This window comes from Nesoenas mayeri (assembly GCF_963082525.1).
Source record: "Nesoenas mayeri genome assembly, chromosome: Z".
NCBI lineage: Eukaryota > Metazoa > Chordata > Aves > Columbiformes > Columbidae > Nesoenas > Nesoenas mayeri.
The window spans coordinates 77,007,424-77,077,748 of NC_137542.1; the positions used below are offsets into that span (position 1 = coordinate 77,007,424).

Here is a 70,325-nt window from a genome sequence, read left to right on the forward strand (position 1 = left end):
ACTAATGAATTACATGGGGTTTTTTTTCTCTTGTTAGGTGTTAGTCACAGTCTGAAACTCCTTTATTATTCTTTAGTGAAATTACCAACCAAACACTCTGGAGAAAGAAAATTCACGACCTCATTAAGTAAGAGCCATAGACCTTTCCTCTTCCCATTTCTGTTCGGTTTGAAATTATGATGCCTGCCATTAAAATGTCGACGTTCACCGCAAGTTACAGCACCACGGAACGCGAGATGCTGCAATTATTTCCTCCTCTTGATCGAAGAAGTGCTGAGGTGCTTCAGATGCCAATATAAATGATTTTTTTAATGGTGACAACTGTGCATCGGGGTAACATCAAATATCTGCGAGCGGTGACAATGCAAGTAGGGGTAGGGAAAAGAAGTTTGTGGCTTGTGCTTTTGCTATTGCAATCTCTACTTTGTATCTGAATTTGCAATGAAATCCATGGGGAAAGTTCCCCAATGCTTTGGTGGTTTCTTGCTGTAGCATTAAGGCCTTAGATTGAAAGTGTTAAGGACATATTTCTGATGCCACACATATGGAATAACAAACTTTGAGGTGTTCTGTCCTTTGCTAAAGAAAAAAAGAAATCCAGATTTGATTTAAAACAGAGTTTTCTTTGGACAATAAAAAGGGTAAGATCTCTTTTGGTGCAAACGTAGCCCCAATCACTCAATGGTTTTACTGAATTAAAACAAGAGACTTCACAAAATTGAAACCCTCGGAGATTCATCTGACCAGATTAATCAAATTCTGCTGCACTTATACTGCAGCTCTTTGTGCACGCGGTGATGGATTTATTATATCATTGAATTAAAATTCAATAGCAGCCTTTAAAATCTACTACACTGATCTCCACATCAAGTGTCTCGCTCTAAGTCGCATTTAAATGATACTTTGTTAATTTTTTTTTGAAAAAGCAAGAAGTTTTGTGTTACAGCAAAATTCCTTAGAGAGAGTTCCATAAAAGCGAGAGAGAAGAACCAAGAAAGCAATGGTAATGTGCATAATATGAATAATTGCTTTGGGTAAAATGGGAGAGGAAAAAGGAGAAGGAGGTTTGTCAAGAAATACAGTGCCACAAACAGGGAAAGCTAAATCATTGATGATATTTAAATATATACCTCTGCAATAGGTTTAGGAACCAAAATACCACCTCTGTGCTCCCAACTGTGGCAAAATTCTTGTTTATTCGTGTGGAAATAGTTCCTCAAGTGGGAATATGAATCAGCGCTAATGGCATTTAGAGGAGGACTCGACGTAAGAGAAACACGCTGTTCAGTCCAAAAGGCTGATTAATGACTGATAACGAAATGTGTGAATAAAATCTAAATGTCAGCTGGTGGATGGGGGGAGAAGGGAGGACTAAGAACCAGCTGGAAAAAATAACTAAGATGCAGTGAGCGGGACACACATCTCCACAAAATGTGCTGTTGAAAGTAAAATATGGCTAAAGCGAGACTTGTGAAAAAGGGAACAGTTTGAGGAGAAATACAATGTTTTGGGCATTTTCTTAAAAGAATAGAAAATTGTAGGTGCAGACTTGTGATTTTTACCTTTAAAACAAGGGTGAGTCGGGTTCCCAAAAAGCAGAGTTTGATCTCTTTGGGGAGGTGATCAACCCCAGCTCATGGGCTCCAGCCACCGTCCTCCCTTGGGACTGGGTGGCTTTAGGGACGCAAAAAATCCTTAAATGCTTCCAGCTGAGGTTCTAGATGTTTTGAAAAGCAAAAATTTGTCAATTTAGTAGGAAATAATACAATGGGATACTGAAGAAAGCTTCTTAAAACCTTTAAGTCTATAGAAGAAGTCTAGTTCCATCAACACCAGAGTGACCACCCCTTTGACGTCCACCAAGAATCCAACCCATGGTGTTAAACAGAAACCCTGCTAAGAAACAATTTCCAGCAGAATCCTACTGCAGGGGATATTGTTCGTATTTAATACCGTTGGGTGGCACAAAATTCTGATGCTCGATGGTCTTTCAGCCCTACTTAGGTCTTCTCTAGAAGGGAAAGAACAAAGCACAAAAATTAAGCTAAGAAGTCACTCCTATCATTGCAAAAAGAGGTTTAGGTTTCTTTCTATACAACTGAAGTTCAAGAGAATTCACCATCATAAAAGATCAGAGTGGTTTAGTTACGTAAATAATGGCATTTGGCAAAAATAAGAAAATTAAGGGACTTGGATTTTTACAGACTTAATACGCAATGTGATGTTATAAAGAAAATCTCAGGGGGGGCATAAAAACCCATTTAATGCTGAAAAACAGGACACCTAGAGAAATAATACAGACTTATTAAGCTAGAGGTTAAGCGAATAAATCAAAGAAATGACACTCATGGCTGCTTCAAATTCAGAATATGGATATAAACATATAGTCTCACCGCGGAGGAATTATGGCTATACATACACAGGTCAATAACCACAAATCAGACAAAAAAAGATAGAAGGGAAAAGAGGAATAAAGAGGAATATTCGATATTAGCTGACCAGGATTGGCCTTTCCACAACTGGACTGTGTCATCCTCCCACCTCTCAGTTGGGATTTAGTTTCTTTATGGGTAGAAGGTGGTGGCTTCACGTCATTTCTCCAGCCCAATGGGGCTTTGAGGATGGTTTGGTAAAATCCTTTCTCAACTGTTGCTTCAGTGGAGTTTGCAGGAGATTTTTCAAAAGTATAAAGGAAAGGCCTCAAATGGCATTAAAAGTGGAAGAGGTGATTTGGCCAGAGCTCTCTTGGGTTTCCACTGGAAGAGGCAAGAGAAAGAGGGAACGCGCGACGCTGTGCTCGGACTATTTCTGAGCCTGATTTGCTGAGATTTATGAGTGCGTAACGACGGAATTTATCAATGTTTGGCACATTCACCACTAGAGAAGAAGCCTATGGAATATTCAATCTGCTTTGTTTTATGGAGCTTTTTATAGAATAAGATCATACCACACAGATGCGTGCATCTGTTTACTCCACGCACCGCAGCGTCAGCGAGACAAATCACGTTCTGAATGCAAAAGATTTGCATTCAGGCTGGATAACAAATACTTAAATGGAAAGAAAACTCCCTTTTTGACAGTTGTTCAGCTAGTGGTGTATTGACATCATTAGTGTTTGGGTTGTCTCGTGCTTTTCTATGGGTTCCTAGCTGCATCTATCCATCTGCTCACTGCTATATTTAGATTTTAACCGTTCATTTGGATGTTTAGAGCACTCGGATCTTCTGGTCCTGATCCATGACCAATACTCCGAGACACTGTTGTAATAGTAATAATGAGAATGTTATAGCAAATCAAAGCAGAAACAATTTTCACACGCCGAGTGGTCTCTGAGGAATTAAAATAGCCATCTGTTGTAACGACATGAAGCTAAATCCTTCCAAACAGAAGAAAAATAGAATTATATTTGTATTTCCTCTGCAGTATTATAAATGTGGTTAATATTAGAAGAAGCAAACCAATGCTGGGCACATAACGTCTTATCCTTTCTTACTCTTTTTCCAGTGCAGAAGGCACTTGAGCCAAGTAGAAGCTGCTTTATTTATCTACTGTTGAGATTCGCAGGAGGAGCAACTATGCTGCAGTATTCAAACATGTATCTATTTTCATCTTTGAAGTGCACTAATTGACTCTTATTTGCTTATTGGTGCACGTGTCTGAGTCTGATCTACGTGAAAACCTGTTTCTGCCCGTCTTCAAGGTTCACGTGCGTTGCAGAGGAACGTGCAGCCCTCACCACGCTTGATGGATACGCTGAGACTAAACTACACATCGAAGGAAAAATTGCTTGTGAAATGTCTTTTCCTCATTCTTTTCTTTACGTGATGTGTTGGGCTTGGTGTTCTGCCATAAGTCACGTCTATAGAAGAAAATCTAACCTGATACCCATGTTCACTGCCACACATCCATGCGTCTTATTGTCTTTCAATTCCTTAAATTAGATTTAATACGTATAACAAAAGAGGTATAAACCCATATCTGTCACCCTTCCTTGACATCACCCTGGGGACATGCGTCCCCCTCCTCTCCATCCCTGAAGGACCTTCCCAAAGCGGCTCCTTGTCACGACATTTGGGTCGCAACGAACTCACCGATTGTATTTCATGCTTAACAACGACACTGACAATTCGTTTTGCTCCGGATGAAAAGGTGCCAGAGGTGTTTGAGAAACGTCCTGCTATAAAATCTGCCCTAAATGGAGCAGACTAGCAGCAATGTCCATCAGTAGCTCAAAATCAGAAGAAGGAGGATGTATTATTGCTGATAATGCACAGGAATGACAAAGAGTCATGGAGGGGAATACATGACTACACCAGGGATGGAGAAAAGACGGGTTAATATAATAGTAGGTCCCTACGATTCCCGCTGTAGCGACCCAATAATTCCCACAATAACAATCCCATTCCCTGGAAAGGATGTTTACCACCCAGTTACACCTACTCTTCCCCTTACTCCGTGTTCCAACTCTCTGTTGCTTTTCCGAGCGTTTCCAAACACGATGGAGACAGATTTTGCCTGGCAGATGGAAAAACCCCGCAGTTTGCGAGCAATCTGATGCTCATCTTTTTGAAAATTAGAGCTAAAAGCAGAGGGGGAAGAATAGTTTGTGTTATACTAGATCCTTCCAACTCCTCCTCTGTATATCACCAAACCCCAAACATGTTGAAAAGCTGGTAAAGACAACTCTGCTCTTTAAACATAACAAAAAATAAATCAAAAGAGAGACCAATTTAGCAGAGCAGTTGTTGCAAACAGCTGTTTCCAAATGCAGACGGCCATTTACATAAATTCATATTCACATCTCTCAGCTTTTCTGTGCTGTCAACACCAAAGTTGTGTGGGGTGCCCAGGGATGGCTTTGTTGTGCTGGCTGCTAAATAAATACGATTTGTTGTGGTGCTGATTGTTTGTTCCTTGCTTGCAGGCTGCTGGAGGCTGTTCCACGCTGCCGCTTCCTTCAGAAACTCCTTTCGACTCCAAGTTCTTTATTTTTGAGCTGATCCTCCATAGTCTGAGAGCTCGAAGAAACACACAGCGAGGAGAAACCAATTCAAAAACATATGCACAAAAGCTGCATTTGGAGAATGAAAGGTGTTTAGCTTTATATGTGGGAGTTGCAAGACTTGAGTTTACTCCTTAGTGCTGGTTCTCCAGTAGAGTAACTGGTAATAACCGACTCCCCGCACCGTCTGGTTTGTACATCTTGGGTTACTCTGCCTTTCAAAGACGTTCCATTGAAACGTCTCCCTTGCAAAGCTGCGTTTCACCATTCAGGACTCTGCTTAGACACCATTAAAACCCAATAACGTGTTGCTGAAGTGGCAAATTTGACAGCACATCTCCGTAAATCACAGCAAACAGCAAAATAAACAGTACTGTGAAGCTCTAATCAATATATTGTTGAGCTGTTAACCGTACAAAGCGTTTTGCTAGAATGTATTAAGCTGCTGGAGGTGTTGCCTGTTCAGTGATATGATTTTGTAAAACCTCGAGCATCTTGGGAGGAGGAAGAAAAGGAGGTGAAAAAAACAACTACTCTTTCCCCTATTCAATCAGCGGCTGTTAAAATCCACTTAATTAAGCCATCTCCATGTAACAAAACATCATTAGTTACTTATTATAACAAAGAGAAAGTCATTCAATGATTTAGGAATTAGGCGAATGTCGTGACATTTGCACCAGTCTGCACAATAAACGCATCTTTATTGAGATGCTCTGATTTGATCCAAATACAAACCAGAACGTAAACACCTTTTGGATTCAGTTTTATCTGTTACAAGTCATGAAAACCCAGAATGTGCTTTCCATAAAATCTTTTAAAATCCAGACTCACTTGGGGGTAAAATATCAAGGTTTTTCTACATTTTAGCCAATATCATAAGCCGTGCTTGGAATAAAATCCCTGGATTTTCACCGTGATAAAAACGTTGCCTATACATTCACGTTATTTTTACACCTACATACAAGTCATTAAACAGACAAAGCTCATAGATATATTCATTAAATTTCAACCTTAGGATGCATAAACTATTCTCCCACACATTGTTCCCTATTCTGATATTATCTACGAGTTACCAAAGGCCATTAATATTCTGAAATGATTTGATATAGAAACCAAATTATCCCAGAGAAAAAAATAAAGAAACTAAAAGAAAGCCTTGCATTCTTATTATAGACCCCGTTTTTCATGCCTGTAAAGAAAGTGTGAAGCAGAATACTAAAGAAGAAAAGAATGAGAAGAGGTTGATGAGTTATAAGACTATGGCAGAAATTTACAGTCTCCTGAATCCTTTTTGCACTCGAACTTGGAAGGAATTGTCTTTTTCTTGCTTCAAAAAATACCTGTGAGGTTGAAATAAATGCAAACTGATGTATAGAGGGTTTCTTATTTGGGCTTCTGCTATTCTTACATTAATTTTCCCCGATTCTGCTGGGTTTTTTCCCTCCAGCAGCCTGAGAACAATGGCATCATGAAACAGCCCAGTTCACAACACGGGATAAAAAGGCTCATTAAAATGCAGCCTCATTAATGACTTTGGAAATTAAGTTCTACTGGCTAGCGCTATCTCTGCACTTCAGATTCTTCAGGCGTACATAACAGAAAAGTTATTATCTCACCTCTAGAAGGTGTTTAAAGAATAACAACAGCAAGAGGCTCATACCAAACCCTATACGAGATATACCAGGTGTGGAATATCAGTACGTATATTTCTCCATTAAGTTCCTCCTCACTTGCCAGCCTAGTAACACAAAATCTTACACCAACATTGAACCTGCAAGTTGTGGTAAAATCAATTTAACTTTTAAAATCAATTTTTAAGACTTTTTGTAATTTTTCCTCAAATCCAAGACCTCACTAATAGCCCATTAATAACCCACTAATCTAGCCCATTTTCCTATATGTCCTGTTGGGGTAGGATTCTTGGAGCTTTTAAACACAGACTCAGGGAGAGTTCCCATTCCCAATTCCTAATTGTAGCCAAAAATGCAGGGCACAAGTTCAAAATTCAGGATACCTGCAGCACATTTTGGTTTCCAGCTTCAATAGAATCCCAGAATGTCAGGGGTTGGGAGGGACCTGGAAAGCTCATCTAGTCCAATCCCCCCTGTTTCATTTCTGACATATTGGGGATATTCTAAGCAAGCAAAGTGAGTATTCCAGTGCAAAACTCATTTGATTGCTTCATGTTGATATTTAAGTTGACTTTGGAAAGGAACTTTTTAGTGTATTTACTGTGGGATATTGATGCGATTGTTTAGTGGTTATACTGACTTGTCATTTGACAATAAGCATGTGCAGATTTACCTCTTTTCAAAAGCAGATTTACAAACTATCTGGGAACGGGTGGCTTTGCGACATTGAAATAAAATAAATCCTTTGCAGTCTCCTTGATGTTCAGAAACGGCTGCAGGAGCATCCACAGGAATGTCCTACACATAGGTGACAGGTGCTGAGTTTCATTAATGATTCCACCCAGGATTACATCAGGATCCTTCACAAATATATAATATATACCCTCATTTTTTCAGCTCAATTCTGATATTCTCACACTAAAATGTATCAATAGAGACGACACTTAGAAACAAATATCACCAGATATATATTGCACCAGACGCTATTGGAATTGTCCTCAATATTCATTTGCGTTAGGGAATTTATAATGAAAAATAAGACATTATTTAGAAAGACACGTGTATTTAGATATGACTACAGGCCATAACAGTGTTAAGAAGGCTCCCAGAATTTTTCAACAAATGTTAAATTTCTGGTTTTGTTGGAAGACGCTGAGCTGGCACAAGGACACAGGAATCCAGCCAAAGCTTTAGAATGTGCCAGGATTTGGCTGCTCCTGAGGAACAGGAGAAGCCTTTGTAGGCTCACGTCTCTCACGTACATTTCCATCAGTGCACCCCGAATATTGCGATTCCAACTTTGTACCAAATGCGGCAAGAGATTTGCGCCAGGGAAAGGAGGGAAATTAAAGACTAAACTTCCTCTTGTGTGTGTGTTTTCACATTCTGGGATTCTGTGGGTTTCTCTGATTATTTTAGAGATACGCAGCATACATCTTCCCTAGACAGGAAATATAAGTTCTCAATTGTTTCCGCTAAATCTATTTGGGCATATCATAATGAATTTCTTCTAGGATAGACAACATCTAAATGTGAAGCGTTTTACAATTACCAAAATGTTTTATTTGATTTTCTATCAGTAATTTAACTGCCTGTACTTTTAATTTCACACACAATCAAGTTCCTTGCAACACACAGAATCTGCATCTTAATATTTTACATGCAAGAAGAAAAAATCTATAATATGTTTAGACAACAATACGAATTGTTTAAGGCCGTTCTCTGCTTACCTCGGTGTTAATTATTTCTGTTAAATATCTTTACGCGCTTAACTCTGGCCTTAATTAAATGTCAGTGCTGTGTAATGAGAAAACTTTGTAGTGGGCTCCAATGGGAGTGAAAATTGCTCCCAAGGAGGATGGGTAGGAGCTCTGATTTAGTATCATTCCAGTACAACGTGCCTTTATAGCCTGAAAATCTATTTGAGGGTTTCGTCCTGTTGTGGAAGATGTGAATGTCCTCCGCTGATGCTGATGGGCACCAGATGGGACTGAAAGCCACGGTTGAAGAAGATGCCTCTCATTGCTTTCCGCACCCATTTGAGGTCAGCAAAAATAATCCATTTTCCCCACTTTTTCACTAAAACTGGCATGAAACACTGAACTAACCTACATCCCCATGGTATTATTTAAAGGCCAAACATCTTTAGATACCTATTTCCCCTGACGCAGCTACGTTTTTATGACAGCAAGAGAAGAATGACGACAGCCATAATTCCTCATGGCCAGTGTTCTTATTTGAACAATAAACAGGAAAACAAATCACCGCCATAAGCTTAGAAAGCCAGAGCTTCATCATTTTTATTTCTTTTCCATTTGCGAATGTGTGCATAGGAAGGAGAGTTAATTTGCAGAGATCTTTGGATCCCGTTGGAACACAGCGGCGCTGATTCCCATGCAAGCCTAGGTGTTCAAAGAACTTTCATTGTTATTCATCAATCACTACCCATCATTTATCTTCTTGTTTAAAAACATTTGCCTTATTTATTCAGAGAGACAGATAAAAAATAATAATGTGAGTGGTGACACCTCATAAAACATAGATAATGAATAGCTCTGCAAACCGCCCTAGGCACAAAATGAAGCTTTGGTAGGCGCGTAATACACACATTTAACCGAAGATTGCTATGAATTCTTCTTAAATCTTTTGCAGAGGGGCATGTTTTACAGCACATAATTTTCTTAGTCCCGTCTTAACGTTGGGTATCACAAAAGGAAAATTTCCCTCCTACTCACAGCTTCAACTTGGGTTCGAGATATTGAAACAGCTTTGGTCATCATTTCAATAGTCCACTATGGAAATGGAAAACTACTTAGATAAAGAAAAGACCAGTGAAAGCAAACCTGAATTCTTCATCCATTCCTTACTTGTGCAGGGCTCAAGAAGGCAAAGGAATGAACTTCACCGCAAAGATTAATGATGTGCAAAATTAATTGATGCTTCACGTTGGGAAGCGGAGGTGAGGATGATGAGTTGCCACTGATGAGTTCGTATCAGATGGGGAACTTTAAGGAGCAGGTACATATTTGTCTGAACTCCATCTTGAAAAATTAAATGCAAAGTTTTAATGCTGTTTCTGCTTCTCACCAAGAAAGAAAATAGACGGAACTTCAAGACGATAAGTAAGAATTAGGAAGATTTAACACTGATTGAGCATTAGGCTAAAAGTCAGGCTTAAATTATGCCGTGAGACAAGGCAAACACTTAAACTGCCTCACATTAAACAAGATCCAACTTAAAAATTTACTCTGCATGCTGTTCCATTATTCTACAATACATGAGTGTCTTGTTTTTAAAATGCTACTTTTGCCACTTACGACAATACTAAAATTTCTTAATAGCCAGGGAGCCAAGACTGCAGAGAAATGTCCATTTTTAATGCATATTTTCCAGCAGAACTCAGCTGTTCGTGGCTTACAAAGCAGATTTTGGCAGGTTGAGCTTGTACAAAGCCAAGCTTGGGGCTCTGGGAATTCACCATCATAAATATAAGGTTTGTTCTTTCACTGCTTACACCTTCCTCTTAATTATCTGTAGCTCAAATTGGTGTAAAAACAAGAGCAAAAATAAAGAGTCACAGGCTGCTTGTAATTCCACGTTCGTTCCCTTGCAACTCGGTACAGAAAACAGCAGATGGACACGACAATTACGCAGCCTCACCAATGTGTAGGAATTCTCGCCGAGGAAGGTGTGCACAATGTTTTCCAAGCGCTTCACGTCTCAATGTCTATAATGATGTTACAAGAGAGAGTTACGGCCAGTCCCAAGCAATTCGTACTCAAACGCAACACGTAGCACCGTCTGCTTACTTCCAGTTCATGTTTTTGTGCATGAGGTAGGTGGATACGTATCAAAAATGCCTCAATGTCCATTATCTCATGCACCTTTGAGCATGTTTGTGTAAAAACTCTTGTCTTCTTCCATTTCAGAGGTAGAAAAGGAAATCATAGGCATGCTCCACCACTATAATTTTTCCAAGCAATTTGGATACCCTGCATTTCTTCCTTAGATTGGGACACCCTGATTCCAGCTCAGCCCATGAGCTATCTAGGAAAAAAAATTAGAAAAATGTTGATATTTTATTAGAAAGTTCATTAAGTAGAGGAAATGCATGGTTTTCTAGGCATAACTCATTCCACCTTGCTTAATACTTGCAAATATATATCTACAAATGCATGGAGCAGAAACTCATAAGAGCCTGTTATAAGTTAAAATTTCTTTGCTGTTATTAATGTCTCTGCAAATGAAAGAACCGTGCAAACAAGCAGCTGCAATTCTGGCTAATTAGTAACATTTCCCAGACCTTTTTGCTACCAGAGGGTTATTGGAACCCAGAACTCTTGAACTCCCAGTGTCTATTCCAGAAAATGTCATGTGTCCCGGCACAGGAGACTTAATTACCCATATGGTTGGAGCTGTTGGCCAACTACCACTTTTACAAAAGAATTCTTTATATAATCATGGAGTTAGTACCAGCCAAGGACCATTCTCAACATGCAAGAAAGGAGACGTAGCCATGGAGAAGCAGAAGACCAAATAAACAGCAGAATCTAGCTCAGGTCAGAGTAAAAAATTGCTATTTTTGGACCTTGGTGTGATCCAAAATTCATAAATATGTCACAAATATATAGCCTGACATATAGGCCAACTGATAACTTACCTACTTGCAAAAATCTCTTGCCTGTTTTTCCACAAGAACTTTTACAAATCGTTGACCCGTCTTCGAAAACAATGAACTCAAATACACATGATTAATTTAAACTGTGTTCCTTGAACTAGATGGCTATTGGGATTGTAATGCTAATGTTCCTCTGCTAATGGGAAGGAGGAATCCCTTTGAAAAATAACGCGGGTAATGTTTTGGAACTGGCACTTTGAAAATGTTGTGCTGATAGATACGTTCTGCTGGGACTTTCATTTTTATTCTAGTCTTGTAAGAAGATATAAAACCCTCCAATTTTAGTTGATTCTCTTCAATATCTCCAACAATCAATTTACATTTATTCTTCTTAAATTACTTAAAATTATCTTTTCAGAGCATGGTGGAAAAAACCTATTGATTATGCTCCTCTATTACAGGGAGAGAAATTGATATGAATACAAGTTAGAAGAAGCAGTAAAGAAAGACACGAGAAGTGAGATAAAGGAGATGAATCACTAGAGCTCAGTCTAATTCTTCTCCTCAAATAAATATGCTTTAGGGACTAAACCTGAGAAACTCACACACAACCAGGAGAGGCAGAATAATGTTCCCTCCTCTTTATACAACATAATTTAAATATACATGTGTTTGGTGTGTCCTCATCCTTTTCATAGAGGGTGAATGGTCATTGTGGCCCATGGGACTGGAAACACCTTCGGCAAGCAGGTGGGATCCAGATGGCAACAGATCAGGTGCTGGTTCCTCAGCTGGACACGGCAGAGATGAACACAGAGGAAAGACGAGTTCCATTCACAACCATTCTTCCAAATACTCTGTAGGAGGGAAGGATTCTGGATGACCAGAGGAAACCATCCACAAGGTCACTACTTGGCCACAGAATTGTTGAGTTCCAGGTTAAGAGGGACCTCAAGGATCATCTGGTCCAACCTTTCTTGACAAAAGCATGGCCTAGACAAGCTGGTGCAGCACCTTAAAATGCTGGGGAACCCACCACTTCTCCAGCGAGATTATTCCAAGGGCTGATTGTTCTCATGGGGAAAAATGTCCCTTTTGTGTACAACGGGAATCTTCCCAGGAGTAACCTGTACCCATCAGCTTTACCATGGACTCCTTGTGCAAAGGGATTTCCAGCTGCTTTGGAGCCACCTGTAAACCCTGAACATGTTGCTGGACAAGATTCTCTCAGCCATTCCCCACATGGTGTTTTCCACATCCTTGGACTGTCTTGGTGGCTCCTCTCCAGCCCGGCCACAGTTTTGGCGTAAACAGGGACCAAAATTGAACCCAGAGTCCCCAGAGACTGATGCCAAATTTAGAAGAATTATTACACACTGCTGCTTTGCCAACATTATCCAAGGGCTGAAAATCAGTTTGGGTCAAACAAGAAAATTCAATGGGAGGTGGGTAACTTGAGCATCACATTGGGCAAGACCTCTATACCAACCTTTTGACTAATGGGATGGATGTGCTGGGTGTGTTCATGATGCAGGCGGTGCTACTCCTATTAAACCAGCGCCAGCAAAGGGAGGGGATTTCTGCAGTCTAATTATCACTAACTTTCTGTCAGATGGTTCATTAACTTTCCCCCAAACATGCAAACAGAACAGATCATTCCAATTTAAAGATTTCTTTTATTTTTTTTTAAAGATGTCAGTTCACCATAACTATTTGGAAAATAGTATCTATTTTAAAAACCATAAGTACCTCCATTTCTCTGAGGAAACAGAATTAAGCAATTATTTAGAAGCACTTTTATCCCTTCCAACAAATGGAAAATTGCACAGCTTTTGTTGCTACATCTAAATTACCTTCAAACTTGTGTCTGGATTGAAGCAATTAGGAATCAGTGCGTTTCCTCTACATCTGTGGATTGCATTCAATAAATCGGAAACATTTTAGGAAGGGTGATCATTGTTCTTGGTAATTAACAGCATTTCCAATGTAACTATCTTGCAATTCCCCTTGTTATTCCCAGATAATCAGATAATTAGGTCTACATTCCACCCGGCTCATCTTCACTTGAAGTTCATAGGGATATTCCAGTGCTTCCATCCAAGATATTGCACCCAAGATATCGCACCCCTCTTCATTCTATTTTTCAGCTGCCATTCAGCAAATAACTGGGTTGTTTCTGTCTATATAGCAGGAATAAAGACAATTTCTCTCTGCTGGAAAGTACATTGAGCTCTACACTAGAAAAATACGAGACCTAAAGGATTATTTACTCAACATATTCAAACTTTGGTGATGTTGCTTCCAGCATCCTATAAACCACAGTTGTCTTTTTAAGGCTTTAATTTTTGCATGGTGACAACCTAAAGGCTGAGAATGTCCAACACTCACAACGCAGACTCAGTGGGAGCAAGAAATGCCATAGGGCGAGTATAATGTATACATTTTAAAAAATAAAGGAGCACACTTAACACGGAGTTTGTACAAGCGAACGACAGACTCTCCTCTGCATGACCACAGTTTAATTCACAGATGCTTAGAGAAAAAAGCCACTACAGCTTATTGCCATCAACTGAGCGCAAATATAATTTAATATTCTGCTTTATCACTCCAACAGAGCCCGTGTCCATTATGTTGGCAAATGGAGCTCTTTACCTATACAAATCAACCCACATAAGGAGAAAGAGAATTTCAGTAGCGAGCATACTCTTATAAATTGGGTAGAGATGTCTCAAAATTGTCTTAATTATTCTGTGGCTATAATTGATCATGATGTTTTACTGTTTGTTCCCATCTGCTCCAAAATGAAGCATCCATAACAGAAAATAAATACAAAATAAAATCAAAGAACATGAGCTTTATAAGAACTTTATGGAGAAAAAAAAGCACGATACAATGAATATATTCCCATTTTTCCTGTGACGCACACTATACCTTTCACTACCTGCAAAACCTCCATAAAAATAACAAAATATAAATAAAATGAGATGCAATACAAGAAATAAAACCTGCAATTACCACAGTGCTTCCATGTGCACTAATAGGGATGGCAACTGAAAGGCAAAGGCTCGATGCTGCCTATAGTATTGATATTTACAACAAAACGTATGGATTACTATTAATTTGCTACATGGAGCGGCAACATTGGCATTTATAACGTATGTGCCTGGCTCTGATGTGTATTTTGCAACAACATCTTCTAACAGTGGCCACTTCAGACCTGGAACACGATCTTCAAGTTCTTATCAATATCCCATTGGAGATGGGGTTTGATTCCGTAGCTCCATTTAGCAACACAGCGATGCATCAGAATAAGGCCAAAACACTCCCAAAATCTCATCTTTTAAATAATGCTGTGTTTTCACATTATCCTCCTTATATTTAAGAACTTTGCCTTTAGTACAGAAAGGAAGGTAAATTATAATAGCTTTGAACAAACTGAATGTGAAGCGCAAACCTATCAAACCCCTTTATTACAGTGTGACAGCACCAGGAGAGGATTAGCATAATTAGCAATGGTAGCTAATTATTTTCTTTATCGAAACGGCTTTGTTTACTTGCTGCAGAGTGCAGAGCAGGAGGCTGCGAAATTATAAGGGCACAGAAGAATTCCTTTACGGGTGTGTTGGCAGCCAAAATGAATGAACATTCTCAGTGTGATGCTGAGATTTATTCGATAGGGAATCACAGCAGAAATGCACAGTCGATAACACAGAAATCAGTTTGCTGGATTTCGGGAAGAATTTCAAGCTGGTATCATTTTAAAACCAAGAGTCAGCCCAGAATCACAAAGCTTTGAAGCGTCTTGGACAAAACCATCGAGCTTGCGCTGCCTTGGCTGTCATGGGGAACCTCATCATCTTCCATTGAGCTTTTAGACTCAGATGACACATCAAGTGTATTTCATGCCTAGGTGGAAATCCCAATTATTTTTCCCCTTTCCCTTTTTGATTGATTAGAACTTCTAATTCAAATAAAAAGCAAATGGTACAAACTCTTCTTAGGCTGTTGCGTCATATTTGGAAGTGAAGCGTCTCATTTATTTGCATTTCACTATCCCAGGACTTGGGGATAGCGGTGCAGCCACCTCCTCTGCCATGTACCTCTATTACCTTCATCAAAACACTTGTTCTTTTAAATACACTGAATAGCTCAAAGCACATATTTTGCTTATATAGCCATTCATATATTATTTAGCGTTTGAATAAAGTGCTGGTATAATCACATCCTTCCCCATCTCATCTCTCCCCAGGTCCTTCAGCTTTCCTGCACACCAGCAGTTTTCTTTGAGCAAAGTACATTGGATTTTGCTTTGTTCCAGTCTGGAACTAAAGGGCAGGAGCTCAGCCAGACTCTGTTCTCCACTTAGTTCTTTTCACTAAAAAAGTACATCAATATTTTATGAACTCTCAGTCACACCGGCTGTGTAGCTCCCTGGGTTTCATTTGCAGATGGAAGCTGGAGATGTTAAATGGACACAGCGACTCCGCTGCCCTCTGGAAACACTTTTCCAGATGTGCACTCCTCAAAATTTTTGAATCGCACCCTGGTTTTTATTTCTCACCATCTCTACTAACAATAAAATCATTTCATCTTGAGTATGGCTAAAACAAGAGTATATTGCTGTTCTTACTGCAGTATTCAATACTTCATGTAAGTCACAGCCAATTTAACGGGGGTAAAAACACATGCAGAATTGATCGAAAAAAGCTCAGCTACTTGTCGAGTGGCATTTGGTTTGTTGATGGTGTTATATACATATATTTTTATACATATTGTCACTGCAAGGATGCAGCCGTCAACTCTTGCTCCTAGATGTGTTTGTCTTTGTTATTTATGCTTTTTTGGGTTTTAAACTCCATTATTCCGGCATAGAGGGAAGGATTGCAGATGGATGCTGAATAATGGGGATCTGTGAGCATGCGGTGGATCCGGCACCCTCTGCTCTGCCTTTGGAGGACACGGGTCATTCTTCTGCAGCAGAAATGATCAGCGATGTTGAACTCCCTCCAAGTCCGTGTTCTGCTGGGAGACACGGGAGGAGATACCGAGAAGAATCGCACCGCAACCGAGAAAATCATTACCTTCATTATCGCCGCATTAAAGCACCTTGCTAATAATAGAAGCAATTAGAAGTGCGTTGCTTCTGCAAGCTGGCGAAAAAGTTCTTGATTCCTGTTGGCGTGGAGGACGGTGCATCAGTCACATTCAATTTGCTACCGGTTTCAGAATAAAAGAATAGTTAGTTTGGGTAGATTTAGCTAATTAAGATTCATTCAAGAAGTTAAAACCCAGCATATGGCATTTGTTACTCAGTATTTAGTCTGCATAATCATTCTGGAGCGCCTTACAGCCTCCCAGAAAAGAAATAGGAAATACAAAAGTATCGACAGCTATTTTACACATGAAGAGCTGTGGTTAAGTTCGTTAATTAGCAGCAATAATTGCAAATAACTGAATATCCATATCATGGTTAAAAAGAAAGCTCATAATGAATAAACTAGAGGAGTGTGTGAGATGGACCCGCAGCAGAAAGAAATCAGGGTTATATGGAATTATCCATTTAAAGACAAAACGTATTCTGTCGGACAACAACACACAGATTCAATGCCACAAGAATGGATGTTACGCTAGAATTTCTAAAGGAAAAACACATACAACTTGGCTTTTTAGCTTGCTGGATGTCTATCTGCACACAGGCAAGTCGCACTAATATTTTCAGTTATTGTGGAGCTTAAAAAACATGGATTTCATCGCTCTGGGTCCTTTAAGGCATGCATTGCATTACCATGTGTGTGAGACAGAAGGAAAATAGAGTAAAGAGAAAACAAGGTAAAGTTTCGGAGCCTGGAGAGCACCATGAGCAAAGCAAAGAAGTGGAACGTAAGTTGTGATCTGAATGATGTGTTTGCAGAAGAGCTGAGGGAGCCTGAGGGCGAAGCCAAAGCCTGAACAGGCTGCTACAACTTCTTGCAGGGTTGTTTATGTGTAAATCCTTCTTTTTCCAAACATAAAATGCCTTTTTGTAGCTTCCATTGCCTTTTGATGGAGAAAGACCATCTGATACCACACATAGCAAGGGGTAAAATGGGGTTTTCAAGCCACAGTTCAGGAGAGAAGAGATTTTTTAGTAACTAATGAAAGCAAAACAAAGCTAACACACCCTGCTCATCTAATTCCCAAACCTAATGCCTACACAGTCAAACAGAAAGACAATTAATTTCACACCAGGGGTCTGTAGGGCAGAGATTTTCCAGGGGGAAAAGCCATCAGCAGGGAATATCCTGTTTTTCTTCTAATGTGCTAATAGACCCTAATTAATGCTTTTCTTCCATCCCACTCTCCTCTCTACCAGCTCAAAAGCTGCATCTCAAGCTACTAAGTCAAATCTGGATTATTATTCTTTTAAGGTTTCAAGCAGCGTAAATTCTGCGGTAGATGCAACCACATTATCCCCATCTGAAGCCACATCAGCACTTCTACGCTTGATACAAAGCCCACGTGTATCAATCTGAACTGGGCTTATATCGATCCTTTATCTACAGCATCCACCTCCTGTGCATCCCCAATGCAGCTCCCAATACCCATCAGTGCCGCGTGTAGCTGGTGTTATCTCAAAAACACCCGCACGCAATATGAAAAGCACATTTTCCATCCCATAGCCTCATTGCTCACTCAGCCAACAGTGATTCAGTCCCTTAGATGCCGATTTATCCATTTCAACATTAATCCTTCATCACTATTGATGGCACATTGTTAATCGATCAGCCCGGTCCCACTTTGCTTTGACTTCAAGATGAAGCAGAACCGGGCTTGTCATTAATAAACGATTTTATTTGATCTTACTGCTTAATTAGTCGTGAGTTCTGTATAGCAGTAACCTCGTTTGTGGTCACTTTTAAAGCTTTATTACTTTTTAATGATGAACCATATTATTTCTTTCAACAGTGGAGGAGACAACCAGAGTTCTGAAATGACACCTGAGCTCCAAGCTGTAGGAATGTGTTATGTACCATCTACATTAATTAGTTCCTACAAACAGCCTCGCAAATACCCAAAATGTAGCATATTTCATCTGATCACATTGTGGAAAGAGAAGAAAAAGAATAACGCCATCTGTATTTGAACATAATGTTTACAGCTAAAACATTCTGAAACAACAGACATTTGGTAGTTTGAGAACACTAATTGATATATTATGCAGATTAAACTCTCAATGGTTACACCAACCCCAGAAAATGCTACATGCTATGTTTATTTTTCAACACACGGTATTTTCTGTAGGTTTATTTTCCATCTCCTAGTCTAGTATTAGATAAGGAAACATAAGGAGTTTCAAGCACTTAAGCAAAGAAGTGGAACGATGAATTAAGAGCCTAAATTCTCTATGGCCTTGGGCTCCTTCCTTCTACACAACTTTGTTCAGATACATGGGCCTTTATCGTAGGTATTAAATTCATTGCTCAGCCATCCAAAAAATGCTAAAAATGTTTAAGGAAATAATCAAGAGGCATTGAGAAGAATATCCAGCGCACTACACAGATCCAGAGTTTGAAAACGACGTATTGTAATAGGAAGAGTCACAGACACCATCTCCCAAGAGACAGGAGAACCCATCTGAATCGATACAATTCCTTCAGGGCAAAAGGCTTTTTATTCCATTTTGCCCCTTTTTTTTGATCTGAATTATTTGGAAGAATCTCATATAAAGTGAAGAAAACCAAAATAAAGGTGTCAGCTCCTTTCAGGCTGCAAAAACACCCTCAGAGTTCAACCCGGAGCCAAATAATATACCAATGGCCTTAATGTAGATACGCGTCGTCATTTTGAGTTCAAAGAGACAAGTTGTGCACAGAATCAGCTGCAACCCACAAAGGACTTTTTCAGCAATTAATTTGGATCTATTCACTTTTCTCGTTGGATATTTATTTGTAATGACACTGGTGAGAAATACTGGTGAGACGGAACTTTTACAACACATTATGCTGAGCGAATGAATGCAAACAAAGGTTTATAGGACCTTCACACCTATAATTGCACTTGTATAGGGATGTTCCTCCTCACCTGCTCCACAATCAAGGAAAGGATTCCTGGGTAACAGAGAAGAAACTCCTGGTTTCCAGGTAAAATCAGAATCCTGGATAAAAGATACATCAGCATAATTATTTATGAGATTGGAGAACCATCCCATCAACTCCTCATGTTGCCTGAGAGTTGTCGTTTTTCCTATAACACATTTACCCATCCAAGAAGAGAAAGCAGGCATAACATATAATCTTATAATTGGGTGTTTTACATGCCTACAGTTAAGTAAATTCCCAGTCTACATAAAAAATACATTCAATTTTCTGTCTATGATGACCTGTTGATGTTGGAGATGTTGTGACTGCATCCATCAAGATGTTCTGCTGTTCATCACACCAACCATTTCAGCACCGTTGGCTCCAGAAGTCCGCAGTTTAATCAGCATGGGTTTTCAAAGCAAAGTAACATGGTGAGTAATTAAGCCATTGTACCCCTTTTACTCATTCATTTTAATAATCAATGTCCTCATCTCTAGCACATGGAAACCATTAACAGCCTTGTTCGTTTGTTGTCATTATGTGCTGGAACCAGAATTCATTGCTTGCCAAAACCAGAGAAAGATGTTACTGATTCCAGTGGGTGCCAAATCATGAGTCACCAAGATAAATGATTATAGGGAATAAACCACTTATACAGCCATCTGTCTGGAATTATAATGCATCTGAGACTAGTCCGGGGCATATCAGGACATTCCCTATTCTATGGCTTTGATTCCCAACGCTCAGAATTTGGAAACTTTGACTCTCGTAGCAACCACAGGGTATGATACAAAAAACCTCATTCGCAATACTCAGGAATGTTGGAATTCGGCTGATGCTGATGATTATTCACATTGAGCTCAAATTCACCAGGTGACATAACCGGCCATCAATCCATTTTTGCAATAATACATTTATTTGCAGAGTAGGTGCAATGCTGTAGATCACATATATCACCCTGTCCACCTGAGTAAACACGGCCGCTCTTGTGCACTTAAATCCTGGAGCACAACCTTGCAGAGAAGCCGTGCTGGGCTGCCGGGTGATCTTTTTTTAATGGAACAATATTTTAAAGTGATTTGTTTCTTAGTTACAGGATGCAGATAAAGATACTGCTGTAAATATCGTAACGCGGAGAGGAGAGTCACTCAGAAAGATCCAGCCATCTATATCAACAAGATGTATTTTATTACCGCCCTTGCTGAGGGTTTCGTGCCCAGATGCTGAAGAACATTTCCAGGTTCGTTGTATGCGAGTTAATGGATGGAGTCGGATCCCCCAGCGAGATTTATATCAGGAGGTATCTGCTATTTGACCCGTGTTTGGACAATCCTTCACAAGCACCACATACACATTGGAACTGCCAGAGTATTCATATTTTATGGACATTGATGGTCCAAATAGAACATCATGGTTCATGTCTTTACCTGGTAGGAACTAGTTTATCATCTACTGACAGTCTGGCTCTTGCAGTGTGAGGCTGAGTAAATCATTTGTAACCACAAAGTTCTTGGAAGGAGAACAGGTTGTTTTTCTCCCTGAACATTGTACAATTTTCTCCGAAGAACTTGCTATGGGTGATTATTCACACGCACCATTTGATGGAAAATTAAGTTAAATGTCATACACGTGTGAAATAAGTTACACACTCACCACGATGCTTTAAATATTCACTCTCCCTTTAAGGTTCTTTGTTCAAGGGGCTTCTTGCCAAGGATGCACATTTTTTGGTGAGGTTTTCATTAGGTTTCTAAATGTCCAGCTAAATAAGAACAAGAAATATCTCATTACAAAAGACTTGATCTCCTGCAGCCCTTTCTCTTAGAATAAAGGTTGTAGGATAAAGGGTTGTTGTGTAGGAAAAAGGTCCGAAACGAATTAATTTCAGCTTCACTTTTCCGTATTAATCGTATTCATTCACATATCTGGAGGTAATTACAGGCAAAGAAGAGGAATCGAGAATTTAAATAATAACTATTAACTTTTTCGCGAGGTACATTAATTTTATGACAAGTCGTTTGCCTATGATAATTAGTTTGGTGATACTGATGTACTTTCTTAATAAATCACACAAAATAAATGGGCTCGAAAGTTACGTTATTGCAAATTAGAAAGAAGGTTTTATGTGGAAATGGTGGGAAATGGTGACTTCTGCAGATCAGTGAGAAAACATGAGCAGGGAGAGTTTTACACTCTTCTTTTAGGGTATTAATCTGATATTATCGTTTCGGAGAAAACAGAAGAGTATTTATATGGCCTTGCTCAATGGAAACCATCTTCAAGCTTCCAAGGTCCAGGTTTTCCATGGATAGAGAGAATGGAGTTTTCTGCCAAATTTTGCATCGCTTTTGGCTAAAAATAAGGAGAAATGAAAACAGACACCTTGGGAATGTGAACAATCCTATTAACTCCGTTTAACTTGCTCAAGTCCGGTTATCAGCCCATTGCATAAATAAAGACACTACATTGAATCACTCACTGGCTTACAAGTGAAATATAGGACTGATTGTTACTTCCGATTGGGGTTTTATTGGATATATTTACATGATTAAATCAAACCCTGAGAAAGGGAGGGAAAAACAAGCCCGGGCTTGTTCCCCTTCCCTCCAAAGCCAACTGAAGGGGCTTTGTTTCAGATGGTAAAATAGGGTTTAAAAATGTAATTTCCATCTCTAAAGTGCTATCAGGCTCTTGTACAGATGCCCAAATATTCCTGGTCTGACTGTGCTGGCACAGCCGTGTGTCACCAATCAGTGCCATGCAAAGGAACAATATAGTCACCTTTAATCCAGTCTAATAAAGCCGATCACCTTAGTGCAGGATTTAATCCAGCCTAATAAAGCCAGTCATGTTAGTGCAGGATTTAATCCAGTCTAATAAAGCCAAGCACCTTAGTGCAGGATTTAATCCAGCCTAATAAAGCCAGTGACGATAGTGCAGCATTTAATCCAGCCTAATAAAGCCAGGCATGTTAGTGCAGGGTTTGATCCAGTGGAATAAAACTGGTCACATTAGTGCAGGGTTTAATCCAGGCTAATAAAGCCAGTGACGATAGTGCAGCATTTAATCCAGCCTAATAAAGCCAGGAACGTTAGTGCAGGGTTTCATCCAGTATAATAAAACTGGTCACATTAGTGCAGGGTTTAATCCAGACTAATAAAACTAGTCATGTTAGTGCAGGGTAGAATAGAATAGAATAGAATAGAATAGAATAGAATAGAATAGAATAGAATAGAATAGAATAGAATAGAATAGAATAGAATAGAATAGAATAGAATAGAATAGGATAGGATAGAATAGAATAGGACAGGATAGGACAGGACAGGACAGAATAGAATAGAATAGAATAGAATAGAATAGAATAGAATAGAATAGAATAGAATAGACACAAAGATTTTACAATAGCGGACTTTGTCGAGAGAAAAAAGTGATGGATTTGGAATAATTCACTTAACTGGCAGCAGATGTCTCAAAACTCACTTGTGAAATGAGTGAACCAGGTCTCAGCGGCAAAGAAAACAAGATAAACTCAGACGATGGCAATTCTGAATGGAAGGAAATGTGGATGAAAGCCTTTGTTTTTTATGTAGAGAAGTGATTTTTATGTTTCCCGTGACCGAAAATGAGAATTGAACCGCACTGATACACAGAAAAGAGAGTATTAAAGAACCTTCTAGAAAAGGTTCACTTGGGAGAGATCAGAGCTCAGCATCCAGCACAGCACAAAGGAGGATGAAACGAGACGGGCAAAGGGAGAACACGATGTACATTCGCAAGGAATGTGTGATGCTGGGGTCTCAACTTGGTTTGCAAAGTCACGGCTGGCTTAGGAAACTCAAACAGAAATGGATAAGTTGGGGTTATTTTTAATGCAAGCCTTACTGCTGAGTTTAGACTAGACAATTATAAGCTGTTCTGCCATGGAGAGGCTTGGAACTGCATCATTTTTTGAAACAATAGACCGCTCTGAGTTTCTTAATCTAAAGAAAACATCAGAGTCAAAATAGAAATGATCGGAGCGATATATTGCATAATAAACCACGCAAAATGCACGGTGAGGAAGCAACGTATGGTTTTGTTATCAAAGTGCGGGGATTAAATATTAACGAGGAGTAGAACGTGCGACACGAGGGCAACGCTGCAGTCAATGCATTTGGGGAAAGAAGCACAAATATATTATTGGATTGGCCCCAAAAGAGCCCCAATATGAATTATGACGTGGGCACTGGGGGGGAAGTAGAGACAAAAGCGTTTCGGTTCCTTCCTATTGACATAAAAAGCTCGTGATCGCCTTTCTCCGTTGGTGTAAAGATGCAGAAAAACAAGATAAATCTTTCTGCCCTTTTCTTTGCCCATTTTTTCCGCCCTTAGGAGAAGATCCAGCCTGACCACTTTATAGAAAGAACCCTCCATGATACACCCGTGTTTCGAGAAGCTTATACTCGCCCATCAAATCTCCTGGCGTGATTTCCTTCCCATTTCCTTTCTATTAAATCCTCCAGGTTGATGCTTTGACCATGAAGAAGTTGGTTGTTTAGAAGCCGCTCACGTCTTGATGTTTTAGCGGCACGAACTCAAACGTGGCACCGTTATAATACAAAATGTCGCTTTTTAAGACCTTTTCCTCCTCTGGAATTAAAGCCGCGCTAATTATAAGTAAAAACGCCTTGTGTGTAATTTGCTGTAATAACAGAGACCCCGACGACTGGTTATTTCTGCCTGTTTTCCTGAACTTTGCTGTGACACGGACGCGGAGATAAAAGCCCTTGGGAATACACACCTTGAATCGTTTATATAGCGAACCTGCACGCTTTAGAAAAATGCCATTAATAATAATGGGCTATTTATGAGTTCATTAATAAACTGATTCAGGGGGTGTGTGTAATGAGTCATTTCATTCCGTGGCACTTCCTTGGATTAATAATCCAAATGCATGAATTAAGATTTATATAATGAAACCTTAAGGGGCCTGTTACTGCCATTTCTGTTAAATAATTTCCTTCACAGTCATACAAATAAACATGTTTTTTGCATACTAAAGCCTAATAGCTCCTAAGCAACCATTACACTCATCTATGAAATAATATGCATGTTTAAATGCCTCTAAATATATTTTTAATGCCTTTATGCTATTCCAAGGGAGACCATAACATCTCTTGTGCCAGCAATAAGAGTTTATTATGTGGATTTTCATACACACAAGCTTGTTTTCCCCTTTCCTAGTACAAAAGCAGTAAGAAATTAAGCCATAAAATCTACACTCAAACAAAATTATATATTATATTATATATATTTCACCTAATAAAAACCCAGCATTAAAACCCGGTGGATCTAAAGTCCAGGGAGCAGCCACGCCAAGAAGAACCAGATCTGCCTCAAACCCACCAAATAGAAATCTGTCTGATGCTTATTTATGGATAAATAATCCACCCCTGGCGTTACATGGACAATAATCCCGAGCCAATAATCCAAGATGCTTTTTCAGGATGATTTGAACGTAACTCTAAAGCCACCCAGCTCTTCCCATCCTTTGCCAAGGGAGATCGTAGACTTGCTGTGTCTTTGGCTTGGGAGCAGTTAAACCCCCAAAAACCTCATCGGAGAAGGAACCACTGATTGTGAGGACACCACAGATGTGGCGCTGGGGCTCCTTCCAGCTCCACGCTCCAACGCAACGCTCCAAATCCACCCAAATCATGGCCAAAATGCCCAAATCCTGGCCCAGCTCCTGCCCAGCCGCCCTGTTCCATATTCATCGCGCCAGTTCCACGAGCAGAGTCTGGTTTGAATGTTAATTGTTGTGGTTTATTAGGATGACAGTCAGGATTCAATGTGCAAATAGTGCCGTTTAGGGCCGGATTCGTGGGCAGGTCTCAGGATTTAAATGCAGAACTGCTTTGCTTTCCAGCAACTCTCTCGTTTTTTCAGGCAACTGTTGGATGACTTTCCTGCCTCATCCTCAAGAGCTCGTCCCGCAGGGTGATGCTGAAGCAGGATTACAGCCTAATTTCCAGAGCTGGATCTATATGGCACATCCCAGAAGCCCGGTGCTTCTCCCTGGGGCACCCCTGGGTGACGCTATTGGTGTTTCTCCGTGTGGTCCAGCTGCTGGGCAGGATTAAACCCGAGTTTTTATTGCCAAGGCTCTTTCAGATCTGCAGGGCTGGGCCCAGGTGGGTCCCACGGCCTTGCTGCCAGGGATGCTGGGGATGCCAGGGATATAAGGGATGTAGGAGATACAGGGAATGCACGGGATGCTGGGGATGCCAGGGATGCAGGCGATGCTGGGGATGCAGGGGATGCTGGGGATGCCGGGGATATAAGGGATGTAGGGGATGTCAGGAATGCAGGGGATGCCAGGGGGGTGGCAGGGATGCCAGGGATGCAGGGGATGCCGGAGGTGCTGGAGATGCAGGGGATGCCACAGCTCCCAGGGATGCAGGGGATGCTGGGGATGCCAGGGATATAAGGGTTGCAGGGCATGCCAGGGATATAAGGGATGTAGGGGATACAGGGAATGCAGGGGATGCAGGGAATGTCAGGTATATAAGGGATGTAGGGGATACAGGGAATGCAGGGGATGCAGGGGATGCCAGGGATATAAGGGATGTAGGGGATGCCAGAGATGCAGGGGATGCCGGGGGGTGCCAGGGATGCAGGGGATGCAGGAGATGCTGGGGATGCAGGAGATGCCACAGCTCTCAGGGGTGCAGGGGATGCAGGGGATGCCAGGGATGCAGGCGATGCAGAGGATGCCAGGAATGCAGGGGATGCCAGTGGTGCCAGGGATGCAGGGGGTGCCAGGGGTGCAGAGGATGCCAGCAGCTCCCTGGGATGCAGGGGATGTCAGGGATGCAGGGGATGCAGGGGGTGCCAGGGATGCAGAGGATGCCAGCAGCTCCCAGGGATGCAGGGGATGCAGGGATGCAGGGGATGCAGGGGGTGCCAGGGGTGCAGATGATGCCAGCAGCTCCCAGGGATGCAGGGGGTGCCAGGGGTGCAGATGATGTCAGCAGCTCCCAGGGATGCAGGGGATGCAAGGATGCAGGGGATGCAGGGGGTGCCAGGGGTGCAGATGATGCCAGCAGCTCCCAGGGATGCAGGGGATGCAGGGGATGCAGGGGGTGCAGATGATGCCAGCAGCTCCCAGGGATGCAGGGGATGTCAGGGTTGCAGGGGATGCAGGGGGTGCAGATGATGCCAGCAGCTCCCAGGGATGCAGGGGATGCAGGGGATGCAGGGGGTGCCGGGGGTGCCAGGGGTGCAGATGACGCCAGCAGCTCCCAGGGATGCAGGGGATGCAGGGGATGCAGATGATGCCAGCAGCTCCCAGGGATGCAGGGGATGCGGATAGATCCCAGATCTGCAGGCAGATCCCAGATCTGCAGGCAGGTCCCAGAACTGCAGCCGCCGCCGCCCATCGCTTGAGCTGCACCGACCTCTAGAGGCTTCAGCCCCAATTGCTGCCTGGGCCGGGGAGGGGGGGTAACGGGGGATTTTGGGGATTTTCCCGGGAAGGGAAGGTCTGGAGGGCGGGCGATGCCGCTTGTGTCTCCTGCAGCCTCTTACCTGGTGTCCGGGCTTTTTCCTTGCAAAAGAAACCAAATAAAAAGAAACTAAAAGAGATAGCGTAGGGATGTTACTTAAAATCCCAGAGCACTAACCCTGCGTGTTCTACACACACAACAACGCTCGTTTCTCATTTTCTTTTCAGCAGCAATGTGTTCACACGCTGGTTTTGGTTGAACTTTTTGGTACTAAGCCTGATTTAGAACTCACGCATGTTATTTAGTTGCGACAGCTCCTTAAAGATGAGGCTGTTCGCTGGGATTCCTCCTCCTCTCCCATCTTTGTGCAATAAAATAACCAGTGTAAGCAGTTAAACCGTTGAATCTCAGTTGGAAAGGCAAGAGCAGCAGGAGGGGGCACCAGGTCCACCAGGGTTTGCAGCTCCACATTTCCCTCCCGCTGCTCTTGGTTTCCAGACGGAAAAACAACAAGGTGCAGTTAAATAGTTGCTATTCAGAGTAACTTTTCTCCTAAAAGAGCTGTAGCTGCTCTTCCGTGAAATATTATCATCAACAAGAGCCTTTTAAAGCCACTTCTGGTTGTAAGAGTCCTGTGAAGAGGAATGTCCTGGTGTTTTCATCTCCCAAATGAGGCTGCGTTGTTCAATACGAGCCACTCACGTCCCCGAGATCAGTAATTACATGAGTCTGGGATTAGGACAAGCATAAAGTGGTGGTAAACTCGACCCGTTCTCACTGGGGATGTGTTTTCACTCACCTTCGCTCAAGGGCCAAACCCTTCCCTTGTGTCCCCAAAAGTCCCTCGGCCGTGCGGCGTCCTCATGGCCCCAAAAAGCCATTTTCAGGCAATTTGGCAAATAACCATCATTTGTTGGGAACGCGGCTTATTTCCCATCTTCTTAGTTCCGGGCTCCATCTTTTCCAGTCCCAGCTTAACCAGTATCCAGCCAAGGGAACACTGGGATACGAACGGGGACATACGACTCTACCCACAACACAAGTTTGCAGCTGCTTGGAATATAATCATTTATTTCTCTTTACAGTGATGACGGAAGAATGTGCAGGTGCTTTCACCCATAGGTATAAAAATCTGTTTATATACAGAGTCACAAGAATCCTTAATTGGGAAATGGTTCTGTTCTCCTGATCCGGCCTTTCTAAAAAGCACAGGAAAACCCAGTCTTTAGGACAGGCAAGACAATTCCAGTAGGTTTGCAACCTGGCATCAAAAGCTCAGCTTTAGATTAAGGGTAACGTTTGATACTTAAAAAAGGACTTGAAGTCATAGGACACAAAATAAAGTTGCTTTTCAAATAAGATATATACATCAAAAATAGGAGTCTACAAAAGGCCTTGGTTTTAATGCTATTAGAAAGCTATAAATGTGCATGGGTCCTTTTCTTCTTAGAACGAAAGACCAAAGGAGAAAGTGCCTCTGTCTTCTGGAAGTTCCTCCTGGGACAAGTCAGTTAAAAGTACCTGTAAAAGAGACAAATAATGAGAAATAAAGAAAGAAATAAGCCCTTTTGGAGAAGTAAAGGCTGATGGTTGCATTAATTCCAATTTGAAGCCAATAAGCAGCTCAGGCGCGGAGGAAACTCGAGATCTACTGATCCCATTGATTCCTGCAGAACCAGCGCAGAAATAAATACGGTTATGACTCCATTATGAATTAATTCTTTTAGGCTCCATTAAAAATCCAAATTGACAACAGGATTCTAAAAGAAGTTTGAAATTTTGCAGCGAAACCAACGCTGTTTCTTTCACATCCTCCATAAATAGACTTTGATAGGGGAATTACTCAGGGATCAAGAGTTTAATAGCAATTAGGTGGGAGTTAAAGTAATTAAGAGATGCCAGGAGCCTGATGAACATCAAGATTTGTGGTCTGGCTGTGGCCAGTGAACAACAGTGGCAAAACGCTCAAAAAGATCCAATTTGCCTTTATGTTGCACGGATGAGGAATAAAAACGACCGTGAATGAGAAACATCCTTTTGAGAAGGATGAGAAACATCAGGAACTTGGGTGATTTTACTCAATCCAATTGGAAAGACGGGAAGGCGGCGGGTTTCTTTGCTTCATCCTTTGAATATGAAGGCCCAGAATGAAGCAGGAGCGTGTGTGGTGCGTTACCTGATTTCTTTTTACGCCTCGTCTCCGTTATCCATCTCCACCTCCACGTCCTTCGTGGTGTCGGCCGCTCGGGACAAAATATCCGCCATCAGCGCCTCCTCCAGCTTCTTGCGCACTTGCTGCACCCGCTCTTCTTGTTTCCTAAGGGCAAAAGGGGCAGAAACGTCAACTCTTGGAGGTGGGAACGTCCTACTTACATCAGCAATGACTCCGGATAAATGGAATTCTGATAAAGCAGATCCCATTGAGGCCACTTGTCTAACAAAGGCTGGATCAAGAATGGAATGTCAACGTCACTTGAACACAGTTGTGGCCACTGAGGCTTTGAAATGTATTAATATCACCTGGAAAAGCCCTAAGTGAAACATCCATCCTCCCTTTGTCAAAAGAGGGAAGAGTTTACCTCCTAAAAGCTGATATTTATGAAAATAAAGCAAAAATCCTGAAGCAAAGGGCGGGGAATTGGGTCATTTTATAGCATAACACGAGCTCTGCAGATGTTTCAATGAGCTTTAGTAGCCAGGAAATGAATGAGTAGATGTGGGTGTGCTCTGCGTATCACATCCCATCTCCCGCCTCAAGAGAGCGCGTTAGCCACAAAGTTACACGTTACAGGGGGAAAGTCTTATTTCCTTCGTCAAAATTACACCTGACATCAACAAATTAACCCGAGCAAACCAGAAACAAGAAGGAAAAAAGCCAATACGGACCATGAGTTCATGTTTGGGGTCTCTCTTGGGAAGGGAAATAGGGATTGCGACTCACGGCTTTGTGAGTATTTGATATTGTTATTAAAGAGGGGAGGCGGGTTTTTGCTCGGCGGGTTTTCTAAGCGCTACCTGATGTCGTCGTCCGTGACGATGAAAGCTTTGCAGAGGGGCTGCGACGTGTTGAGCCACACGGCCGGGTTCTTCTCCACGGCTGCCGAGAGCTGCCCCGTGATGGGCGCCGAGCTGGTGTGCAAAGCGCTGGCCACGGCCGACAACAGCGTGTCGTCGTTGTTACCCGGCCCGACCCCTAAAATCAAGAGAACCCAGCATTTACAAGTCGGATTTCACCCACCACATCCAGCGGTAAAGCTCTCGTCATGATGGAATTGCCATTGGAGATGTGGTTGTGTCATCAAAACGCTTCATAAGGGCTTTGCAATAGCACTATTCTTGTTCAATGGAAATAAGCGTTCAAACGGCGTTGCATCTATAAAATCTAAGTTGTTTGCAATTACAATTTTTTAATAAAGGTGGTCACATCATCAGTTTATCAGTTGCATATTGAAATAGTTTCTTTGCGGCGCCGTGGGATTAATCCACGCCAGCACTGTCTTTGCTATAAGGTATTATATTAGTTCTAGAATTAAGTATTCAATTAATTCTGGAATTAGGTATTAAATGAATTCTGGAAAATAAACACTGGAGGTTTACCAACAAATTCCTGAGCAAACCTCCCAAGCAACAACAGAATGTTATTAATTCTGAACAAGGACTCAAACATATTTTAGATCAAGTTCCAGCACTACAAGCGCAGTTCTGATGTCTGGTTTATGACGCCTACGCTAAATGAATTAAAAATAAACCCAGTTTTGGAGCTGGAGGTATTTTGTCAGCGAGAACATTTACAGGCTGAACTTTACTTGATCTGATTGTAAACTGGAAACGTAAGAGCGTCAAACTGTGTCCTCTCGAAGCACAAAGGTGGATGGGAAGCGACCGCGCTACCTTGGAGCCCTTTGGGCAGCTCCATGGATTTGATGATCTGTTCGCTGACGTCCGACGCGCTGAGCCCTTGGAGCCTCTTCTCCCAGAAAAGCTGAGAAACAGAAAACAACATGAGGAATCATTAGAAAAAACCCTCCATCAGCTCCTAGAAATAAAACAATGAAAACCAGACAGTGCGCAGCAGGTTACACAACAGTCACCGATGCTGGCCGAAGCCATAATGAACAAGTCATCTTAATAAGGAGGGACGCAGGAACGTAGCGATGAATTTCATGTGGGAAGAGCACTCAGAAATAGTTGGATTGTTCTGAAAAAGAATAAGATGTAACATTCCAAGCAGGTTTGGGCTACGTTAGCGGAGTTTTCCATTTTGCATTTACCGGTGTTGGAGAATTAAAGATTATTTCTCATTCAGCAAACAAGGAAACGATAGATGAGCTTCTCTGTTGCAAGAACCACCAAATACAAACATATTATGAGCTGCTCCTTTTCCTGCGATAAATAAAAGTCTATTTGCAACTGCTCGAGCAGTGGAAGCCTATGGGTACGCTTTGTGAAGAGGAATCCATTCCAATCCTTTGATTTTTAAAAGGAAAGCACCTATGTTCTTAGCGTTCAACCATTCCTCAAGGGTGACTGATTTATACATAAATCAATGGAGAATGTCTAATTTAATCTGCTATTTCCTATTTACAGATTATCAAAGAGACTGTAGATGCCAACAGATGTACTTGACTGGACCCAGAAGAACCAACAATGTTTCTGGTCTTGGTGAGTTCAGAGATTTAGTTTGTCATATATAATGCTATTCAATAATCCACTGAAGTGCAATCCACTGCAAATATATGCAGCGGGAGGTAGAAAAGGCAGGTTTGAATCCATTTTAAAGAGTAGACGATGTCATAAGTAAATCCATCAGGTTTAAGCGTGAACAAAGCAAGAAGCTCGGACACCTGCAGGATGTAGGATACAGATGTGGACCTTTCGGAGGCTGATCCATAAGAAACGTTTGATTTGCAGCCCCGTTCCATTTGATCCAGCGAGGTACAGAACTTGACAGGCACACGACTCCAATGTCAGTGATTGCACAAAAGATTTACTGCCTAGAATCACTTCAAATAGTTCCAGGACTGCCCCTGATTCACATCGACTGCTGAGGAATATCCAAACCTCAGCTACTGCTACATCTAGTGGCCTTTTTGCTAAGTAGGAATCTGCCTTTTAAAAATCCAAAGCATTACTATTAAATTCATTAAGGATGTATCGTACCTTATGGAAACGCATTCGGAAGCAGCAAAACTAACCATGAAGAGGATGGTAAAACAAAGCGTTTGGTTTTTCCCTTTCCCTGCAGGGCCTAATAAGAACCTTTCAGGATTTCTTTCCTTACGCTGGTTGAACAGTGGAGTCTGTGAAGTTAATAAACCCAAACTCATAGAAATAGTAAGAAAACCTCTCTTGAGTAAGCTTATGGAAAGGCAGAATATTCTGAGCATGTTGATGCTTGAAAAATAGACATTAAAGCACCTTGAAGAAAACTGCAATTAGATGAGCTATTTAGGAACTTATAAATATTCTTATCATTTGATTAGATATGAAGAATTTGAGAAATGATGTGGATTGACCAGTATTTGAAGAAATGATGGGCACAAAGATTTGTTGTGCTAATCGTCAGATTTACCTACAGGAAGATGAAAGGTGAGCTGCTATGAATTTCTCTTTCCAAGAACTACCACAGGCTTTGCTGTTGAAAGAAGAGCTGCTGCCAAACATTGTCCCTGCCAACAGCAACCGGCGCGTCTGCTCGCTCCGAGGTCACGGAAAACCCTCCTGCCTGCCAAACAACTCCAGGACTCGTTTATTTTGCTCTCTAATTAAGGAGAATTTGCAGGGAATTCTGGTTCGACCGTCTTTTTGGAAAGGGAGGCGCGATAGAAGCGGATAAAGTGAAGATGGAGATCTAGGACTACAGAAGCAACAATTCCTTAAGGGATTCAGGCTAAGGATTGAAGAAACAAGGAGGAGAGGCACTGAAGGAGTTTATACACAAATAGGCAATAAATACAGTCAGTGTTTCAGCATCCACTTGGATATCCACCCTGGATATATTCACAGGAACGCTTGCACGGCTGAGGATGAGATGAGAAGATTGCGATACGCCTAAGGATTATTTATGGAAGGAAAACACAGGCTTTATCTGGAGGGGAGAGAATTCAAATACATTTGCAAGGCTGCGTTTGTCCAGACATTGTATCTCATGTCATGAAAACCAAGCAAAGATGGTATCTATTAATATTGACGCTCCAGCTAGCGAGTAAAGCAGAATAAAACAGCCCATTTATTACCGGATGGTCATTCTCAGAAGACAAGGGATGAACTCCTGGAAGTTCCCGACGCACAAAGTGCAGCAGTTGAGAAGGAAAACCCAAAGGAGGTGAATTCAATGTGCAATGATGCATCTTTTAGATGTGAACGTGATGGGCTTACACTGAACTTCATGGGACCAATAGCTGAGGCCACCGAGTGTTGCTACAAGACGTCGCAACAAGATGATCCGAAAAGGCTCGATATTCTCTCTCACCTGAATGTAGAGGATGCAGAGTCTAAATCCCTGATGTTATGTCTTACAAGAACAGCGTTTGAGGTGTTGGAAAGCGCAATATTAGACATGGCTTCAAAGGAAACGGGGCGAAACGTTAGTGATGCGTAAGTGTGCAAAATACGGGTCTGCGTTTTCTACCCATCCCTGCACTCCTAGGACGGAATAAGGTGTTTCAAATTGATGGTAGTAACGCTACAATTAAAAAATACCAGTCAGACTTAAAAGCGATCCCTCAATGGAATATACACCACATTATCTACATGATCATTCATCATCTGTCGATGATATCGAGAAAAGCAGCTACAGGAGAGCTTGTGTGAAATGAGTTGATGTTACTATGCTTTGTATTTGTCATGGTATTACAGTGAAAAAGAGAGATTAAAATACAGTTTTTATTGATTTCCCACAAAGTTCTTCTATATAAAAGAGAGAGATTACTTCTTGATCACCATATATTTTAGAGAAACTTCTACTAAGAAGCTGCACAACTTTATTTGACGTCTAATGGTGACAGTACAGCTTGGATCTGGATTTCAAGAATATGATGAAGGAAATTTTGCATTGTTTCCATATGAATTGTGATTTCTAGAAGTAACCTCCAAGATGGGAATTCTCATGTGGAATTGAAGCGCGGATGAGTAGTGACAATGGCGATGGCCAGTTCTTACCTGTCGCGGCTGCTCCGTCACTCGCTGCGGATCCGATCGCACTTTGTTACTGGGGTGATTGGTCACTTTGGTGACGGGTTGTTTGAAAATGGAGGCGGTTTGTCTGATGGGTAAAGTTGTGTTTAAGTCTGGTTTCCCCTGTTAATCAAAGGAAAAAAGGGGATTAACGAAAACGCTCCAGAAAAATGACACAAATTAATGTTGGATTCGCTCTCTTCTATAGACGTGCCCTCTTCTTTGGGAAAAGATACAGCTTCACCATCACGTGTCAAAACCAAACTCCAAAGCATCATGAAAATATGTTTGTAGGCAACAGTTGCTAGAGCTCCACGTCTTAAAGAACAGCAGCTTCCTATAGAGCTTTGGTCACCGATTTGCCAAGCGATTCCTACATCAAATAATCCTTAAGTCAGTAATTTAGTGTGGAATGAAAAGAAAACTGTATCAAGTGTTTTGGCAAAGCTGGATTTTAGCAGCTTTGGGAACCGACGATTCCCAGGCATCAGATAGAACGTTCCCAAGAATATCTCGCCCCACATCAAACCCTTTGGCCCTTGGAGATATTAGAGCGAGTATCTGGAATTCTCCCAAAAGCTCCAAGCATGATGAACAAATACAAATCTACAACATGCCCTACACTTCATAGTGTTCGGCAAGCAGAGAAACGCCCGTTGGATCAGCACCGAAGTCGCAAGACGAATGGTTTCGCCCATGAACTTTCCTCACGCCGCGTCACTTCATTCACAAACTCCATCCTCGTCTTGTGACACCGAGTTCAAAGGAGCACTTGAAGCTTTGAAGTCCATGCCCCCCGGGCATTCTGTGCTAAAACAGCAATTAAAATGGCCCAAATGAAGAATATTACAGAGGCATCTGTAATAAATCCGGTTTAGCCAACATTTCTAGAGCAAAGGGCTTCGTTTTAAGGCCGTGAAAAATAGTTACAAGTTCCTTTTGGCCTGTGATGTGACTTCAAGAGAATTAAAACTAAATCCATTGAACTTCAATAGTAAAAAGGGAGGTTTCTTCAGGCAAATTATATTCAGAGAAACTCTTTGGCAACAAATCATAAGCTACCTATAGGATTTATCTGTGACAAAGAGCTTCCAGTAGAAGAATAAAGAAGAATAGAAGTAAGTCATAAAGATCCCTACAACCAAACTTTCCTGAAGAACAAAAAGCTCCTCTGAGCTTTCTATATAAAACAGTATCTGTTAATAATATAATCTATATGGTTGGACACGGATTAGTTCATTTCAGATGGCGATTAAGCTCCAAATATGTGGACAAACCTACGAACCACAGGCAGACTGGGGGCTGGACTCATAGCGCAAAATCAAATCCCTTCAGATAGCAGAAATATCCTCGTCCCGTGCTCATTTTCACTCCTTAGGAGTATTTGATGCTCCAACAACAGTTTCCAAAGGAGCTTCAATCCACCGCCTGTATTTCCAGAAGCATCAATGTGCCCCAGGCCTTTCAAATCCTTTAACCTAAAGAGTCACTTATGACCACACAGCACGTTTAATGAGTATTTGCTATTATATTTTCAACAGAAATAATAGATAAGCGTGTTTTTTAAGCAGAATGCTGCATCTACGGGGTTCACATCCAACTGTATTCCTTATTTCATTGCACTTCCAATCAGCAAAGCAACTTGATTTGCGAGCGAAATGTGAACACAATTACACAGGAAACAATGGCAAGATCAGTATAGGTTGAAATAAATTCCCCTTGTGGCTCTGCCATAAATAAACCTACCAAATATATGTATTTATTGCCAATAATGATAAGGATGCACAACGCTAAGGCTGGAAATATGTCGCTAGAAGAATATTTCCATGTTATTTACACCGCTGGACATGATCACAAAATTAAGAGTGTTCGTTAGCAAATATTCTCCTCGGTTCGCTTTTAAGCCGGCATTAGTACGTTAGGCTTGGCCTTGAGTTCTAGTCTGCTCCTGATGAGAATCTCAGAAATGAGAATGATGGCAGTTTCCATCCAAACCTCATTGCCCAGACACGTCCCAGCACGAAGCCTCCAGAATTAAGAGAGTTTGCTATTCCTCCTTGAAACAGAAGGGGAGCCCAAGAATTTAGGAATATTAGGGGTAAATGGCTTGTACAAAGCCAAACAAGCCATAAAATAGGAGCGAGTTTATACACAAACCTGCCTGTGCAAGGAGAAAATCACAATCATCTCAGTGTCTGTGGAAATCAACTTCAGGAATAAGGTAAAACCTCCTTTTTAATATCACAGGAATAAGGCCAAAAGTTCTTGAAAGCTCAGGAGTCACAGATTGAGTCATTTAGAAATAATAAATGTTAATTACTTTAAAAAAAGCGGGTTTTTTCTTTCTAATCTTGTATTTAACAGAGCTACTGGGAGCCACGTTCTAGTGATCTAAGCTGATAGGACTACAGTGAGCACAGACTCATTGAGCTCTTATATACCATGCATTGTCATTTCTGCTCATGCAAAAAGCCCAACCAAAACCTCTCCTTGGTCTGCTCCCAAATATGACATTATTTGAAAGGCTGTGGGAAGAAAACATTCAATAATTCGAATAAAAAGGGATCGGCATGAAACGCACGGTTCCCGCGTTACAAACAGCAGCCGACAAACCCACCAGACAGACCCAGCGATAACTTGTTCGGTGTTTTAATAACTATTGGAGATTGGAAATCCGGAAGAAAACATTGCGGGTTGTTCCAGAAACCCTTTCAACCTGTTGTGTGAGGTTTCTAAAGTTTGTCCAGGAATATATTATCTGAGAGTCTGATAAATGTATTTGTCATGGTCCTACGTGCTACCTGTATGCTTCTTCATCTACTAGCCACGTCTTCTTCAAAAGGATACACCGTTCTTCAAAAAGAAACAGACAACAATCATCAGATCAATTGAGAACAACTCAATCTTAAGCAGAAAAGCGCCCGGCCTTGTTAAGCTCCAGAGCTACACCCAAGTTTAGGCAGAGAAATGGGTTTGCCTCAGAAAACAAGCGTCCCGGCACATGAAAAACATGAACTATCCCGTCTCAGAACAGGGAGATGACCATAGAAATGTGAAGCCTCGCACGGGGGAATCTCTCGGTGTCACCAATGTGAGCTCTTCCCGTTTAGAACATCGCTCAGCCCTGAGGTTCTTAGTCCCAAGACAAGTCCTGAATTACTCCAATCTTCCATTCATACGTAACCTCTTGGTAGCAGCAGAGTGTTCCTTCTATTCATCAATTTGCGTCTCTAGCACTACTCAAAATTAAACATACATGTACATCCTAGCAGCGGGCTGCTTGACGCAGAAAAGAAACGGCTAAATGAGCTACAGGAAAGGGAATTCTTAGGATATCCTTAAACACAGTAGTTACTAACAAACCTTATTTTGATTGAGAGAATCATTCCTTAGTTTCTGTTTGTTCTTCTGCAATTTACTGGGCATCATCTTTCCCGTTCTGAAGTCAAAACTGCTGAGATCAACAGTGTTTCCCAGGTATCTTGCCAACTGAGGCTTGCTTCTGAACTTCTTACCACTTGGACTAAAAAGAAGAAAACACTTTAGTATGTTTCGTCGTACAAGAGGATACAACCTTGACGTCTTATAACAGGTTTTATACCTTGTTAAACACCTACAAAGTTTCCGTTATCTCTATTCCACGTGGCGAGTAGCGCCCGATCTCTGCGTATCCGCTCCCATCCTTTGCGTGGGATTTATTCGCTAGAGTATTTCAGGCTGGGGGATACGCTATGCCTAGGGACGCTGGCTTAGCTAAACTGTTCTTTGAGAAGAACTGGAAATGTTAGACAAGTGCGGGATCCTCTCTGCAGCAATGGCAAGACCCTGGGCGAGGTTTAAGCTCAGGTTGAGCCAGACTCAACAGCAACCCTTGTCGGCTCTGGTTGGGGATGCGAGGAACGGGGCGCCAAGCAAGCAAGCGGCAAGCGAGACGATGCAGAACGGGAAACAGGCCCGGAGCTGCCACTGTGGCCAGTACAAAGGAAATCAGCTGCAGGGAAGGGATTTACATCAGTTCCAATGAGGGAATTATTATTACACCCAAGTGCCAGGTGATGCTTTTGAGTAACATCAAGAAATACCCAATTTCCACCTAGCAATGGTGGAGCTTTCTATCCCCCCATCCCAAGCGCACACGGTGCACACGCTGTCTGTACTACATATGCATCTAATGCACGCGTATTTTCACTGACCTCACTGTAGACTTATAAACAAGTCTCTATGCAAGTCACTGCTAATTAGGGCTTGATTGCCAAGAGCTCGGTTCACTCGAAAGGCCAATGGTGTTGCCCCCAGACTTATAAGCTCAGCAGAAAATGAAGTCTCAAGGATTGCTACATAAACCTCGGCCTGCAAGCCCAGTTTGTGACAAGAGAAAATGGTGAAATACCCCTCATGGGAAGTCAACAGATGCTTCATCTCGTGCAGATTTCTATCGATTAAAACAAGCGTCAGAATCCTCGCAGCGACTGAAAGGCAAAGGGTTTCAGAGTGGTTTTCACGCCACTTCCTTTCTGCAGCAAACGACCCAAGGGTTTTGTTGTCTCCACTTTTCTAAAGGTTTTAACTCAAAAGCACCTTGAGGCGAGAACAGAAGAACACGTATTGAATTGTGGGAAAAACAGCTAACGAAGCCAAACAATTTTCAAAGGCATTTCAACGGATCCAGAAATATGGAAAGCCGTAATTACCGAGAGGTAAAAGGTGGGAGAAAGAGACTTAAAACAGATCGCAATCTGCAACTAAACCTCCTCAAGGATGGGCGTGGGAGGGCAAAAACCCACCCCGCAGAGATACAGACAAACATCCCACCACAAAACTCTTTGCTGCTTCTCAGAAAGGCAGAATGGAAGCTGCGCTTTGAGCCAAACTAAACACAAGCCCGGTTTTATTTCAGATAGTGGAGATTAACCCCTTGGCTTGGGAACGGGAGGAAAAATTCCGCGCTGAAGGTCAGAGACGGAGCAAGTTTCTTGTGGGGCGAGTAAGTGGAAATAACCTGAGCTGCTGTATTTCGTTATTATTCAGGCACCTATAAGAAAAAAATCAGGATTAAACCTTGTCAAGAAATGCGGCCACCATTCAGAAATTCCATTCTTTCCATATTTAATATTCTTGAGGGCTTGTTCGTTTGATTGCTTTTTCCGTAATGCAAAGCAAAGCAGACGCTCCAATATTCCATACGGATCATTGGTAGGTCTGATATTAGAGGTGATTTCGATGCACAGCACAAAATCAGATATTAATTAATTAGATGGGCTGCAAGAACATCATCTCTATAAGTCCATTAGTAACGCGAAGCTTCTCTGACCTGCACGGAAAGCTCCACCATGTCAAAGTCAAATCAAAGGCCTTATTTGAACACCTATTAAATAATTAGCGCACATTAATGGAAAATGATGATGTTACAGAACAGATTTAAACCAGTACGGCTACAGAAAAGCCTCCTACTTACACATCTGGGTTGAAACTAAGAAAGCACATGTTCATTCCTTTTCTCCTAAAGGTGTTAAAACCAGGTTTATTATTATATTTAGTGCACTTGCGGGACTTGGTTCTTCCATAGCTGACACGTGTATCAGCACCTAATCCTGTCAAATTAAACACTGTACATTTTTCGATAGGACCAATTAACAATAAGCAGTAGATCTCAACAACACCATCTACAAACTATTATTCTGGTGATATTAACAAGGCTCAACTCACTTTGGAGGAGATTAAAACATGACCCTTCACATCCAGCTTGTGCAAATTCACCTATGACACAAATGTCAGTTCTGAGCGGGCTGAAGGTGATTATGTTCTATAATGAGCTGGCAAGGAACTTGATTCAAAAGCAAGCCCCTTTTCTGATGTTTCCTGTCAAGCAGCAGAGCAAGTTCATTAACGTACGAGGAAGTTCGTTTGCATTTTACCGTACTTGAGCCAGGCCTGTCTGCCCCCGTCCCCAGATCGAAACGCACAGCAGGTTTACAGCCCAGTGGTTTATTGAAATAACCACCTTGCTGGTTACATTTATCATTTATTCCCTTCGTTTAGGAGGGTCAGGCTCAACAAATGAGGCCCATCGTGAGGTGGCCAAGCCGGTTGGTTATCTGACCTAGAGCCACGCAGAGGAAGAGGATGAAGAGTTCAGCTCTTCATCCCAACAGCAACAAAAATACATCTTGACACAATAGTCTATATAGTTTATACCACCTGCAACTGACAGCAATGGACTGGAAGCGGCTCATTTCTAGGTTATTTAATCTTCCACTTAGGGAAATATTTGGAATGGGTTTATTATGTGATTATATTCCTGTGTTTCCTAAACAACCTGAGGAGCTCCCTCAGTCATCAGTGAAGTCAGAGTTACCACTATGACTTCATCATCATCATCATTCAGTACAGGGATAAACAGATGTGTTAAATTGAGCCTACTAACATTGTTCAACCCTTGCTGCCCCAAACTTCATTAGGAGAGATCGCTACCGTGCGTTTTCAGACATCAACGCAAGGAATTAAGCCACGGAAATACAAAATCAAACCCATTTGGCTTTTTTTATGTTCTCCTTCCAACAGGTAAATAAAAGGCGGCCAAAACGTCCAAACTAAAACCTAAAGATGGTCAGAAAGAGCATGATGGCAAAAGGAAATCCTCCTTAATGAAGGGCACTGCAGAATAAGATGTGACAGGGATGAACATGCAGCTATTGGCAATTAATTCTTGCACAGAAGGTGAAGCTAATTCTCAAAACTTAAACCTCCGATGAGGGCTTGTTCTGTGCTCTAATTACCTTTGGAAACAACAGAAAAATAAGGTTATGTATAACATAGGCACAACTGAGCATCACTCAGGAAGTCATGACTCGCTTTGAAAGACAAATGTAAAGGTGATTTTAAAAAACCCCCCAGACTTCAACTAATCTTAATGTCACTGGAAATTCTCTGGCATCTCTCCTACTGTCAAACCGCAAAGCGAACTTCAAAGATGCGTCTGTTTGCCCCGTGGGTACATCTAGACTGGAAAAGCTTTTGTAGTTAAACCGAACCACCTATTGGAGTGTCAACGACTCGGCTTTTTTAATCTCGACCAGCAAAAAAAGGCAGCGTAGCTCTTTCTTGCTTTTCCCACGAAGAGCAAACGCATCAAACCAGAATATGAACTCGGTGCTGTTGTAAAAGAAGCCAATTCACACCAGGGTTTAAGAAGCATTTTTCAACAGGGGAGGGTTTATACACTGAAGGGATTTTACCGATAAAGAGGAGCTGAGGTACCAGGTTCAAAGTTCCCACTCCACTCAGACTGTTGCAGGACTTTGGAAGCGTGATTGCGTCTGTCTTTTTGCCAGCAGCACCCCCTACCTGAATACACTGAATAAAGAACATTGAAAAGGCATCACGATGCCAATTTAGGCCTTACGCAAAGAGGTAAGGAGGCACCTGAGAAATGCAGTTCTCAGCTAACTTTGATTCCGACAACAAAGGGGGAATGTGGTTCGTACAAGCTTGATTTAAATGCTCAGAGTGTCGCTCTGTTCTAAAGGACTGGGTAGCACTGAGAAGAGGACGATCAACAAAACGCACCTCCCAGCTCACTTTGTGGGAGCTGAGTGTCCACATTGCAGCATGGCCAAGACACTCATTAGGAGACTTCTTACCTTGCTTAAAAAATCATGTCTATTCCTGGAAGTTGCTACATCTCTCAGACGCAGCCACCTCAAAGCAACACACGCGCAAATCTGTTCCTTCTGCCCGATTCCAATGAAGCAGCTGGAAGCCGACGTTCCATTGGGAAGATGCACAGAGCGCAAACGTCACGCGCATTTTTGTCATTGTCCCGCCGTTGCCAAAACCAGTGTGCTGTGACTCTTTAAGCACTCTCGCCAAGTCCTGACTCTGCTCTTAGGGATATTAAAAGCGCACAAACCAAACCCCGCTTTGTACCGAATGACATATTTTAACATCGTAGCCTTTATTCATTTTTTGCAAGCAGAGTGACCTAACTCTTTGGAATCTATTTGGCCTGCTCTACTTAGGAGATCAAACCAGATTTGCATTCGGTTTAAATGCAGCAATGCTGAAACCTGCCTCAGAATGACAAGGAAAAAGAATCCCTACACCAATCCCGCATCTACGAGTTGCCTGGTGAGTTTTTAGTTTCAATTTGGCGGCCGTTTGGCAGATGGGCGGCGCTGCAAACCAGGCTGGAAGGCGTCCGAAAACGCGCGGCCTTTATTCCTGCCACTCGCCCACATCCCAAAGCATTCTAGAGGCAGCGATGAGCGCATTACACGCTCGCATCTTCAACAAAAATTGCGTTCAAGACGTTTTTAAGGGTTCTAGGCAGCAGTAAAAAAATGATGAAGGCACCAATCGTTACGCAGAAGGGGCGAACCTCAAATCTGGGGGTTGATCTATATAGTATTATATAGATCCCTCTTTTCAAAACTTTATGATAATCACAGAGGTCAGAAGACTTAAAGATGTGAAGAGAGGCAAAAAAAACCCCCATTCTACAGAAACTACTGTAAGTGTCTCATTTTACCCGAGCAACCAGTTCACACCTTCCTAAAGCCTGACTTGCTAAAATACCGCAAAGCAGCCCCGAAACAAGCCAGTTTCAAAATGTAAATAAGGTAGATTGCAACATGTATTCATCTTGCAAGAGCTGTACTTAATTACTATTATTATTTAGACCATCACAGTAAATGAAGCTCTGTCCAATCCCTTTTGGGTTTTTTCCTAGCCTTAAGAAACCATAAACATGAACCATAAAAACATGAACCTCAGGTTTTTAGTCAGCTAACTAGGGTGCCTTAATGAACTTAATGAGGTTACACATCATTCTTTGCAAAGCGAAAACTAAAACCTGGAAATACTAGAACTCACTGCATTTTTCCCGTGTTTTCAGAGTTTAATTAAGAACCTGATACATAAAACACTGACCCCCCCCTATATTCTGATGGGACAAACACGTGGCTAAACCCGGAGCAAATAGCTGAAGTGACTTGGGCCTTGCACATGGAATATATTCCAACATGGTCTGGCTTGAGAAAAGCCTGGCGATTCATTCTGGAAAGAACAACCCTACGCAGAAAGTTGGGCTTAGCAATGTGCAGCAAACCGGGGCCCAACCCACAGCATTCAGACCGAAGGGCGATGGTTCTGCCACAGAAAGAGGAGGCAGATGCAGAAAGAAAGACGGCGACGCCAGATGCCGCCCCGGCACGTGCCGCAAAATCAGCGCACGGCAAGGCCGGCAAAGGCGGGAAGGCAAAACTCGTCTAAAAGAAGTTTTTCAATGGGATTCATTCAAAAAAGCTCATGAAAAAATCACCGTGCCTCCTCCGCATCTTTTAGCGAATTTGAATTTCCTTTAGCAGCAACACGTGACGGGTCAAATGACGCCAGATTTGGCGCTGCCAGATACCGAGTTTTCCATGAGCTGGTATCTGAGAGGGAGCGAGCGTGACTTCTCCAGCGGAAAGACCGAGTCCATTCATTGCAAGGAGAGGAGCCTGCGAGGCCTGCTCAGCAACAGCGGGGTTAGCGAGAGGTTTCAGGTGTGGTTCACCAGATGCGCACAGAGCTATAAATAGAGGAGCTGTGGGGAAGAGGTTAGACCTGGCAGCAGGCTGGACTTACAGAAGCAAGACTGCAGAATGCAGGTGGTTTCTGTCTCCAGAAAAGAACTAGATTTCAGTTTCTGAAAGCAAGCGGGAGGGCGAAGCAAAATCAGGTTGCTGTTGCTTCTCTTGGTTTTACTAGAACCTGTGCAGTAATAACGAGAACGCTTAGCAGCGGTCGAGACCTCTCCAGTTTTCACGTGCTTTTAGCTTTGCTAAAATTTCAGCCGTTATTACCAATGGTAAGCTCCCTAATTAATTCAGTGTGGTGTGGTGTGTCCTGACCTAACGATTTGGGGAGGACATTCGGGGTACACTGACTTAGTTCGAATGCAGCGGGGTGTTGTCTTTAGGCTGATCCTGGAAAAGCCAGGCTTGGGAGGGGTGTCATGGGCCAGCCTGCTGCACCACTGTCCCAAAGGAAAAGCGGGAGGCTGCTCCCCCACAACGGCTGCGGGCAGAGGGACCGGCCTGACAGCCGGGGCAGGGACCGGCCTTCCCCCTGACAGCCGGGGCTGGGACCGGCCTGACAGCCGGGACATGGACCGGCCTCCTCCCTGACAGCCGGGGCTGGGACCGGCCTGACAGCCGGGGCAGGGACCGGCCTCTCCCCTGACAGCCGGGGCAGGGACCGGCCTTCCCCCTGACAGCCGGGGCTGGGACCGGCCTGACAGCCGGGACAGGGACCGGCCTTCCCCCTGACAGCCGGGGCAGGGCGGGAGGGGGGGAAGCGGAGCCCCTGAGCCGCCGCCTGGCAGCCGAGCGGCGGCGGGAGGGGAGGGAAGGGGAGGGAGGGCAGCGGCGCCTCCCTGCCGGGCGGGCGGCAGGAGGGGACCGGCCGCTGACAGCCGGGAGGGGAGCGGGGCCTGCCGGGCGGGCGGCAGGAGGCGAGCGGGACCCTCGGGGAGCAGGTGTTGGGGTCGGGGGGCAGAACCGAGCCCGTCCCGGGGGGGAGCGGGGCTGTCACGGCCCGGGCGGCACGTACCTGAAGTAGTAGACATCGCTCTTGCCGGCGCTGAGGCCCGACTTGCGGATCACCTCTTCCTTCTTCCAGCCCGGGGGCAGCGCGGGGCAGTCCATCCTGCCCTGCTTCTCCATGCACCGGGGCGCGGGGCCCGAGGCGGCGGCGCGGGGGGACGAGGGACGAGCGGGGAAGGGGCTCGGCCGGCCCCCGGCGCCCGCAACAAGCGCGTTATTGTTCGGGGACGCGGCCGGGGCCGGGACCCCCTGGCGATGGCGGCCGCTGCGCGCTGCTCGGCGCCAGGAGCGCGGGCTGCGCGCGCAGCCGGCGGAGCCTTCGCCTGGCGCCCGCTTCCGCGGCCGGGCCCCGGAATCGGTGTCAGCGGCGCTGCCAGCGGGGCGCGGCGCGGCCTAGAGCGGCCGCAGCGGCCGAGCCGAGGGAGCGCCGGAGGCGGGGCGGGCAGGGGCGCGGGCAGGGGCTGCCCCGGCGGCGGCTTCGGCCGCCTGAGGGCTCGGCTGCGGGAGCGCGGAGCGGAGCCGCGGCGGCAGGTGGTGGGGCTGGGGGGAACCGGCCGGCGCGTCCCGCTTGTCCCCCGGCGTCACGGAGCGCGGTGCCGGGCGGGCGCTGGAGCGCGTCGGCACAGGGGCGCCGACAGACCCGCTGTGCCATAAACCCCAATTCACCCGTTTGCTCCTCCGAAGCGTCCGTGAACGAAGCGCTTCCCCGATCCCCCACGGTCAGTTTATTCGCGTCCTCCCCAACCAACACCGGGCTGACAGCCCGCAGGGGTCCCGCTCGCTCCCGGGACCCCCGGGCTCTCTCTGCAGCAACGAGACCAACTCCCCGGTAACGGAGCCACCGCTTCTCAGCGGTCCCAAGCGCACAAACGAAGCGCTGGGTCCCCGCGCCCTTCTGAGAGCCGGCGGGGGTCCCCCAGGCCGCTGTCGGAGTCCCCGGCCCTCACCCCCCCGGTGGCGGCGGCGCTAGGACCTGCGCGGCGCGACCGTCCGGCCGCCTCCTCGACGGGGCGGGCGCAGCGCGAAGGGAGCGGTGGGAGCGCGGCTGGTCCCGCCGGCGGCAGAGGGAGCGGCGCTGAGTCAGCCCCGGGGCGGCATGGAGCCCTTCCCGCCGCCCACGGAGCAGGACGAGGAGGAGGAGGAGGACTGGCTGCGCCCGCAGCTGGCCGGCGGGGCCGCCCCGTGTGAGCGCGGGCCCCGGGCGGGGCGGGGAGCGATGGCGCCGGCGGCTCCCGGGAAGCGGAGGCGCGTCCCGCCGTGACCCCGGCGGCTCGGGGGGGACCGAGCGGGGTTCGCTGCGCGTTCCTCCCCGGGCAGGGGGAGCTGCCGAGCTCCCTGCCCGCTCCGTGGGGAGGGCAGAGCTGCTCCTCGGCAGCCATAACCCGGGTTTAACCATTTCCGTGGTCCTGCTGCCAACCACTTGGCTTCTCCTCCTACAAGAGACCTCAGTAGGCATTGAAAACACCAGCGCCCCCAGAAAAGCACGCAGAAAGACACTGCGCTTCCATTTGGACTGTCTCAACTAATCTGGGTTATTTTTATTTTACAGAAATAAAAGCCTTTTTTTTAAAAAAAAATGCCTTTTTAATTACCAGGCTTATTTTCATGGCAGGGTTTGCTGTTTGTTGGCTGGTGATTTGCCATGTACATTGGGCATCCCTGGGAAAAGCAGATATCTGATAGAGCTATATGAGTGGAGTTAAAACCAGATTATTTTACAGCAATGGGTTAAAAAGTTTCAGCATTGCGCTGCGAAAGGATATTCAATGTCCTAAAATGGTTCAGTGGCAAAAGAAAACTCCAAACCCACGAGTGTTTAGTAGGAAGCTGAGTTGCTTTAGATGAATTATGCTCTTAAGTAATCTTCGAATTAATGCAGTGCTAAAATTAGTATAAAACTTGTAAATTTTTATATTCTTCTTGTAATATTAGTATGGATTAATCTCTAACAAGGCGGCTGGTAATTTTGGATCTGTTCCTTTGCTTTCCCTGCAGCAGGTCCCAGCAAGTCCGCGTTGGCGAGAAGCGCAGCGCACAGGGTGATCGTGCACATGGACCTGGACTGTTTTTACGCACAAGTAGAAATGATCCGGAATCCTGAATTAAGAGACAAGCCTCTAGGTACGAGTTACCGTGCTGTTAATTTGGGGATTATGTGTATTTAGGCAGAAAGAAAAAAACTAAGGGCATGAATAAAGTCTTTGCAGCAGCGTGAATGTACTAAGAAACCTAAACTTTAAAAAACATTTTGCCTTTAATTTCAGGTGTGCAGCAGAAGAACATCGTGGTTACCTCAAACTACGAAGCTAGAAAACTCGGAGTACAGAAACTGATGTTTGTGAAGAATGCTAAAGAGAAGTGTCCTCAGCTTGTGCTGGTTAACGGGGAAGATCTCACTCCATACAGGGAGATGTCGTACAAGGTTACAGGTACCAAAGGAACAAGTTTGCAATAAGGACAAACACTTTCTGGTGTAATAACTTAAAAGCGAAAGCCCACCCAGCTGGGAAACAGATTTCCTTAGGAGAAAGTACTGCCAAGGTTAAGAATTCTCATTTTAAAAAGAAACGGGGAAAGAAATAAGAGATTCGGGGAGAAGAAGAGCAGGTGACAGATGGAGTTGTGGCATAAAGAAATATCCTCCTTCACCTTCGCTAAATAAGTGTCTTATTTTATCCAGAAGAGAACGCGGATTCTCTTTGTGCAAGGAGTCAGCTGTGGAGCGACGCAGACGCGAAACCATGACATTATGAGTTGTATATGTACTATCCTGGGTCATGTTTTCCTCCTAGAGCTGCTGGGGGAATTCTGTCCGCTGGTGGAGCGCCTTGGGCTCGATGAAAATTTTGTGGACATCACAGAGATGGTCGAGAAAAGATTCAAGCAGCTCCAGCAAAGCGCATGTTCCAGAGTCTGTGTGTCCGGCCACGTGTACAACAACCAAGGTGAGTTAAATGTTGTTTGCATTGAAAAACAACGCTAAATATTTGTGAAGTATCCGTATGCAGAGATGAATTGTTGGAAACTTGTACTGCTCCGGGCTTGGGTTCTTTTTTTGAGAGAACATGTATCCCAAATACAAACCAGCATTCCAATGAGATGCTACAAAAAATAGTCCTTAGCCTCGTTTAGCGTTTGCATGGGAGTCATAAAGGCTGAGCTGCAAGGCAGCACCTTAAATTAAAGATATATAAATCTTTGGTTACATTGGTACAAGAAGCTGTGATACTTAACGCTTTTCTTTGACTTGTCTTAATATATTGTATTTTCTATTTAAAATGCCCCCTGGATTTGGCCAGCGGGGTTTTTGGGCGGTCGGAGTGAGGTTAAACTTGGATGCAGAAGCCACTCGACCCCTGAGCCCCTTTCTCATACTGCTTTAACACATTGTAAAAATTAGCGAAATGTAGAGAATGAGCTAATTAGGGGATTATGAATTTTCTTTGCAGCTATTAATTTGGACGATACAAGGCATGTAAGACTAATTCTTGGGTCTCAGATCGCAGAGGAGTTGAGGGAAGCTGTATACACAAGGTTGGGCCTCATGGGCTGTGCAGGAGTGGCCGCCAACAAATTACTGTCTAAATTAGTGTCCGGGACCTTCAAACCGAATCAACAAACGGTTCTTCTGCCCGAGAGCCACCCAGATCTAATTCGCAGCCTCGACTGCATCCAAAAAGTGCCTGGTAAGTGGTGCCGAGGGCATATTGACAACTCAATAAAACAAATAGGGCAAAAATTATGGCTATCGTAAGCTATCTGGGTTTTGTTTAGCGGAAGGAATGAAAAGACTTCGGTTTTCTGAACTGTCCGTGGTGCCCTAAATGCGTCGCGGCTACAGACACAGGCCGCCCTTTGCTGGCTCCCACCGTGGCTTTTCTATGGGCAGACTCCAAAATTCGAATGAGACGTCACCAAAAAAGTTGCTGCAAAGCCTCTATTGTGGTAGTGAAATAATTGTCAGTATAACATGGGTAGACACTTCATATATATTCACATTTCTGTGTGTTTTTAATGCCTGTTTTCTGTAGGCATTGGTTTCAAAACGGCCAAACGTCTGGAGGCGCTGGGGATTAGAAACGTGTGTGATCTGCAAGCGTTTCCATTGGCGGCGTTGGAGACGGAACTGGGCGCTGCTGTCGCTCAGCGCATCCGAAAACTCAGCTGCGGAGAGGACGAGTCGCCCGTGACCCCGTGGGGCCCTCCCCAGGTACAACTATTGGTCTGAAGGGCTTTAAAATCAAACCAAATTGCTTTTCGTTTTAGTTTAGTAATTATCAAATTGAAAGGACTAATAGATGGTTTTTTTCAGTCCTTTAGTGATGAAGATTCCTTTAAAAAATGTTCATCAGAAGTGGAAGTGAAAGAGAAAATTGAAGAGCTGCTTCATAATCTATTAGACAGGTGACTTCAGTAACTCCTTTTGATGTTTTGCTTTTCATGTATTAAATATTGAAACGTAGCGGTATTGCAGACTCACCCACTTCATTTTCACCTTCAGTATTCACATTGTATTAAGCTTCTAATTTCTGGGTAATTAAGGGAGCTGGGTAGGCCCCAAAGTTCTCTGTATAATCAGTGGAGTAAAGCCAGAAGTTGGGAGAGTCATTTGATTTGTAATTGTAAAGTAATGCTTGACTTTAACTTAGATGCTGTGACAGGTTCTATAGACCCCCTGAAACATACTTGTAGTCATATTAATACTTATTTTTTGTGCACGTTAATGCTCCGTAGAATCCACAGAGACGGAAGACAACCACACACCGTGAGATTGACCATTCGCCAGTTCTCCTCAACGGATAAATGGTTTAATCGGGAAAGTCGCCAGTGTCCCATTCCACCTCATCTCATCCAGAAGTTTGGAAAAGGTCAACTTAGAATTTTAGTATCAACTCTCTGTAAAATTCTGTTATTTGATGGCACGGTAAAATTTGCCTTATGTTCTCAGTTTTATTATGTAACGTCTTTTTGATGTGCATCTGAAAATGAGTGGCATAAAGGCTCATCCTTCTCAGACTTCAGCTTTCCAAGCAGCAATTGCAATTCATTCGACACTTGATTCAGGTTGGAGTGAGGAAGTAAATCTGTAATAAATCTGAATCGCTGTTCCCTGCTTTCAGTCCCTGAATTACTCCTCGCAGTCCTCGGGAAGCTACTGAAAATGTGTGTGGCTTCTCACTTCAAAATTGGAGGAAACGTAACAATTACTGTCAGCTCCTGTCACGCAAACTCCGATCAACCGTGTTATTGCCGATGTTGGGTAATGTTATAGACCTGCGCGGCTCTGGAAAGGCTCTTGGTAGAATTAGATCATTCTTCAAATGTCTTCAGCTTGTGTATCCCATAGTTTTTTCTGACCGAAGTACCTACTATTGCTTTTTTTTAACCCTTTTGTAGAAAGCAGCGACATTCTGTCCCCGTTGGTTGATATACTACTGAAACTCTTTCGCAAGATGATAGATGTACACCTGCCGTTCCATCTCACCCTTCTGAGTGTCTGCTTCTCCAACCTCAAAGATGTTCCTCGCGGCAAGAAAGGATCAATCGGTTTCTATCTAAAGCAGATGTCACCACCAGCAGGCTCCGCTAAACGTGCCCGGGTGAGCTGAAAGATACTGATGAGAAAGGTCTAGGAGATTTCTGTCTTCAGTATATTGTTTAAACCTTAACTGCTTTGGAATTATTAGGATCATAAGGGGTTTTTCACCTGGTCAAAATCAAGGTTTATTTGGAGTCTTCTGAGCAGGTGTCGCTTGTCACACTTTTGTGGATTGATAGACTTGTCTGTTTCTCAGCTACTCAGGAATAACATCATATGGTGTTATTCTAGAACTCCACAGAGCTTTAAAGCAATAAAACGTAACTTCAAGGTATTTGCTACTTTAAAGTAACAAAGGGATTCCTACGTGTATGTACTTTTTAAGGTCTATGTTTGAAAGTAAGATGTAAAACCACTACCAGCGATAAGGAAGAAGAAATACCTGTTAAGGAATAGTTTGAATAACGATGTTAGTAAAACAGTGCTTGGTAACTAGTAGATTACACAGAACATACGTGTGCTTTTACATCTACTTTTTGCTACAGGAAGTGGAAGATGTCTCACAAGAGGAGGGAAACGCTTCTTGGAACCAGAACTACAACACAACTGGAACTACCAAAAGTAGGAAACTTCCGGAGCTCAAAGAAGCGGGAATTCCTCACTGCCCATTTCATTTGCCTCCCGGTGATATTGACCCACAAGTCTTCAGGGAACTTCCAGAAGATATTCAACAAGAAATGATTGCGGGAAATCCAGAAGTGATGGCCAGTTGTTCTTCCGAGTGTCCCACAAGTGCGCTGGATAAACAGGTGGTGGAGGAGAAAACTTCCTGGCAAGCAGGAATTGTATTTCCCCCTCATGTTGACACAAAGACATTTTATGAACTACCTGCAGATGTGCAGGAAGAACTAATCGCTGAATGGAAAAATCAGGGACCTGTGGCCAAAACTATGGATAAACCCCCTGAAAAGCACAAAGCAAGTAAAGGGAGAAGGAACGCAGCCCCATGTTTATCACAGTCTAACAGTTTGCTAAGATATTTTAAGCCACAGTGAAACGTTTTTCATCATAGTGGCGCTGTAAGAATCAGCACTTGAAGGCACTTTAGTTCTGAAAGTTGACTGTAAATTGGAAAGATGTGACTATTAAAAATATATCTTGACAACTTTTGACATAAAACCTGCTGGTGACCCTGTTTAAGTTGTAATTAGTCTTAATTTTCTTTCTTATAAATTGATATTTATCTGTTGAACCTTATTTGTCCTAAAAATATGATAGTACGCAAACATATTTTAGTATTCTCTATTAATATCTTAACACGCTGACTGGGGGGAAGGAGTTTTTACTTTAATTTTTATTGAGTTATACACCATTTGCAGTTAATTGTTTCTCACAACTTGGGGGGGGATTGAGCAGAGAAGATGAATGTTCCAGAACCACTGGTGCAAATCACAGCAACAGGATCTGCTGTTCACATCAATCTCTCTATTTCCTGCGGTGAACTCATAACTAGAGGTACCAGAAATACCAAAACGTGACTTCCAAATGAATCACATCACCAGCTTGGGCCTGGAAATCAGTCACCTTATAGAAATTGTTCAGCTTTGGTGCTCAGGATTCAGAAAAGAACAACTCTGTGTACAAAGAGCAGCTTTTAATGAGATGCTATATACAAATTCATCAGGGTTTTCTTCAGATAATTCCAAAACAGTGAAACAGTCGCTAATTAGAGTTGCACACTTGTAGTTAATAAACGTGTTTAAAGCCTCTAGTACATGAGATGTTTGCTTCTTTCACTCGAGTGCATAATTGAGGTAAGAATTTATCAAAGTACGTTTAAAGCTATGGCAAAATATTGACTACTGTATTTTAACATTGCTATATCACCAGATTCTCACGTGAATATATATATAATCTCTGCATATAAAGTGCAAAAATATTACAAACCATCACCTGATTACATGGAAAGCACTGGCCTGTACTTTGGTGGCACTTCAGCGTAAATTTTCACGTCATTCCCAAGAACCATTTTAACAGTTACGCTTTAGACATTTCCACATATCACACAAAATAAAACATCATCATCTACTTTAAAAATGAATCCAAGTCAAAGATGCAGGTGACTTGTGCTTGTTATTTCCCACTTACATTTAGTTCTGATCTTTCAAGGCTTTGAGTCCAGCTCTGGTATCGGTGATGAGGTTTATGAGCGTGGTCGGTAACACTGATTCCACTACCGAACAGGGCAGCATTCCTCCCAGTTCTGGCTGAATAAATACAACCAGCTTGGAGTGCTCTGGATTCCTGGGATGAAAGGAGCAAAATCCAGCAGTTAATATTTGTTGCCTGTGCTGTGAAACTTAGGGAGATGTACAGATGTTTCTAGTCTATGCCTATGGAAATTATTAATAGAAAAAAGCAGAGGATGTATAAAAGCATCAGAGAGACTGAATCACAAAACTGACCGGCGCAAAACTCCAGAATAAAACTGGCTAAATAAAATAAATGTAAAAGCCACGCGGTTCAGAAAATGTTCAGCTTTTTCTAGAGAAGATAATTAACCAAAGGTGCTAATGTCAGGAGCTTTCAATACTCACTCAGGCAAAGGCGAGCAGACGTATCCGCAGGGATTGTTGTAGCCCCGGACACAGGAGGGAGTTGGGGGGCAGGCGGAATATTCCACGCTGACAGCTGGAAATCGCCACACAAAGAGCAAAACCAACTTAATTATGTTTCTATCTGTCAATTGTCTGACTCAAAATTCCCCTTTAAAACCAACCTACTATAGGATAGTACGAGATCTCGCAATACGTTCCCTGGTTAAGTTCAGCAATTCCATTCTGTACATAAAACACCTAAAGGACATTCAATATTTGTGCAAGTAATTCAATACATGTAACAACTTTCTATAGGTGTTTGGGCCAAAATATGATCCTTGAGATGTGATTACACATGCCTAAGTGGTGAGGTGGCCCAAGCAGTCAGTGTGTCAGCAGGTCTCATTAATTAGTACAGGCAATTGCAGAGATGAGGAAACTGCTGCACGTAGGAGCAGCTGGGAGGGGTTATTTTGTTTAGTTACCCATTATTTTTGGATCATAAAGTATTGTAAAATAATGGCTGGAAAAAAACCTGCCAGGTCAGTAAAGTTCAAAGATGAAAAACATTGTTTTCTGCCATAAGATCCACACGCAGAAAAATATTAGCACAGAAATGAAGTAGCAGTGAGATGTTTCCTGGTTGGCCACATAGCTGTAATAGTAATCATTCTACATTTCCTCTAAGTTTACAGAGCTGAGCTCAAAGAGAATCAAATCTTGGGCAAATTAGCAGTTCACGAGGAGAATGGCTTATTAGGGAAGTCACATTTGGTCAGGAAACCATGTAAATACAGAAAACTGGTATTAAATGCTGAATTTATAGAGTGAAATAATGAAGTCCAGCTTCCTCGTGCTACCACTACATTTTTTCAATTTTTCAAAGAAAGGCTGAATAGGAGAATAAATAGAGAACACAGTATTTCTTTTGAAGATAAGAGTTGATAGTTTTAGTATTTAATAAACCCCCTCAACTTTGTTTTGGGGATAAACAAGAGGGGACTGTTAAGAGCACACACAGAGCAAGGTAGTCGCTCCTGTGAAAAGGCTGCAGAATTTACAGCCGGTCGCTTTGGGGTTTCCAGAACGCTGCCAAAAATACAAAACCATGCAGTAGTTACATGCAACTTACAGTTAGTTGTAAGGACATCACCAGGGTATGGTTTAACATGCAGCAGGTCAACAAAATCCCGGGATGAAATCAGCCCCATACCGTAACTGTGGGTTACGCTGTGGTATAGACCAGTGTCCTACGAGTAAGTAAAAGGTTTTGGAGTTAGTACGTAAGAAGCAAAGTTTTCTTTAATTGGCAAAGCAGCGCTACATGTTAATAGTGAGTATGTGACAAAAATGGGTTATTATTTGTTAGTAGGAGTTAACATGAGAGCCGTAACACAGGGCAGGGATTCACTGCTATTCCTCATGGCCTGCATTGGAGGCAGGAGTAGAGTTTCTTCAAATGTGCTCATTTAGTGGAAGCAGAAGGCCTATTTGCATTAAAATATACCTGCTGGATTCCACATTGCATTCTGGGACAAAGATGTGGAATCTAACTCAAAAAATCAAAGATACGGGTGGATGTCCCACAACATCGTAACATCTGACCAGCTCCAGGCAGAGCCATTTACACATGTGTAATAGGTTCTGAGAGCTCTCTCCATACCCAGGCCCATCCCTCTCAAGTTTACAAGTTTTTACTGACCCAGAACGTATTTAGTATTGAGAGCTTTCTTTGTCCCAGTAGAAATCTTTTTAGCCACCATAATTCACACAGAAAGCGTTAAAATAAAATCTTTGTATCAAATTATCGTATTACCTGGTCAATGCTTTCTAACAGCTTGTACGATTTTAATGCTTTGTCCCATTTGCTTCGATATTCAGGAAGATACATAAAAGGAATGATTTTACAGGGGACTTCCTTAATTATCCCTTCTCCGCGGTATCTAGATTGTGTAAAAAACAGAGCTTGAGTTCACATTTATGAATTGGAAAAATAGGTTATACAAGAATAAGTTGAGGATGCCAAGCTATAATGAGGTAAAGTACATGATTGCACTTGATGGATTGATTAAAATTCAAGTAGTAATAACAATTATTATTCTGCAACTGATTTTTGAGACCATTACATTCTTGACACCACACATTTTATTTGCGAGCTAGTAGATAGGAACCTGCTAATTTAAATATATGCAATTAACCTATTAATTTTTCCTCTATAGACGCTCGCAACCCATTTTGCCACTGATTGCCAATCTTCTCGCTATTTATGAACTAGCGCATTCTGGCGTTTCTCCAACTTTTGTTCATAATCTTTTGAGGAGTTCAAGGGAAAGTTCACAGGGGGAAGAAGGAAACAGGAAACTCCTGCAATGCTGGGAACTGCTCATCACAACTGAGAGTTCTTACATGTAGTTCCTGGAGAAACCGTGAATCACTACGGTGAGCACGAATTAAACACAAAGGTGACGGACACTGCGTGACAAGAGATGAGCTCAAAGGAGACTGTTCAAGAAACGTGAAATCAGATTTACAGCCCCTGAGGATGCACAAACGTAAGTCAGAAAGACAATCTGAAATGTCTTTCTTGAGTTTAGGTGACATAATTTCAAATGAAATCCCACTCAGGCTTGAACAATCACCTTCACGCTTCCCTGAACTCTGCTGAAAATATTTCACCTGACTGACGCAAGGATCCCTATTGCTTTTCACTACCAGATCCCCCACTGATTTCTTTTAGCAAGTAAAGCAAACTCTTAATACTCCTGCAATTTAAAAAATAAACTGGCGTTTGCGATATGAGGTTAATAAATAATGTCCAACTGAAAGTGAAAAGAGCTACACTTTTGCTCCTAGAAACAGCTGGTATTCCTTCACAAAAGACACACCACAGACCAGTACCACTCGTTAACGTGACAAAGATTTATACAAAAATAAATGAATGCAAGATTTTGGCTCCCTAAGCCAAATGGCAGAAAGCACAATGATGTTTCTCCTGACTGCAGAGGACTTGCTATATGCTGATCTGGGTACAAATGAAAATGGTTTTGTGCCCAACTGAGACTACAGAACATCTTTTTTCCTTCCCCCAAAATAGTCAGGCACGTTCTCCTGAATTCTAAGCCACCCGACCCTCACACCTTCACATCCACCTGTATTGAAATACAATCTGAAATACAATAATTAGGCCACATACAACATAAGCAAATTCTTATTAAGTTAATAGTACTTTTAACATATTCTAATGAAATAGCACCGCTACCTTCCATTATCATACTGTAGAGAAATTCATCTGTAACACATCTACATGTGAGTGTCAGTCATTTCCCAAGCAAAAACTTCATAGAATCATAGAATAGAATCATTTCAGTTGGAAAAGACGCTCGGGATTATCAAATCCAACCATAATCTAACTCTAGCACTAAACCATGCCCCTGAGAACCTTATCTAAACACCTTTTCAACCCCTCCAGGGATGGTGACTCCAGCACTGCCCTGGGCAGCCTGTTCCAATGCTCAACAGCCCTTTCCGGGAAGAATTTTTCCCTAATATCCAATCTAAACCTCCCCTGGTGCAGCTTGAGGCCATTTCCTCTTGTCCTAAAGCAGGAGGGGTGAAAAGCAAAGCCCCGCTGGTAAAATATAACAGCTCCAACAGAATATTCCACCAGGAAGAGTCCCTGACTTAAGGTCAAAAGTGTGACTCCATATCTCCTTATACTTCCATATTAGTAAGTGTTATATAGTATTTAATATTCACAGAAATTTGAAAATTGCTCAGGAAATCTCTTGTATTCCAGCCCTGCGCTGACCCAGTGTAACTACAGCACAAAATCCTCTCTAAATCTAACAAAAATATAATCAAAACCTTCCTGAGGGCATTAACGTCTCCATTTCAACTCTGGGTGTCACTGTTCAAAATAAGATGTTGTTAATCATTACCATTTCGAACAAAATGTAGATACTTACATATTTCCCGCATACTCTTTTGAAGGCTTGGAAGAAACCGTAACATTTTTCTCAAAGTAGAAAAAGGAAAAATAAAAACTTAGCAGTTGATAACGAGTTGTGAACTAATTGTTAAAGGAAAACACTTTTTGCAACAAAATGGTTTTAGTACAAATAACTTCATAAACAACATTAACTAATATTTTCTTACTGAGACTTTTATCACCCTCCATCCTGAAGTATCTTGACTGTATGATAAAAGTTTTTCTGAAACTTCATCTGCGATTTTCTTATAGTCCATTTATCTGTAAAGATTTAAAAGTGGTTTGCTGGCATAGATAAAAGCATTCCTTAAAGAGCAAAAAAACATGGGGCTCATTCCTGTTTCCTTTCCATGGGCTTTAGTTTATGTTAACCGAGTATTACTATCAAATGACTTTTTATTCATCATAATCAATTTCAGAAAAAGACTCTTTGTTTAAACAAAGTTCTAAAATTGACTTCTAGTCTTGGCTACTGAGAAGTAGCCATTAGTGTGGATCTTGAGAATTGATTATGGCTTTTAGTGAACACACCGTTCACTTCATATTAAATCCATCACTATTCTGCATTCAAACCTCCCCTCCTTAGTTTATCACCCGAGATTCTGATTCTGCCATAACTGACTGAAGTCAGTTCAGAAGTCACTGAAGTCACTCACAACAGCGCTGAATAATTCAGGACCGACCTCTCACACAGAATCAGCTTCAGACCTAAACCTTTCCGGGACTGTCCCGTGTAACGGGTTGCACAGACTTTTCCGGAGTCCCCTCAGTGGGATTCCGGCTGTGAGGGCCCCTCACCTCCGCCGCCTCTGGGCTGACAGGGAGCGCTCAACACGCCGCGGAGCCCAAGGCCTGAAAGGGGAGATTCCCACCCAGCAGCCCCGCTCCAATCCCCCCATGGGGCATCGTCTCCGGGCGATGGCGACAGAAACCGGCCGCGACAACCGGGACTCACCTCAGCGGCGCGACACGGAGCTGACAGCCCAGACCCGCCTTCCCGCCCTCCCGCCGCAGGGCATGCCGGGAGTTGTAGTCCCCGCGGGGCATGCCGGGAGCTGTAGTCCCCTCTGGCGCCGCGCCCCGTTGACCGACTCCGACTACAACTCCCACAATGCTCCGCGCCCCTTGCGCCTGCGCCTGCGCGCCGCCATTTTGCTGAAGGGGCGCGGTCCTTTCAAAAGCGGCAGGCGGCAAAGGTGAAGGAGCTGCCGCTGCGGAGCGGGGACGCCCGGGGCTCCATGGGCGGGCAGGTAGCGCGCCCTCCTGGGGGTGTGGAGGGGTTATGCTGCTTTGGGTGCTTCTTGTGAGGGAAAAGGGGTGGAGGGTCCTGCCCAGTCTCTTCTGGGGGTCCCGAGGCCGGTGCCTCCTCCTCGGCTCCTCCTCGGCTCCTCCTCGGCTCCTCCTCGGCTCCTCCTCGGCTCCTCCTCGGCTCCTCCTCGGCTCCTCCTCGGCTCCTCCTCGGCTCCTCCTCGGCTCCTCCTCGGCTCCTCCTCGGCTTTGTGGGTAAAACCGCTTCGGCCTTGGAAGAGCTGTGCTCTACTGAACCTTTTACATATAAATCCTTATGCCGCTGTTGCGTGGTTATATTTGTGTTTTTATATCTTTGGATATAACAGAGTTATTACTCTTTGTTCCTTCTACAGCACCTGTTTCCTTAACGGGTTCTTCAAATGGCCGTTTACCCAAAGGGCTGGAACAAACCGTTAAGTTTGTGTCAGTGACCTTGACCATCCTATAACAGCATTTAGAACAAAGCTGCGCTTCCAGCTCATCAATGTACAGTTTGTGGAGCTACAAAGGCAGCTTGGATTAGTTCAGCTACATTACATAGATAAGACAATTCAAAGTGCTTGTAAAATTGTTTACTTTGTGTACCCATTGTGGTTATTACCCATAAAAACCTGTGTGAGGGCAATGGCTTCCTGGTCTTGTTACCTTGAGTTGTTAATTTTTAATGCTACTTAAGCAACTTTTGGTTCTGTTTTTGTCCCTGGATACAACTCTTCTGTCCTCCTTCTGAAATCAAAAGTTATGATACCTTTGCTGAATAGTGTGTTTGGTGACAAACACCGGTGTGGTGCATATATATAATAAACTTCTTAGAAAAGCAGCAAATTGAACAGCTAAATAGTATTTTCAGGAAAGTAATAACACTTTACAACAAAAGTAAAAAGTATGTTATAGTTTGAGAAATATCAGTGCAAAGCATCACTTGTGGTTTGTTTTCTTTTCCCATTTAGATTGATTTAAAAGGTGAGCGAAGGTTCTGCCAGAAACCAGGATAAAAACCATGAGCTCAGGAGAAGAAAGCATCTGCTCTCCTAATTCAACAGTATCTTCTCTTTTAAGAAGCTTTAGTATTGACAGTGCTAATCCCCGCTCAAACAGTTGGATTCATTACAAGGACAAGTTCTATAGCTCTGCATCTGAGGCTTTGGAGGCTTATATTGAAGATTTTGATTTAAGTCTCACATCTCCAGACATAAGCACTGGAAAAATCTGCCTGTGTCACAGCACTCCCAAACAGACCGAGGTTTCCAAGCGTCACGCCAAAGCAAAACGTGGTATGTCATCTGCAAATACACCTTTTGAGAAGTTGCTTGCTGATTTAATTGATTAGATGAACTTTTATGAGATGGTCTAGAATAGATAACTGTGCTTGAGCTAATTTATATTGCAAATTCATTGTCCATTACGTCTGAAATAGCAAAGTCCTGGCAGACTTTGTTCTGTGCAAGATGTCAACTTGTATTTTATTCTGAAATATTTCTGTTGCTGTTCTTTGCAGAAGTCTCATTAGCTCCATTCATGTACTAGTGAGTCTGCATATATGTTTTGTATATTATAATAGTCTAAAATACCCGTTTCACTCACTGATATTACAGTGAAAGTGAGAAGAAATTACTTCCAGATACTGAGGGAAACTTAATTTCATTAATCATAGTTTCAGTTAATTAAAAAAAGGTTCTAATGGTGGTAATTCTCTCCTGAAAAACTGCCAAGTTTAATCCTCTATGCTATATAAGTTTCTGTAGGGTAAAAAAATGGGTCTATAGGCCCATTATCTGGCTCCCTGCCTTGCAAGCTGTTGCTTTTAGCCATAATTTTTCATGGAAATGTTCATTTTCTATATGGGGAAGGTCCTGAAGGTTCCTGTGTGGAGGAAGTGTTGCTACTAGGACTGAAATACTTAAGGCCACGCTTGCAAACTACACAATTCTGAATACGCAGCTAAAAATGGGCTGTAGTGTTGAAATCCTGGTTCTCTTAAAACACTAAAGAAAATACTCAAAGCTGTGGATGTTGTGTACGAGGAAAGAGCTTTTGACTAGTAAGGTGTTTATCAAGATGGATTCGTGTATAATTCATGTAAATCTTTGTTTTTCAGCACTGGAGGGTTTCAGTCAGCTGGTGGGTTTGGATTCTTGTGCCTCCCCCTCTGGAAGGCAGACAGAACATGACCCAGACTCCACCAGTCTCGCAACGGATGATCTGTTGGCATTTCCTGCAGACGGGTCGCTGCCTTTTGACCTTTTGAAATCAAGGCATCCACGCAGTGCTTGGAACAACCGGTCACTTAACACGTCTTGCTGCCCTTGCCAAACCTCATCGCTCGATGCCAAAAGCGCTTTTGGTCTCCAGGAGGACGAGAAAGCTGTTGCTCGCCAGAATCCGCACAAAGACTTGAGCAAAAAGAAAGACCGAGTGTCTAAACCTGATGGGTATGATGGTGTCACCTCTAAAGGAAGTTCCAGACCCTTGTCTTTGGAAGATAATTCTTCTTCCATGAGGAATTACCCGCGGTGGCTCACCAGCCAGAAATCTGCCCTGAGTGTGTCAGGGATAAGCAGCATCCCTGATTTTCACTACCCAGCCTGGCTGAAGAGTTACAACCTCTTTCCTGATTCAACTAAAAGCGATGGGCAAAATGTTAATGTACAAGGCAAAGCTGCTTCTTCACAGACTCTGGAGATCCTGCGAAAAACACACTCTGGAGATCAAGACAGTTCGAATTGTTTTGAACAGAGTGATTGCCGGGATCTAAGAGGTGATAATAAAGTAGAAGGAAGTTGCAACTCTGATCCGGGTAAGTGCTTCCCATTTAATAACTTGTTTTCAAGACACATCAAAAAGCCATTCAGAGGTAACTATACTTTGTAAAATGTAGAGAGAAAATTGAGGGTAGGTGTAGAAAATCACGTATCTTTTTTAAACCAACATTCTCTAGACATGTTAGTCCAGCCACACTGTACAGAAGATTTATGCACATCCATCATTGACAAGTGACTCAAAGCACTTACTAGTAGTTGACCAAGTTAAACAACTTTTATACTACACGTTTTTGTATATAAATCAATATTTAAGCATTCATTTTACAGCAATGGTGGCATATTTAGTACCTCACTGCAAGATAATGACAGTAAATCCATTAATATTTGAATAGCGTTTCAAGCATTAAATTAAATTACATGAAGTGTAACCTTGGGGGAGGGAGATTCCTGCACATAGTATAAATGAACCCGTCAAATTGGTAAGAAATACTCTTTATCCTGCAGCTTTTTCTGTGCTTTACAGAGTCAGCGGGAGGTATTTGTAACCCGTATATGTTGGTTATCCAGAGCTTTCCTTGGGAATTGCTCCTGGGAAGCAGGGACGTCCCCCTGTGGTGAAGCACCATCTCTGTGCTCTGAAACAGCAGTGAGATTTGCTTTGATATGAGAGATTAACCTTTCCAAGTGTTAATTACCTTCACTTCTAAGTTTACCCAGCTAAAAAGAAAAAGATTCTTTCCTTTGTTATGCAAAACATAAATATTGATATCGCCTTTTTATAAGCTAAATTAAGATGCTGTTTATGTTGTGCATTCAAAGTGACAAAATGTCAGATACACAAACATCTGCAAATACCTTTTTAGTGTGTATGCATGACAAGCTTTAAATATAGGGTTATATCTCTTTTTTACCACACAGAAAATGTTACCAATAGTGAACAGGAGAGGTATAAAAAAATATGAGAATGTGTCATTTTGAGCCCTTGTCTCAACCTATTTTTGTGAGAGTCCTGTGCGTGATTGTATTTTATATATATATATATGAGATTTGCATGTATATGTTTGCATGATTTCTTTCCCAGGTGTCTGTACAAGCAGCTATTAGAAAAACCTCTGCAAAATACTAACCAAAGAACTTATAGCATTAATAAATAATATTTAATATCATATTGTGAATTACTTAAATTTGCTGCAGCATGAAAGCAAGGTAAAAACACCAAATCATCTTGAATATGTTCTATAAGTTGGGAAAACAAACTTTGAGCTACCAAAGGAGTTGTATTGGTGCTATACTCTCCATCACATATTTCCAGTGCTAAATAATGTGGAAATAATGCCCCTAAAGAGGGTTGGACACGTTGTCCTTGTTTTTCAGAAGACCAGCTGGAGTTTCTTACCTTGAAGGCTGACAAAGGTCTGGAGGGTTCAACCCAAGATGTGTCGGATACTCTGGAAGATGCCGCGAGTCCTTCTACCACAGAAATACTGGGAGCAGAAAGATCATGGGAAAACGCTCCAGCTGCTTCGTAAGTAAACGTGGAAATGCAGAATGTATTTCATTGCTTTCTCTAGAGATTGTGAGTAATGGGGATGTGGCATGTGCGTAAAGGATTTACAGTTCGAGTTAAGGATATTGATTTCAAGGTCACGATATTGATGCGCTGCTTTCCCTTCTTTATCAACTTGCAAAGAGTTGCCTTATATCTCATTGATATACAAAGATGTATTTCAAGAGAAAAAAGTATTTAATGGAACCTCGATTGGCAGATTTAATAGTTTATAAAAAAAATTAACAGTGTGAAGCCCGTTTAAAAAAAAATCCTATATCTTAAACCAATCCCTTGAGTTTATAAACCTATTATTCTCTGTTGGATGTTGGTTTAGCAAAGCACTGGTGCCTGTGTGCTGTGAGGACATGGAGAACGCTCCACCCCTGCCCAAGGCAGAGCTCATCCACAAGTTCCTGGAAGACTGCTTAAATGACAAAAATAAGGTCAGGAAAATGGAGTATTTCTTTCTGAGACCGCCCCAAATATAGATTAGAAGCGGGGATACTTGTAAACTTGTTTTCATCCTTCTAGAATGTATTAAGTCCAACTGCAGTGGTTTAGTCATATTTGAGCACAATGAATCAATGCAGTTAATAAATCCTATATAATCTAATCCTTGGTCACAATTATGCTTAAGAAAGCATCTAACTATAAAACACTTTGCTTAGTAATAGCTGGACTTTTACACTCCATGTCTTGTTTAAGTAATTTCTTGCCTCAAGTAAAGAAATAACCTTTCTTTTTGATGTAATAAACATTAATTTCATAGCCTGGCTGGTGTATTGTCTGCATGTTGCTTGACTCTATTTCATCCTTCATATTTCCCATTCTCTTGGTTCTGTTAGATCATCAGACATTTCTAGACACAAGTATTTCTAGATTATCCACAAATCCTTGTCATCCTGCTCTAATTTGCTTTTTTGATTATAGAATGAGCAGATATCATATAGATACTAATTACACGAATCAATCTGTGTTTATCATTAAGGAAGCTTATTTTGAACATGGAAACAAGCATGACAAGGACTGACACTCTTCATATTCCTGAGTTATTTTCCACAAGCCAGGGCTGAGGCCTTCCTGTGGTGTTTCACATTTTCTGAACGATGTTATTTATTTACAGTGATTTCACTGACCATAGAGTGGCATAAATAAGGATAAACCACTGTGGCATGGTACATGTGCAATTTATAAATAGACCTTTAAAGAACAGGTAGAGGGAAATACTCATAGAAATGATCCCTTAATTTGTTTCAGGGAAAGTCTAAAAGTTGGTGGCTGTTTTGTTTTGGGGTTGTTTGGGTTTTTTTATATGCGTTCTCAAGAGCTGCTTTGTGTTTTGGTTTAGGAAGCCGTTTCTTGTGGCGATCAGCATCACAGACCCCTTGAAGCTTTGAAGCTGATGTTGTTTAAACTTCAAGCAATTCAGGGAAGCTTCAGCCAGAATGAAACTGCCGAGCAAGAGGAAGAGGTGGAAAGAGTGAGTAGTCATTTCCTTACATTGTATCGTGCCGATATCCACGTGCTCTGTCCATTCCTGAGAAAAACCCATAGTCCTTTTAATCAACTTGATTTCCAGTCGTAGAAAGAGCACTGCTAGCAGATTCAATCCAGTTGGCATCAGGAGCATGTGCTCAAGGTTTTTGTGCCCTAAACCCCATGTCTTGCTGCTGTTGGTGCAATGGGAGGCCCTGCGCTACCTTACGCTGCGCTGTCTCCTGTGTGTAACTCCGCAGTGGACCCGACGATGCTGCAAAAAGCCATTTGTAAACCAGGAGATGGCGACATTTCGGGCAATGCTCCCCAAAGCGCAGCCTCTGCTGCTCTAGCAATAGCTGTGTTCTGGAGAAAAAAGCTGGTTTCTGATATCCCCATTAATTCTAGGCTCGCAGGGGCACATACCTAACTTTTTACAAGCCAGGCCTTCTCAAATCCTCTCTCCTTGCTACCTTTGGCATCAGTGAGTTGGTATTTTGCAGCACTTTTATTTCAAAATGATTTTGTAGGTTTTTTTACAGCTCTCTTGAAAACACTTGAGAGGTCTTGGGAGGTACAAGCCTATGAGGGGAAACCTTCTTGCTCTACAACCACCTAAAAGGAGGTTGGAGTGAGTTGGGGTTGGTCTCTTCTCCCAATAAGAAGTGACAAGACAAGAGGAAACAGCCTCAAGTTGAGCCAGAGGAGAAGTTTTGCAGTCTCCATCCTGGGAGGTTTTCAAGATTTGAGTGGATAAAGCCCTGAGCAACTTGCCGTAACCTCAAAGCTTCTGGTTCGAGCAGGAACCCAAACCAGAGCTCCCTCCCAACCCACATTACTTTATGATGCTATAAAGTTGTTGGCAATACTTTCCGATGCGATGTGCTATAAAAACTCCATGTATTGTCACATTCAGTTGCTTTTTCTTCCTTCAGTTAACCTGTTTTTTGCTTGTTTTTTGTTGTTTTAAGCTTTCTGGACAAGCAGAGTCTGAATTCAAACTGTGTGACAGTGAGATAACCCCTCTTACTAATTCTATTCAAAAGTAAGTGACCATTGATTTTTCTGGCTTCTCACTGTTTTATCATCCTTTTTCGGCACTTTTTGAAATTAGAGTTCTTATATGATGTAAAAACTTCGTTAAGAATAAGCCAGTAGCGACTAATTACAACGTGACAATTCATAGAGCAAAGAAATATCTGAATGGTTGCAGCGATGTGCTCTGGAAATGAACTTTTGTCTTCCATCCATATCAATAGATATGAAAATATTTTGTCCTCTATTTCCCCTATGGGGAAGTAATTGCTAGTGAACATTGATATGCTGTATTATGATAATATTTTGCAATTTTTAATGTACCTATTCCATAATAATTTAATAAGAACTGTGTGTGTAAGCGCCTATATTTGACAACTTTAAGTTTCAAGGAGTGTTTTATCAATTAGAAAAAGCCTTAGTGCATTTTAGAATATCTACAACAGAATAAGTGGAACAGTTAGACTTAGATGTGAACTGTATATAATGTTAAGCTGTTTGTAAGAAATCAACATTTTGTGTTAAATATAAACTCATATATACACTGTGGTTAAAGTTCTCATTTTTCCCAATATAGGGCTTTACACCATTTGTCACGTCTCCAAAGTCTTGAAGATAACAGCAACCAACAAGAGCAGACCAGTGATCGTGAAGATAAGCAACAAATGAAAGAATAATCCCTGAAGCCGATATCTCAGAATAATATTCTGTAATTTAAATAATTTGTCAGCCTGACCACTGGTCAAAAATATTTTGAAAGCTGAACCAGTACATGTTCCAAAAATGTTGTATTCAGTATTTCTGTGCATGTGTTCTTAATATTAATTACTTCAAAGCTTAGCTGCTTATTAGTGCTTCCGGTAGGATATAACAATATGTGAGGAGAGATGCTTTTTAATGAGTACATAATTAAAATAATGTGAATGTTTCCATGGAATCGCAGCCTGGTTGGCGTTGAAGGGACATCTGGAGATCAGCGGTCTAACGCAGGGTCACCAGAGCAGGTCGGTCCAGGTGGGTTTGAATGTCTCCAGAGGAGGAGACTCCACACCTGCTTTGGGCAACCTGGTCCAGGCTCTGGCACCTCAAAGGAAAGAAGTTGCTTCTCATATTCGGATGGAACCTCCTGTGCCTGGCGATGACGTCCAGAACGAGCTGTTCTGTCACCTTTCCAGGGTTGGAGGTGAGACTGGCCTGTAATTTCCCGGGTCGTCCTTCTTACCCTTTTTGGAGACTGGGCTGACATTGGCTTTCCTCTGGTCTTCAGGCACCTCTCCTGTTCTCTAAGCCGCTTAAAAGATGACAGAGGGCGGCTCTGCAATGACATCTGCCAACTCTCGGCACTCCTCGGTGCATCCCATGGATTTGTGGATGTCTAGTTTGTGTAAGTGATCTCTAACCTGCTCTTCCTCAACCAAGGGCAAGTCTTCCTTTTGACCAACTGTCCCTAGGGTCTGGGACTACATAAACACCCATTTTCCACCTGAGTTTTGACAGGAGCTCCTTACTCATCTCCTTTACTTGATTTCTTCCTCCTGGGGATGTGTCTTGAGCTTGGAGGAAATGATGTTGGAATATTACCCAGCTCTCTTGGACCCCCCTACCAATTTTCAAAACCAAAACCGTTTGGCCAGTTCTAGTCACCGCTTCATTACACGGCCTGTTAGAAATGGGGGGAGATCAGTATCATGCATCAAGTTAAGCGGTAAAGTTTAGCAATAATATGATTACATAATATTTTCAGTGTTTTCTAGCAGGACTTCAGTTGATGTAATTTTATGCTCCGTGTTCTCCAACCACCGACTTAGCAAATCTATCGCATCAAAAAGGGTCTGAAGTCTTTTTGCGTTGTTCCCCTTTCCCATCCTAGTAAAGCCGGGCTCTTTGGGGAGACAAGGCCTGGTTTAGAGCCATCCTGGCTGGGAGAGAAACATAACAGTTCTCACTATCATTGGGAAGTCCTAATCTCCCGTTTTCCTTTGTTCTTGGCTTTAGAGCATATAAAATCCTTCAGTGGGCCTAAATAAGCAGAAAAGTAATAGATTTAAATGTTTTTTTCAGCATAATTGAATAGAATTAGCTCGTGAAAGCCACCGATAAGCACCAGAACTTGCACAGGAGAGAGAGGAGTGTGATTTACCCCGTTTAGCAACGGTGAATCGAGAGACAAAGGGAAAAGCTGTGAGTAGGAATTGGAGTTGTGCATTGAAGTCTGGTGGTGGAATATTCTGCAAGCAGCTTTCTGTACCTCTTCTGAGGCTTGGAGGTTTGTGCTGTCAGTAAACACCATAATGTGCCTTTTTTAGTGAACTGCTTCCTTTTAATGTGGGTATTTATAGATACACATGAGAAAGGAGGTATCTGAGCATGTACTAATGCTGGAAAACGAAACAGAAAGCAGAAAGAAACAGTAGAAGGAAGATTAATGACATATTTCTCCCATCTTCCTGTTAAGGATTAGTAAACAGACAAATAATAATAAATGACTTCATTTTATGGCTGTCTAGCATCATGAGAACACAGGTGGGTCGTAAGTAATACGTAATAATGCATTGCAGACAGATTTTATTGGTGTTTCTCAAATGTTGGGAGCTTGACCTGAAAGCAGAGGAGAGAAAATGGAGTTATTCCTTTAGAAAACTTGCTTGGAGAAGCTTTTCTGAAGTGTTGCAGGGATGCATGGGACCAATGTAAAGCACCCCCTGTTCCCTTAGAGCTTCTCTTGGTGTTAGGGCAGAGTTTGTTTGCTAGTTAAAATGTCATTTTCATTAACTCCCCCATGGTGAATCTCATACTAATCCATATTAGTGAGATTCCTCATCCTTGGAAATGTTTATTACCCTCTGGTTATTTCGCTTATCAAACTTTGGAGTATTTCAACACAATATTTGGGGGGGGGGTTATGGCACACAGACCACGGTAACAACTAAAAGTATTGTTGAAATTATTGAATATTCATATTTAATAGCTGTATATTGGCCAGATCGTGGATAAAGTCCCCTGTGTGAGGTGCTGTACCCCACAAGATAAAATAACAGGTGTAAATCAAGTACTAAACAAAAGTAACTGGTATATCCAAGATATCAGTGATGCTCTTGTGCTCGAGGCTACAGCAGAGAAAAGGGATTTTATTGACCTCCAGTCATAGTGAAAAGCAAAAAGGCAGGACAAGAGACCAGGAATTGGGGGAAATACTACAATAAAAATAGGAGTCACCATTTCTCAGCAACTTATTGTACGAGAAGTGTTTGCTAAGGATGTACACAAGTATTTATGATCTTATGTATTTGCATATGCAGGAAATCTTTTCCGAGGGCACTTCCTGAATTACGATGTATATATATATCAGTAAAACGGAGTGGGGGGAAGTGGAGGCTTTGAAGCAAGAGTTCTCTTGAGTCTGCTGAAGATCCTACCTGTGGTAAGACTGCGACTCGGCGTGGGGGGGAAATATTCACCCGTGGGGTTTGTGATACCTCATTTAGTCTGCAAAGGAGGATCTGAACAACTGCAAACCCCATAGTCCCTTATTATCAACCTATTAATTATTTTCCTGCGTAACTCGGACACTGCAAGCGCAGTTGTTTGTTTTCCAAGAGATGCTTGTGGATTTTCATATATATATATATATATATATAGTGAAATAGCACAGGCTGGGTGGAAACTCAATGGAAGAACCTACAAGGTTCTAGACAAAGGTGTGATTTAGGCAATATAAAAGTTGACTTGGGGGCATATTTCATTTGTTACTGAATTAATATAGAAAGGAAAAAAAGGAGGTGACACCAAAGAAAAGGGGAAGGATGATGTGTTTGAATATTTACCTTCATATTGAAGTCTAGAAAATGGACATAATCTATTAATTAAAACTATCATTATGATGATAAAAGGAGTAAAAAGCCTGAGTGCTCTTTGAGGACCTACCATTAAGTTTACCAAACTAAGAAGGATAAGATGGAAAGAGCATTTTTGTTAACAACTGACAATAATTAAGCCTCGAGGAGAAACTAGTTAACCAAATATGTGTTGGGGGCAATGAATGAAATACAGAGTATCCAGGGTGTATTTAGCCTAGAGTCATGTCAGCTTTTGATACAGAAGGTGAAGGTTAATAGAGGAGTTTTCTTACAAGGTTTTCAAGAGTTTTAGGGTGGAAAAGAGGAAGAATAGCAAAAAGCAACTACGAGAAATTACATCCAAAGCACGAAAATGAGACACAAGGAGGATGAACTGTCAAAGATAACAAACTAATCCAAAAGTTCCTTATTGCTTCTGCTAATAAACAACAAATTAGTTACTAATAGAAGGGAGGACCAAGGAAGATTGTGGTCCATGGGTTCCCTGCAGAGAGTAATAAATGATGTCAGTGAGGGTTGTAACGTTTCCTTAAAACATTAACGGCAGCGGTAGATAAAACGCAGATTACGACGGGGAGAACGTGACTCGTAGCTCTTGCACAACTACCTGTGTTCTGCACCTATCACAGGAACGTGAAGCTCTTAGAGAAGCGGCCGAAGGTATTTTCCAGTTATCAGTGATGTTTAGAACTCGGTGAAGTCCCAAAAGAGTCTAGAAATGGGACCAGCCAAGGAACTTTGAACCACAAGTCAGTTAAATGATACCAGAGAATTGAGGCAATAAGCTTAACCTCAGTTTCCTAGAAGTACGTAATAAAATACAGAATACATCAAGGAAATAAGGAGGGAAAATAATTACAAACAGCTCTCACCTTGCTGGGCCTTTCCGATGTCTTTAGGTCCATTGCGGGAGGGTGAAACTGAACAGTTCTGTCGCAGCAAGAGAGATTTAGGCTTCTTAAAACCTTTTTACCAGTGCCATGTAAGCAGGAAAAAGGGTTGCCAAAGAAGTTCTAGAAGCTCAACCGTTGTGAGAGGATTACACAACCAGGCGAAGCTGGCATTTAAATATCTCGAGCCCTTAGCATCAGTGGAGGAGCTAGATCTGCTTTTTTCTCCGAAGCATTTGGTGGTTCGGGCTCTGTCTCATTGTCACGCTGTGTCTTGGGGTTCATGTGGTACGTGAATGATGTGAAGTCTGCATGTGGGAATTGTCAGACTTTGCTGTTGTAGTTTAGTCAAGAAGAGTTTTTCCTGTATTGCATCACACTTGTGCACAAGGGTACTTCATGAAATATTAGCGTTCCTGTGCAGAAGAGTGTGAGTCGCTTCCCTGGACTCTGACATAGCTGAGCACCTAGCAGAATTAACATTCTTTTCTTTGTTTTCTGGGGCCTCATCTATTTCAGCTTTACTAAATGGATAACCAGGCATTTGAAATGCACGGAGAGAACCTGCGAAGCGCTTCCCAGGGAAAACAGTGGCCACAGAAAGAGGTACCAGTCATTTCCTTTTGCATCATTACAGAGCCATATTATAATATGACCTAATCCTATGTTATTAAGGAAGTCTTGGAGAAAATAAAAGCTCTGAAGAGCTATAATTGCAAAGGTCCTAAAATGCAAAGCTCCACATTCACCAGCTCAGATTTAAACTGTGAGACATTAATTCC

The 70,325-nt window shown here is 42.5% G+C and overlaps 5 protein-coding genes across 6 annotated transcripts in view; 3 read left to right on the forward strand and 2 right to left on the reverse strand.

Moving 5' to 3' along the window:
* Positions 1-27,847: 27,847 nt before the first annotated feature.
* MBD2 (methyl-CpG binding domain protein 2) lies at positions 27,848-44,913 on the reverse strand. Its single transcript, XM_080362151.1, has 7 exons — positions 44,568-44,913; positions 37,338-37,497; positions 33,960-34,097; positions 30,690-30,780; positions 29,814-29,991; positions 28,975-29,115; positions 27,848-28,319 (listed from the first exon to the last, which is right to left on the reverse strand). Exons 1-6 carry the CDS (start codon positions 44,678-44,680, stop codon positions 28,986-28,988), a joined length of 810 nt encoding a protein of 269 aa, XP_080218277.1. The 5' UTR covers positions 44,681-44,913; the 3' UTR covers positions 27,848-28,319; positions 28,975-28,985.
* Positions 44,439-51,427, forward strand: POLI (DNA polymerase iota). 2 transcript variants are annotated; one of them, XM_080362149.1, is made up of 10 exons: positions 44,439-44,493; positions 46,556-46,681; positions 46,825-46,989; positions 47,353-47,505; positions 48,010-48,246; positions 48,592-48,770; positions 48,873-48,964; positions 49,295-49,428; positions 49,958-50,160; positions 50,645-51,427. In XM_080362149.1, exons 2-10 carry the CDS (start codon positions 46,612-46,614, stop codon positions 51,152-51,154), a joined length of 1,743 nt encoding a protein of 580 aa, XP_080218275.1. In that variant the 5' UTR covers positions 44,439-44,493; positions 46,556-46,611; the 3' UTR covers positions 51,155-51,427. The 2 variants fall into 2 exon arrangements, with proteins under 2 accessions (XP_080218275.1, XP_080218276.1); XM_080362150.1 differs by lacking the exon at positions 44,439-44,493 and having other exon boundaries at positions 46,554-46,687; positions 46,833-46,989.
* A 6-nt stretch (positions 51,428-51,433) lies between these two features.
* On the reverse strand, positions 51,434-57,670 carry STARD6 (StAR related lipid transfer domain containing 6). The gene is made up of 6 exons (XM_080362152.1): positions 57,640-57,670; positions 56,662-56,711; positions 54,513-54,639; positions 53,829-53,946; positions 52,697-52,790; positions 51,434-52,403 (listed from the first exon to the last, which is right to left on the reverse strand). Exons 3-6 carry the CDS (start codon positions 54,585-54,587, stop codon positions 52,250-52,252), a joined length of 441 nt encoding a protein of 146 aa, XP_080218278.1. The 5' UTR covers positions 54,588-54,639; positions 56,662-56,711; positions 57,640-57,670; the 3' UTR covers positions 51,434-52,249.
* Positions 57,671-62,216: 4,546 nt separating this feature from the next.
* LOC308051688 (lung adenoma susceptibility protein 2) lies at positions 62,217-65,485 on the forward strand. Its single transcript, XM_080362274.1, has 5 exons — positions 62,217-62,261; positions 62,620-62,728; positions 63,634-63,765; positions 64,733-64,806; positions 65,374-65,485. Exons 2-5 carry the CDS (start codon positions 62,651-62,653, stop codon positions 65,471-65,473), a joined length of 384 nt encoding a protein of 127 aa, XP_080218400.1. The 5' UTR covers positions 62,217-62,261; positions 62,620-62,650; the 3' UTR covers positions 65,474-65,485.
* Positions 65,486-70,071: 4,586 nt separating this feature from the next.
* DYNAP (dynactin associated protein) overlaps positions 70,072-70,325 on the forward strand; it is a gene marked incomplete at both ends in the record, with an annotated part of 6,074 nt that continues 5,820 nt past the window's right edge. The window contains one exon of the mRNA XM_080362447.1: positions 70,072-70,149. Within this exon, the coding sequence (XP_080218573.1) occupies positions 70,072-70,149 (78 nt within the window). The remainder of the gene's footprint in view (positions 70,150-70,325) is intronic.

What these genes read in the sequence shown, in the direction of transcription:
- STARD6 (XM_080362152.1), bottom strand. Translation starts at nt 54,587, where the DNA reads ATGTATCTTCCTGAATATCGAAGCAAATGGGACAAAGCATTAAAATCG. An exon ending in TGATGTCCTTACAACTAACT is followed by an intron (nt 52,791 to 53,828) that starts GTAAGTTGCATG and finishes GGCGATTTCCAG; the next exon opens with CTGTCAGCGTGGAATATTCC. An exon ending in GTCTGCTCGCCTTTGCCTGA is followed by an intron (nt 52,404 to 52,696) that starts GTGAGTATTGAA and finishes CTTTCATCCCAG; the next exon opens with GAATCCAGAGCACTCCAAGC.
- POLI (XM_080362149.1), top strand. Translation starts at nt 46,612, where the DNA reads ATGGACCTGGACTGTTTTTACGCACAAGTAGAAATGATCCGGAATCCT. An exon ending in CCCCGTGGGGCCCTCCCCAG is followed by an intron (nt 48,771 to 48,872) that starts GTACAACTATTG and finishes GGTTTTTTTCAG; the next exon opens with TCCTTTAGTGATGAAGATTC. An exon ending in GCTCCGCTAAACGTGCCCGG is followed by an intron (nt 50,161 to 50,644) that starts GTGAGCTGAAAG and finishes TTTTTGCTACAG; the next exon opens with GAAGTGGAAGATGTCTCACA.
- MBD2 (XM_080362151.1), bottom strand. Translation starts at nt 44,680, where the DNA reads ATGGAGAAGCAGGGCAGGATGGACTGCCCCGCGCTGCCCCCGGGCTGG. An exon ending in AGCGATGTCTACTACTTCAG is followed by an intron (nt 37,498 to 44,567) that starts GTACGTGCCGCC and finishes TCTTCTTTTTAG; the next exon opens with TCCAAGTGGTAAGAAGTTCA. An exon ending in GTCACGGACGACGACATCAG is followed by an intron (nt 29,116 to 29,813) that starts GTAGCGCTTAGA and finishes TTTTGCCCTTAG; the next exon opens with GAAACAAGAAGAGCGGGTGC.
- LOC308051688 (XM_080362274.1), top strand. Translation starts at nt 62,651, where the DNA reads ATGGAGAACGCTCCACCCCTGCCCAAGGCAGAGCTCATCCACAAGTTC. An exon ending in GCTTAAATGACAAAAATAAG is followed by an intron (nt 62,729 to 63,633) that starts GTCAGGAAAATG and finishes GTTTTGGTTTAG; the next exon opens with GAAGCCGTTTCTTGTGGCGA. An exon ending in AAGAGGAAGAGGTGGAAAGA is followed by an intron (nt 63,766 to 64,732) that starts GTGAGTAGTCAT and finishes TGTTGTTTTAAG; the next exon opens with CTTTCTGGACAAGCAGAGTC.